This window comes from Mustela erminea, chromosome 4, assembly GCF_009829155.1.
Source record: "Mustela erminea isolate mMusErm1 chromosome 4, mMusErm1.Pri, whole genome shotgun sequence".
Classification (NCBI taxonomy): Eukaryota; Metazoa; Chordata; class Mammalia; order Carnivora; family Mustelidae; genus Mustela; species Mustela erminea.
The window spans coordinates 134,450,307-134,521,608 of NC_045617.1; the positions used below are offsets into that span (position 1 = coordinate 134,450,307).

Sequence of the window (71,302 nt, forward strand, 5' to 3'; positions counted from 1 at the left end):
TACTCCACCTCGGACTAATTGATCCCTGCCTTCAGAAACACAGTTGAGTAAATTCTGATCATTAATGGGATTTTCAGTTCTAACTCAGGGTTAATTTGGCAAATAACGTATCTACAGACAGGCATCTGAGAGGAACCCATAACAGGGTCAAACTTTTTCAGTTTCTCTCCCACAGAGTATTCACAAGGAGGACAGTATCCTTAAGAGTAGTAAGTAGTAACTGTTGGAAACTGAGATGGCTATCTGCGCAGCAATCAAGGTTAGTATAGAAAAGAATTGTTCATTGACATTCACAAGGAAAAATACCCCTGAGCATCCTAAGAGGTGATGCAGGGGTGTGAGAACTGCTGTTACCTGGTGTGTTGTGTGGTTTCATTCTTCTCGGATGGGTAGTTGGGTGAGGCGAACAGTTGACTTGGATTTGTCTGTGGTGCGGGGGGGTATTTTCTCTCCTTGCATTTTAGGTTTCTTTTTTACCATATGACACTAAGCGATGGGGAAACATAGATGTGTTTCTTCAAATGCCCAACTTGGATAATCAAGCACATTAAAGAACAAATTTCAGTCCTCTGGCCTCAGGACCGCTGACATCTCTGCACCTGTAACTCAGAGAATGAAAACGCTGGTTATTTATGTCGTACTTTCCGCCTCTTGGATCTCCAGCGAGTTGACCCGGTTTTTATGGCCCTTTTACCCAAGCAATGAGGATTCTTCCCCTCACTTCTCCTCCCTCCCACCCCCCCAACCCTATAACTGAGTGGCTTAGGAGATCTGTAACTGGGATGAAGCAGCTGTTGGCTTCATGCCGTCCTCTAACTTGATTATTCTTTGGACACGTTAGGCAAGCATTAGTGATTGATAATGACGCTAATTAACCCCTTTCCTTTCCAAACAGTAAACTGCTGCCAGCAGGATGCTACAAACAATAAATATAAAACACTGCATACATCAATATCTGTTTAAAGCACAACTTCATTTGGGCACATTTAACCACACTGCTTTCAGTTAACAATTTCGCTGTTTGTCCAACCACTTCTCCAAAAGCCGGAGGGAGGAGGCAGAGGAAGAGAGAGGGTTAAGAAAAGGAGCCTGCGGCTTTAAGACCACAAAATGCTGTCTTACCCGTCAGCTGCAACAAAGTTAAGCTCTAATGAAAACCATGCGTAATTTTTTTTTTTTAAATTTCAGGTCAATACTTTTTTAAAACTTAATTAATCCAGCTCTGTTCTTAACCTATTTAAACTTAACACAAGGTTGATGACCACATAGGACTTTTTTCTTCGTGGGGGAAAGTAGCTCTCCTGCCTGCCATTAAATTAGGATGAATTTACTTTTTGATTGAGAAAGAAATGGGGAGACCCTGTTTCAGAAAGACTGGTAGAATTCAGATTTTTAGCAGGATTTGGGGAAACCAGGGCAAATTTGATCTGATTGTGCAGCCTAATATAACCTGAGTTGTAAAGAAATGTACATTAAATTTGGAATTTTGATAAATGAATATTCCTAGCAAGTGAATAAAATGTATTCAATTAACTAAAACCCTGTGCACTTCTGAACTGAAGTGGAATCGACTGTAATTGATTTATTTGAAACCAGAGGTTAAGGACTGAATTAGCTAAGTACAACTGGGTATTTCAAGCCACTGACTTCTCAAATGTCAAATCCCTTCTATTTTAAATATTATTTCAGCTGCGGGGCATTGCAGTCCTGATGGTAGTTCCATCAAGAACTCAAATTATATTAATATTCGATTTTAGGGAGGAATGGATTGGATTGTGATTTTTCAAGGGTGTTGGAGAATAGAAGGGGTAATAAAGGAGCATTGTGTTTTTATAAAAATTGGGTGTGGTAATTAGCATAGCCTAGCAAGTATCCTTATAATTCAAGTATGTATCCTAATTTGAGTTAATCCAAAGAGAATCACTGTTGTTAGTATATAAACATGTGACCTGTCAAGAATCACCATGTGATTTAAAAAATACACATTGGTCACAACAGATAAAGTAAAAAATCTATATAGTCTTCAATTAGTCCCATAAAAATTTCTAATAATAACCCCTCTACTCCTCCCTACCCCTTAAAATATATAACTTCTTTTAAATTTTTGTTTAAAAAGAAAGAAAAAAAGTCACAGTATCCTACTTCTCAAAATGTCCAACTACAGAATAAAAATAACTAATTCTGTGCATTTGGAAACCATTGTTTATTATGACCTTGTAATGTTCTAACCCACTATTTCCTTTCTATCTTTCTCAGGATGCAAGGATTATATTGGGTTCAGGTTTTCCAACATAACAGGCATCTGTAAATCCAGATATGAATGAATGGTATTTAATAAGATTGTTTTCGTTTTAAAATGAGTATTTATGTGTCGTTGGAGAAAGAGCAGCAATGTATGGCTGTTTATGAATGCTATTGTGCCTGAGGTTAGGATCCCCCACACAATCTGAGATGCAGCCAAGAAAAACAGCCCTGATAGACAATGCTTCACTTCACCTGCTACGATGCTGTGTGCATTTCATTTCTGTCAAGAGTATGTACAGTTAGGGTTCATTCGCCTCATTATTTTGTTACATCTACGGTTCCAGTTAACCAGTCTCTCTAGGAAATAATAAATAACCGCTTTAAAAAACAGTTGCCGCGTGGCTTTCTAAGGATACACTTTCCATTTGGAAAAAAAAATTTTTTTTTTTTAAACCCACCATTGTTGTGAATTCTCTGGCTTTGGAAAATAGAATTTAGACTCCACCAACTCTCGTTCGTCTGTCGAGATTGATTTCACACAGCCTCCCATAAGGAGATTAGAAAGCAAAAGGCTGCAAAATGGACACTGTCTAATGCTTTGCTTCCTTAGTCCTTCGGAATGTCAAACTGGATGAACAAATGCTAAATTTCCTCCAGTGTGTATACCTAGACACTTTTTCTATGACCTTTCCTGTAAACCTTCCAGTTAACTACCCCCATTGTCTTCTTAAAAACCATTTAAAACCTCCCTCACTTCCAAAGCAAGGTCTTTCCAAATCAGACTTTATAAAAGCACTAAATTCGCCATTTTTACGTACAGGAAGTCCTTCCTGCTCTAAGAGCTGAGCACACAGCCCTGTTACTGTAGAAGACAGATAGGAAAGGTCTGGAGAGGCAGGACGCACAGTCCTCCCCCATGCTCTCCATCCCACCTCAGAGCACGGTGGGTTTGTATTTCTAAAAGGTCCTAGGAGGAGCCCCTTCGTGATAGAAAAGGGTGGGTCAACATTTAGGGAGGGCAGGCAGAAAAGATTCTGGGAATCCACATAATTCCCCACTCACCTCTGCTATCTCAGGAGATCCTAAGAAGAGCATAGTGGTGAACTCATCCCTGAAGAAAATACTAAAATAAATGGGAGACAAGATACCCTCTCTTTCTCTCTTCATGCATTTCTGCCACTATTCCTTTTCACTTTCCAGAATACCAGAGCTAGATTTTGCTCATTTACATGTCTTAGGCACAGAGAAGCCTGAGCTAACAAGTAAAGATTTAAGTGGGTATTTCCTTTGTGCTAATGAACTAACAATTCAAATTTCAGTTATCCTCTAAGACAGGTTCCAAAGTAGTTCTGGGGATGGGGGGGCAGGGGAGGGTCTTCTGTTCTTCATCTTCCTTGTCATCCTTAACGTTTGGTTCTGAAGGTTTTATATTGTGGTTTCCAGAACACAAATGAAAACCTAAAGGATCAACATAAATAAAATAAAAACTTTATTTTTAATAATAAAATTAATGTTTCTAGTAAGGAAAAGATAGTATGTCATTCCTTTAGCAGTACAAACAATATTTTATCCAAAAGAATACATTGGGTTTTATTGTGTCATTTGTCTGAATACAGACTCCGTGGAATATCGAAATGATACCCTGCTCTGAACTCCAAGTTGAAAGTAAGTTTTTATTATACTTGAGGGAAACAGTGGGTTCAGCTGCTTATTGCAAGGAGCAATTGTCAAGGGAGAGTTAAACTCAATTACTGTAACCATACTGAATAAAAAATACTGCCAAGAACAAAAATACGCCTGGGTAAAGACAGCCACTGAATAAAAAAAAATCGACATAAAGCGTATCAAATATTTATTTATCTGGGCAACAAAGGACTATGATACATTGACAGGCATGGAAACTACGCCAGCACAACTCAATACAATACAACTCGAACTGCTTCCAAAATGGCCAGTGAAAATACAGAATACCAGGTGGTCCCAAATGTTTGAAGTTCTTTGAACAAAAAGAGAGAGCGAGTAAGAGAGAGACAGAGTGTGGGGGTGGGGGGAATCCCTTACCCTTGGTTTAAAGACAATACTCATTTATTGCTCAAATGATGCTTTCAAGGGAGGATAGTGAAATAAAATAAACTTTTTTTTTTCTCCCCACAATACATAGAAGGGTTATCAAACCACTCAAGTTTAAAAAATCTTTCCAGGGTCTGATATCAACTTTTTTCTTTCAGTTCAATGAAATGCTAAATGTAATACTAATTATATATAAAATTTTATTTTACTTTTTAAAATTCTGTTCAGCTGTTTCATTGTCGTCTTTAACATGCTACAACAGGGCTAAATTCATGAATCCCAGAGGGGGGAAAAAAAATCCCCCAAACCTTGAATTTCTAAATAAGTACCATGAACCACATGAAGAACTAATAGGGAAGATTCAAAACCCACTAAACAAGAGGTAAACGAGATCACCAGATAAATTAAAAAAAAAAAAAAAAAGAGAGGCTTAAAACAGACTCACCATATTTACAATTCCCATTAAATTACACATAAATAAATATATACAGAGACGTGAACACGGATTCCCTTATATAACTGTGAATCGTGTTGCCAGAGAAAGTTCAAGTTGGTCGCTTTACCTTGGAGAGGAAAAAACTTCTACAACTGAAGACATGACATGGAACTTCGTGTATTTGTGTTCAAGTTTATTCACAATACTGATAAAAATGTCATTTTCCTTTACGCCTTTTTTTTTTTAAAGTATGGCTACAATCTGAAGTATGTAAGGGAAGGTGGTGATTCAGTCCCATGAAGCGCATATAGTATTTTTTTAAATTTTTATGTTATTATTATTATTATTTATTTTATTTTTTTTTTAGAAAAAAATGTTTTTAGCTTTTTTGTGGTGGTGGTTGTTGTTGAGTTGTTGGGTTTTTTGTTTTTTGTTTTTTAAAAAATCGTTCACAAACTTGGACAGAACTTTTCTTTGCTGGCTCCACGGCCTGTTCTGTTCTCTTAGGCTCCACAGGAGGGCAAAGGGGAGTTGGTGCCGACGAGGGACTTCGAGGCTGGGGGCCCAGTCAGCAGGTGCTGTCCCGCTGACGGCTGAGAGTCCCCCCAGCGTCTGGGGGACTGAAGGTGGTGGCGGCAGCATCAGCAATAGCAGCAGTGGGGAGGGGGGCAGGGGCGGGGCGGGGCGCTGGTCCCAGAGCTGTCACCTGCCCATGGCGGTAGGGGACTGGAGACGACTGGGTGGGTGGGCTCGCCGGACTGGTGAGGCGGGAGAGGCAGGGCAGGGAGGACAGCCTCACTTTCTGTGTTTCTCCTCTTTGTCACTGCTTTTGGCGCTGTTGTCCGTGTGGCTGTTGGGGTTGTTGCTGAGGTACATTTTGTCCATGGCCTTGAGGGCCTCGGTGAGATAGTTCTGCAGGGCTGTGACCGCGGCGCACACCGCTGGGCTGCCGAAGCCGTGGGAGATGAGGTTGAAGTGGGTCAAGCAGCTCTGGATGCCAGGCTCCAGAATGGGGTTCGGCCGCGAGTTCCCCAGGGGAGATCGGTCCTGAGCCAGCAGGTCAGTGAACTCTTTGCATATCTGTCTGCAGCACAAGTGAAGCAGAGAGAAAGGGGGGTTGGGGAGCAGGAAGAGAGAGAGTTGAGGCTCCCCTGTGGGCAACGTGAGCAGCAAAAAGAAAACCTTTCTCCCTGCAGAACCCTGACCTGACCCAACGCCCCAGAGACAGACTTGGGGGGGGGCACAAGACGGAAGACCCAGTCACCCCTCCATGTCCACTGAATGTGGCCCTTCCTACCTTCACAAATTCTCCCTCTCTCGCTCCCCAGCTACACCTAACAACTAGCCCCCTTCTTTCTCACTCACACCAAACACCCCTGACACAGAGAAACATTGCACATGTTTAGAAGAGAAACAAAGGAGGAGGAGAGGGATGAGGAGTCAGAAACAAAAGCATTTCCCAATAGCCAATAGCATGCAGCCATAAGTTGTCCTGTTCAAAATATCAGAGAGACCTGCTTCCCGCTCTGTTCTAGGGAGACCTCAGTTGGTTGGATGAAATCCTACAAATAAGGCTGGATGCAGACAGAAAGGCAAACTTTTCTTGGGATTGTTTTGCCTTTAAATAAATGCACAAAAAATCGGTTACTTGGGGACAATGCAGACTGATATTGACAGCCAGCTCAGAGAGACAGACAGACAGAGTGCTGGGGAGGAAGAGGGACAAAGGGAGCTCAAGCAGGCTCCAAGCCCCAGTCTGAGAGGCAGGGATAGATCTCAAGACCCTGAGATCGTAACCTGAGTTAAAATCCAAAGTGGGACGCTTACCCAACTGAGCCACCCAGGTGCCCCTCAGACTGATTTTTGAGAAGAAATAGATGCTTCAATTTCAATTTCCCCATTCCAAGGGAAAATTGTGAACACAGGGGTGCTTAGGAAGCTAAGGGAAGAGAAAAAGTTGAAATCTCAGAAAGGGTCTTGAGAAGTCGGAAATACGGACAGCGGAGGCCTGTACACCGGAAGCTGTGAATCTGGGAAGCAAGGCCTAGGTGGGGTCTTCCTGGGGCACCAGCAGTCTGGAGGGGATGGGGGTACTGGTATGAGGCAGGTGGGGAAGAGGGAGAATGGGGGAGCACTTGGCAGGCTGCCTTCTCCAAGGCCAGCTGATGTCCCCAGGCTAGACACTGCCCCAACGGAGGCCTCACAGCCTCTGCCCTCTGGTTCCAAGCCCTCCTGTGACATCAACTTTGATAATTAAGGGCTTCCAAACAAGCCTTTTAATTTCCAGAAAACATATCAAAACAGTCATTTTCTTTTCACATACCACCTGGAGAAGCCTATTCAGCCCAAGCACTGACGGGAATATAACTTGGGCCATTTTGAAACCTATTTGACATCTCACCTGTAGGCTAAAACTTGTGGGCTGTGTGTGTGTTTGTGTGCCTGTGAGAGAGACAGAGACAGAGAGAGAGAGGGACTTTCCAGGAGGAAGGCGAAAGAAAGGCAAGAAATGGGATAAGGGATTAAGGCTGAATCTAGGACAACTTCTGGCTTCCACATTTTGCAGGCCACTGCTTAATCCTTGCTCTCGGAGCACATATTGATAGGGGACAAAAACTGATACAAGCGAGCCTGTTTTACCCGTTTACAGACTCAATGCTGGTCTTTCTAAAACGACACAGTCACCAATCCACACTCAGCTTCCATCAAACCCCTACCATACTCCACCCCCATACACACTTTTTTTGTTTTAACTGAAAAGGGGGAGCAGAAGAGTGGATAAGATTAGGAGCACACCAAGAATCCCACTTACATTTCCCCTTTAAGGTTGAGTATGGATTCTAAGACTGTGTTGGTAACTTCAATTATTTATGACAACAAAACTGATTAACACCAAACGAAGAGAGGAGAAAAGTGTGACCAGAAACAATTCTGGTTGTTTCTCTTGACAGTAAGACACAGACCCCGGAGAGGTAAGGTAAATGCCTTACTTTGTAGCCAGAAGCATGTTTTTTCTTGTCACTTGCTCATTGGGATCGGAATGTTGTCGGTTGAGAAATTCAGCTACTGCTTTGGCAGGAAATTCAGTTTCACACACGTACCCGAAGTCCCGGGCTAGGTGGACTGCTTCTCCTGGCAGGAGGAGAGAGGGGAGGTGAGTGCAAGAGAATGAGAAGAGTTGAGGTCAGATTTTCCTTCCAACACTCTTATTTTCTTAACCCAGATGTTTAAGAAAACACAAACTACTTGTTTTCTCGTTTCAGGCATTTTATTTCCTTCTCTGTAGGATCTGGCAGATGATTTTATCAGGAAAAATGGCCACTTGTCCCAGTCAAGCCAAGAGGACTTGAAAATGCATATCCCATCCCCCACCCACCCTGATCCCTGATGACATTTCCCCAACTTCTCTTTTAAAATGTTCCTTGGATTCCAACCTCACACCTATCAACACATTCATAAATGATATTCATAATTACTCGCTGAGTTTTTCTGCAAGGGGAACAACTAAAGGTTTACATTTTAACTTGATCGCATATAATTATCTGTTCATCCAAACCGATTAACCAAGAGGATTTGAGGGTCACTCCACTGAGTCTGTCTGTGTTGTTGATTTTCGAATCTTTGGTTTTAATTTCCTGAACCAGTTGGTTTTTACTGCAGGGCTTCCTGCCATTAGCTCCAGCTCCGGAAGAACGCATGCGCCAATTAGAGCATCAAAGCCCTCTCTGCAGAGCTTGTTTCCATAAAATGGAGCGGATCACAAACAATAACAGTTCTCCAGAAACTGCCTCCCTGGAACAGGGCTCAACCCCCAAACTCATGCACACTCTCACAATACACCCAAAGCCACTTCGACCATTTCCTTTGCGCTTAATTCTTTTGGGGTATGCATAGTGGGTTCTGTATGTACTCATGGTATTTTTAATGCAAAGCTACTGTTGTTGAGCTTCTGGCCCCGAAGAACTGCTTATTGTTTAACAGTTATCATCTTTAACGCTGTTCACAGATTGCCTCCTGAGAGTCCTCCTCAAGTGCATGATTTTAAACTTTACTACAGTTCTTTATAAAGCTGGAACCCAAACTCCACTGTGATCTATCTCCTCAACTGTAAGGTGTAAAGAAGATAAAATGCCTTCTTTAAATATAAATGGTAGTTTTGATATCTACCTGATCATTTAAGTGTCTTTCTTTTTCCAATGGCAGGAGACATTTCCAACACAACACAAAGGAAAACGCAAGACAGCTTAGACATTCCTTCTAACACATCTAAACTTAAGCCAATTTACTATCAGAAGAACTTAAAAGGAATCCAGAGGAAGTAGGAATGTGAGTGGATTCTGATGACAGTGTATCTAGAGCACAGAGTGAGAACAGGGGTAGCTTTTGTTTTAAAGGGGTTGGAAGCTTTGTGTGTGTGTGTTAAGAACTGCCATGAGGAACTTTCAGCAAGGCTTGTTTTTCTTTTTTCTTTCCTAGCCCAACAATTCAAAATCTAAGATTGCTCACTTTTCTTCCCCTCCACTAGAGAAGCACCATTAAGTAAGAGATAAGGGAGCATATGTTTGGAAAACAAAAACCTAAAAGGGCATATAACCCTGAGCTTTCAGGACGGTCTTAAATCAGGATGCAGGTCAAAGATTCCCAAATTAATTCAGGAAGTAATGGTCACGCATTTCTCAAACGCAGATGTCAGAATAGCTTAAGTGATTTACTGCTGAGCTCTGTGGAGGAGACAGAACTTGGAGAGAATATGCAGTTCTTAAATTTTCACGTTGTTTAGGTCAGAATTGGGTTCAGGGAGGTGGAATTTTATGGCAAAGGGGAAGAAGAAAGGAGGACAGGAGTAAATGCAAATAGTTTTTTGACGTGCCAGGATTCTGTTCCCTTCCAGCTATATTCGCCAGGAAAAAAAAAAAAAAAATGAAACTGACCAACTGACACAAAATACAACCAAACATCTGGCCACAGAGTATTACCCATTTTCCCAGAAGACAGTTCCCTTCTTGTTAGCAAGTGGACTCGCTTACCCTCCACTAGTGACGTGAGCAGGGTGACATTGGCAGCTTTACGTCTCCCTGCTGGCAGATTTAATCCTATTTTGTCCAGTTTTTCTCTTAAAGATCTTCCTCCATTTTTAGACTTCGCCCTGTTTCACAAATACATTCAAGAAAGGGATTTAGAAAACACTGGGTGGCTCTGAGTCACATTATAGTCACTTTAACAACCTCCTAACATGTGCTTTTTAAAATTGAGAATCATAGCCCCGAGATACTTAAGGGAGGGAAACCTAGGAAGGAATGGTAGGGAAAGATCATGGGAGACAAAGGCTGAACTGTAAAACACCCCCTGTGTTCAGTTATTCCTGCAGCCCTGGTGGCAGGTTGGAAGGTTTTGATTCCGCAACTCTCTAAAGAAGAACCACAAACAAACAAACACGGTTCTCATCTCTGGGGTTTGAGGTATTTTTGAGTTCAACTGATTACTGTGTATTTTCCCTGTTGTTACAATCACACAAATCCCAATGGGGTCTTTAAATTGTCTTTGCAAGAATCACTGTTAGGCTGTTCAGAGTAACCAAAGTTATCATCACTCTCACGTTTCCTGTTCTGGCTTTAACCCCAATGGGAAATTCATTTTACCAACTGTTTACATGCCATGTCAGTAGCCTAACTGGAAATGTCAAAAGCCGGTATCGGCCTTTAAAAATTTCACTGATTTCAGAGACAATGGAGGTGGTTCTTATAAATAGATGTCTAAATAGACTCCCGTAATCAGAAAGTGGTTAAGATAAATTGTTTAAATAAAACAGCAAATTAATTAATTTCAGATTTTATTCCCTACTCAAGTGCTCTTTAATTGTGTGGATTAGATTATACTCCCCTAGGTAAACAGTCTCCAATACTGGGGGTGGGGGAAGGGGAGGAAAAAGCAGAGGTTTCAGATCTGTCAGAGAAAGATTACAAAAGGAAGCCAAAATGACTGTGAAGGAGGAAGAGGAAGAAAACACTGGAAAAGTGGATGTCTGAAACCTTCCAAAAGTGGTTTAATACGCTTTGTGTGGAACATGCCCACCAGAGCGGGACTATGGGTCCAATGATGAATAAATAAATAAACGGCAAACTCTTTTTAAGTTTTTGGTCTACTTTAAAAAAAAAAAAAAAAAGGAAAAGGAAAAAAAGATCACCTGGGAAAGTTCAGGCCAACACCCACCACTCACAAAGCTGGGTTGAACCCTAAGAAGGCGAAGCCCAAAGCAGGGAGAAACCTGCCCTGAGGGAAGGTGCTTCACCTCACAGACCCTTATCCAATCTTATCTAGGAAACGAACCATTGCGACCTCGCAGGGCTGAGACGTGTATCCCCAGCCACGTATGTAACACGCACTGGTGGGTAACAACTACACAGAATGCACGTACACGTGTCCTGCGTGCTGCCTGGAGCACGTCGCGGCAGCAGTACCTGGGAACCACTAACGTGAGCGCCTTAGGCACCGGGAGTCGCCGTCTGGCCAGAGGTGACGGTGACGCGGGGTGGGGGGGGTGGGGAGGGGGCTGGGCGGCGGACTCAAAAGAAAGCCAATGTCTTCTACTTAAAACCCTATTCGAGGGACGGTGGGTTACCTTCGGAGACCCTACACGGACGTAAGGCAAAGTAAGGCGCCTGAGAGGAAGTTTTCCAGGGCGTGCAAGGTATACGCGAGGAGGGAAAAGGCGGCTGCACGGCGCCCCGCCGCTGTAGCAGCCGGGACTGAACCCGCGGTGCAGTGAGCTGCGCGTGCGCGCGAGGAGTTGGGTTGGGGGCGGAGGGCCTGGGGAGCGCGCCGCGGCGACGAAACCGAGCGCGCGCCAGAAGCTCGAGGGCGCGAGAAGGCTGCGGAGAGCGCAGGCGCGCGCCGCCTCATCCCGCCCCTAGCTCCCACCCACCCCGTTTTACGCCCTTCTCCCCGCCCCTTTCTTTCCCGCGAAGGGAGGGCCACGGCGCGAGGCCCGTGTGCGTCGTCGCCCAAGCGCAGGCGCAGTGTTTCCCCGGGCCGCGGGGCGGGGCGGGCAGGGCGGTGCCGGGCCTCACCTCCGCAGCACTCCGCCCAGCAGCGAAGCGTTGAGACACTCCGGCGGTGAGAGGCGCCGCTGTACTTCCGCCACCGTGACCTTGTACTTCGAGGTGGAGCTGAGGAGCGAGAGACGACCCGGAACTGAACAGAAGACTTCGTTGGGGTTCACGACGCCGCCGAAGAGGTTGTCCTTGTTTATGGGGATGGCGGAGACGGCGTTGCTGTTGGACTTGGACAGGGACACGGGGCCTGCGGAGACAGACGGGGAAGCTGCGTGTGGGCGTCGGGGGTCCCTCCCAAGTCCTCCCCGACCCCGGCTCTCGCCCCGGCTTGCGCCGCAACCCCCACTTTCCTTCCAGCCCTGAAAAATCCAGTGGTTCCTTTCCCCCACCTTCTGCCTTATTCCCTGCTGTACTCCCGTTCTGGGGAGCAAGCCTCATCCCCTCGGCGCACCCCGCCCGGCGGCCGGGAGGCGCCCCCACCTCGCCCCACCAGCTTGGACTGTGCTTCTGCCCCGACCCTTTCCTGTTAGCCGTCAGGGTGCTGTCTAGAAATGGTAGTGAAACTGTGACCCTCAGGGCTCTCATCCGAGGAGAGGTGCTGCAGTACGGGTATAGGGTGCAGGGGAGGGGATTACGCTTGCACACCGAGAGCAAGCTCCGTGTACTTTGGAGGTTTTGTGGGGTGGGGAGTTCAGTGTTGGGGAGAAATTGTTACAAAGATCAGCAGAGAGTTGAGATGGCTGAAGTGGCCTGTATGTGAACATTGCAGCTAAGGCACCAAGCTGGGAGGTGGTGGATTCTCTGGTCACACACATGGCAAGTGCCCCATCCTTTTGATAAATAGGCCCTTTCCTATGTTTAGTTTTAAAAAGGACCGTTTAGAAATGCATTCCACAGTCCCATTTTGAACTGGGAGAGAAGAAAGATAAACAGGCCTACCATAGGCTCTATCAATGCCCTTCTGTTGAGCAAAGAGTTAATATCCTTGTCTGCTTGAGTGTCTTCATTGGCAAGTGGAGAGGATATATTCTTAATAGGCAAAATCATAAGCTCTTCCTTGTCGGCCCCACCATAGAAAAAAATTCAAGACCAGGAAAAAGTGTACTACCATGTTACATTTCTCCACACCAGTATAATTCAGATGCATTCACCACCATTTACGTCCTGTATGCGTTTGTATTTTAAAATTCCACAAGGAGACATATATAACAATATGCATACATTCTCCTCAGTACTCCTCCCTCCTTAATGGGGATATTCTAGATGTATGGGGAGGTGGGGGGCTCTAGGTTTTGGATAGATCACTTGTGACATTAATAGCTCTGGGGAGGCTAATAGAGACAATAGGAGTTAAACGAACTCTTGAGAGATTACTAATAAAAGAGCCAATTATCATGTCGACTTGGAAAGAGCATCTCTTAAGATTTATCCCTTGCACATCTAATTTGACGTGACAAAGACTTCACAGATGCAAAAATGAAACTTTAAACTAGCTAACAATATACTGATTGGGGTTAGAAATGAGAACAGTTTTATATAGCATCGTCCTCTGGTGGTGCCTAGAATTCTGCAATGTAACATTGCTACTATAACAACAACAAAAAAAAGCTGCTGTGAATAGCATTTAATCCAGTAAACTTTATTTCTACTCACTAAACACAATACAAATTACAAATCCATCCAAATCACTTGACACTTTTTAAAAACAATTTCTGCTCTGAACAATTATGCTAATAATCCTGACATCTTCAAGATGCTAATTTTAACCAAAAGCCAAATTTTTGTTAACCTAATTCACAAAGTTTAAAAACCCTTAAACAGCTAATGAGAAATTAAATTGAAGAACATGAAAGTTTTTTTTCTTCCTCTGCTAAGGAGTGGTACAAACGACACAACTCTCATAGTGATGTTGAATTATTTGCACTATTTTAGCATTATACACTTCTTAATACTCATGGCCACTTACACAATGGATTAACTAAACTGTTAAACCATTTCAAAATTGAAATGCCACTTCCAAATCAGTTCAACTATTACACATTTCATGTGTCTGTCTAGATATCATTAAACTAAATTAAATGGTCAAATCATGAACAAAGCTAGCCTGTTGCCATTACTAACATACTGAAAGCCGATCATTTAAAGCATGGCTGTTCTATGCCATCTATTTGCTAATTCTGAGCCTTTAGGAAATCCTATTTGAAAAAAATAAATACAGCTCTGAGAGTTCTTTTAAATAGCAGTATGCCTGTAAGGACATGCCTGGAATGTAGAAGGAAATGGCTTACCTTTCTTAATTACAGTTTGATCTGGGATGTTAATACCCGGGTCTTCTACATGCTGCAACAAAAGGATACACATGGATGTAAGTGTGTAATCAAAACAAAAGGAAATGAATATTCTGTGCAAGATGGGGGGAGGGGAAGGTGTAGAATCAAAATTTCCCCCTCCTGTATAGTGACATTTATATATAAACATCTCTTCTTGGCTTATTGGAATTTGAGGCTTTGGAACTCAAGAGGTTTCACTGCACACCCACAGCCAATTTCTCCTCCCCCAGCAAATAATCCATGTTTGAAGGAGATGGGGGTGGGGAATAAAACTTTCTTTGGAAATTAAACCAAGTTTTGGAGCACCTAATCTTTCTCACAAAGTCAGTTTAACCTTTAAAAATGCACCTAGCTTTAGTTTGGCGCCTCAGTGGCTTCGGACTTTAGCGGTTCCAGTGTTCAAGCAGCAAAAGCCAGGGAAACACAATAGAAATGACAGAGGCGGGAGTAACAGGGGAGTGTTGTAAGCATTTTAGGTAATGTGATAAAAAGCAAAGGTGTATACACACCTTCACTTATGGAAAATTAAAATTATTTTTAAAGACGATTATAGCCTAAACTAGGTATAAGAAACAAATATGAAAACGATTAAAACAAAAGCAAAAACCTCTGAGGGTATTTTTTCCCCCTGTTGTCCAGCAGCGGGTTTGTTGGTGTGGGGTTTTTTTTCTTCTCTCTCTCTCTCTCTCTCCCCCCCCCCCTTTTTTTCCTTTACAGATGGATGGGTATATGTGTGTGCTAGAGTCAAAACGTGATTAGAAAGTAAAATGAAATCATGTTTTCTAATGCAGAAACTGACAGGCAATATAATGTCTGGCTGTGTTTACAAATTAGCACCAGGGCTGCTGAGATAGAAGATTTCGCAATCGTTACCAAACACAGGCATTACCATTTAAAAAACTATTACTTCCTTCTCTAGTCTTTGTCCAACAATAATACTGATTCGAACATTTTCCATTCTGTCTTGGATTTATGCTCCTGTTAATTGTGCCTGATCGCAATGATTCCGGGTGGATGGTACTAAGTTGCTTTATTACAGGTTTTATTATACTCAATGCTCTCATTTGTAACTTGCCTAAAGTGCTTCTGGATTTAAGTATAATTAAATTGAGAAATGTTCAGAAATGACTACTGCTGCAGTTCTTGTGTTTTAACTATATGGGGAAATATGATCCCTTTATGCATGCACCCTAAACCCATAAAGTAAATGTAGTGTGGCATAATACTTTTATTTGTGTTATTTCTAGACCTTGTCCATACAGGGAAGACTGTTAAGTTTAAAACCCCACTGAGATATTAATGATTAAATAATTTTCACCATCAATTTGATTTTCTTAAATATTTAGCAGTCATTCTTATTAAAGGTTAACTGTTGCAGCAATGGGAAAATTGAAAACAACCCTTTTCCTGACCCAAATTCCTTTGAAAGAATTTTTTTCTTAATAGGTGGGGGAGGGTGGGGAAGAGCAACAACTGGGTTTCCTTGTTTTTATTTATCTTTTGGTTAATTTCTCCTACTGACTAATTTCACCACAAAAAGTGACTATACAGGTGTTAAGAATTCACACCAGCCACTTTGGAATTTTTGCAAAGTAGAGCAATTCTAATTCACAGTAATTCCAAAGGGCTGCAGTGCATTTTGCAATTCAAATATGTCCAAAGAGCGGGTTAGAAAAAGGATTCAGAGACTCTTTGGGAAGGGGAACTGAAATGATCACAACTTCCAGGTTTGTTTTTTAATTGCTTTTTCTCAACAACTGCTCCTCTTATTTTACTTCCCAAGAAATGCAGTTTAATGTCAGTTTCCAAAAACATTTATGAACACAGACATACACACAATGCTTTCTAAACCCCACAATGGATCAATTGCCTGCTTTCCTTCTTTCCATGCAAGGCTGCTGAATATAACCAACAAATTTCAGTGATTAACTGGGCCAAATGAGAGCTGTAATAAATTTTCTATTTTCCTATGTAACTTAAATAATGTTTTAAATTCACCAAGCAAGCAGGTAAGTTCATCTGACCATTTTCTTTGCAATCTAATGCAGTAATCATTAAACTGTCAACGGACATATTGCTGCAATATTTGATGCACTAATTTGAAATAGCATTTTAGTAAAAATCACATCCAGATACATTTCCTCTCCAAAGAAAAGCAGCATTAACAGAGCCTTTACAGCTTTAATAAAATTATTGGCTCATTCTAATTCCATTTCAGGAGTGTTGTGAGGAAACCATAAATACGTAGAACTGAAACAGAGATGCTGGTTTAAATTTAATTTCAGAAAGTATTTTCAAATTATCAATAGCCTGGTTTACACTGTAAACAGTAAATGTGCTAATACCATGCTTATTCAGAAATCGTTTTAAACTGCATTTATCGATAACTGGATTAGAACTCAAATAATGTATTGCCCAATAGTCTCAAAACATTTAATTTAATATAGGGTGTAGCAGGTTCTGATAGGAGTTGGGAACCCAGCTAATGATTTATGAGGTCAGCACTTAGCACCCCTAGGAGAAGAAGGAGGCTTCATTTTAATGTCCCTCTGCTCCGATTTGCTACTTAACTATTCTTTAATCAGGGTAAGCTACACACAGAACTTTTAGACATCACTAGTGCTTATGAAATCCGGTAGAAATAATTTTCTTAATATGTTGTTCACACTTTATTTTAAACTCCTAGGGTATTTAATGAGTTCTTTTGGTTGAATTGAACATCTTTTCCAGGACAGGGATAAATCCCGCACGCCAGACGCAGCGGTGGAATTAGATCCTCTCCCAATCGAAACAGTTTACTGTCCTGGAGAGGGGCAGATATTGTTAATGGTGACATTCATCTGATTTATTTCTGTGTCGGTGGAAATGGTAATGCAGGCATTGTTTGAAGGAGCTCCAGGAACCATTGTTCTAGGGCTATAACTCTCAACTACTTTTTAATTTTTTAATTCGGTCGTTTATGTGGGTTCTCCAAGTGTCCGCCCAAAAAATAAAACGGAATTTTGAAGAAGTAAATGCCACTGAGGGAAACCCCGGGCCACAGTCTGTATGTCCTGATTAATCTTCTCTGGGGGTGGGTGAGCAGGGGCTGCGTTCTCCCTCGCGCCGCCCGCGCGGCCTCTTACCGGGACGTCCTCGATGGCGTGAGGTAAGGAGTGGATCGGGAGGTCTCCGAGTCCTGAGCTAAGCCCGTGTGGGCCGTGCAGGAGGTCTTCGTGCCGCCGGTAGTCCCTGCGAGGATCCAGGCCCGAAAGCTGGTGGGGCAGCCCCCGGTGCGTGTGCAGGAGCCCAGACTCCTGGCTCTGCCTCTGGCCGGGCCAGCCCGGGTGCTGCGGCTGCGGCTGGGCGTGCAAGGGGTTCAGGCTGTAGGGGTCGTTGACGTGGGAGTAAGGATCTTGCGACTGGGGGTAGATAGGCTGGTAGGGCGGGGGGAAGTAGGGGGGCTGGAAGTCGGCATTGGGGGTGTGGGACAGCGGCGGGGCGCTCGTGTAGGGAGATTGACCTACAGTGCCCAGCTGGGGCAACCGCGCCGTCCCGTTGCTGGTGCCGTCGTGGCGGTCCTGAGAGAGAGAAGAAGAAGAAAGGGGGAAAGAACAAGAAATCAGGCGTCGAGTTACATCTGTCCACTCTAAATCCACTCCGCAAGACTGCGTGGGAAACCGTTCATTCCCGTCGGCAGGCCGCCGAAAGAAATGAGCTCTAAGTTGTTCATTTCGGTACCCCCGAAGTGAAATGGGCTTCTTCCAAAAACGCAGAGAATTAGATCGTGCAAATGTGGGGGCATAAGAGGCTCTGTTTAGGCGTTTGTTTCAAAGGGGGGGGGGGTGATAGAAAAAGGCCTTCCAGAATACAGCCCGTTAAGCTGCAGCATGAAACCTCCCTTAAGCAAAATTAAAATTCCTGCTAAATATTTAACAGTAGAAGCGGCCTTTTCTTTTTCCCCCGGATTTGAACCTGCCTGCCACTGCGTTATTGTTTACCCTGTTCCATTTATTTGGAGGAGGGAAAAATCATACACCTTCAAAGACTATTACCATTTTCATGACTATTTAAATAGAAACATTTCGTAGAGGGGCTGTAACGAAAGCACACCTTTAAATTACCAGCTTAAAGAAGGTTTTAACTGCAAGATGGGGTTCTGTCTTTTCCGCTTTCTCAGTTAGGAGCATTTTTCTCAATAGGGTCGATTTACAATATGGATGGGGAGAGGGGGGACGTCCAGTCAACGTTTAAAATAGAAAGATTCAGCCTTATTGGGTTTAAAAGAGAGAGGTGCAACCCGGCGCGGAGGCTCCCGCCCCTTGCACCCCAGCCCCATAGGGCAGAAGAAACGCCAGACTTTATGTTCCTCTATTGCAATTCGCTTGCCAAAAAAGCGAACAGAGTTGATTCCAGGGGGTGCGAGCCCAGGGAGGTTCAGCCCCGGCCCCGAGGGCAGGGGACACACCGGGCAGCGTTTTTCCTGCATATGGATTAAGCATCAAACGTTGAGAACACCTCGGAACAAGTGAAGACGCAAAGAAATAAGGATGAGCGTGGCTAGGAACACGCCTGGGGAAGTAGCGGCGAGGTAGGTCTGCGCGCCGGGAGAGGTCGAGCGGGGGCGGGGGGTAATGCATTCGATTAAAGAATGAAAAAAGCGAGAGAAAAGAGGGAAAGAGCGAAATGCAAATGGAAAAAGGGGTGCCCTGAAGGAAACCTGAGCGCGAAACCCGAGGTTGGGGCAGGTCCGCAGCACCAGGTTTCCAGAAGAGAATTCCTAAGGAAACAGGGATGGGGGTGGGGATGGGACTCACCATAGCTGAAAAACTGTGAACTAACATCTGCGAAGAGTCTGGGGTAACGAGTCAGGGTGGAAAAAAACAAGCAAGCCTGGAGAGCCCGGCTGCCCCGCCGCCCGAGCGCGCCCCACACAAAAGGCGCCGAGAGCCCCGCGCCACCCAGGACTCCAGTCACGGCGCAGACACTCCCCCGAGCGCTGGAGCCCCGCTCTGGTCCATCCGAACTTGAACCACCGATTCGAGCGGCGCCTTCAGCTGGTCGAACCCACGGTCTCTATCCTGCCGTGATCGGTTATGATTCAAAGTTCCTTAAAAAATGAAAAACCCCAAAAAAAGGAAAAAGAAAAAAGTGTGTGTGTGTCTGTGTGTATGTGCGTGTTCCTTAATCCGTGTCTCCCCTCTTTTCTTAGCGGCGGCTTCGCTTGAGCTTCTAATAACCGCGCTGGGCAGCGTTCCTGGAGCCTCCTAATAGCAGATATTCATGACTATTAATATTACACGAATACTTAATAAGGGAAGAATGCCTGGAAATCGAGCGTGAAGCGGAGAGGCAACTCGCGCCGGAGCCGGCTCTCAATGCAGTCCATTGACGGGAGCCTCAGTGTAGCAAATCGGAGGTGGGGAGAGGGAGCGCGAGAGACAAAAAGCGGGCGAGAGAGGGAGCGGGCGAGCGCGCGGGGGGCCGCGGCGCGGCGTCTGGCGAATCACAGGGAAGGGGCAACATTTTAAAAGGTTGCAGGGCATGCAAAAGTGAAAGAGAAAGAGGGAGCGAGGGAAACCGAGGGAGAGAGCGCAGAGAGGGAGAATGTGTCTGCGTGCGTGTGTGAGAAAGAAAGTGTGGGTGAGAGAGTGGAGCCCAGAGTGGGGAGCGGGGAGGGAGGGAAGGAGGGAGAGCCCGAGAGGAGGAAGGGAGGGAAAGAGGGAGGGAGGGAAGGAGGGGGAGGGGGCCGAGCCGGAGCGCACGGAGGGGGAGGCCGAGGGGGAGGGGGAGGGGGAGAGGAAGCGAGCGAGGACAATCAGACCTAAAAGGCTGGGGCAGACCTCGGGATACCGTGGGGGCCGCGCGTCGCGGGCAGGAGCTGCCGGGGACCGCATCCGAGCATTCATCGGGCTCTCGGCGCGGGAGGTGCTGCCCGGCCCTCTCCGGCCGCGGGCTCCTCCGCTCCGCAGCCGGGCCTGGGACTCGGGATTCGGCTGCCCGCCGCCGCGCCGCTCTTCCATGGCCCGGCGCCCCGCCCGGGACCGGCCAGCCCGCCCGCTCCACCGGCCCTCGCCTCGGCCGCCGCTCAAGCTTCCCTCGGACAGCCCGGGCCGTTCGCTCTGCGGCAGCTGCCGCCCGCCCTCAGCTCTCCCCGGCAGGAGCTCGGGGAGGGAGAGCCGGGACGCGGTCCGGGGCGCGCAGAGACGCTAAGCGGCCCAGCCCGGGCGCCGCTGGCACGGGCTCCCGGCTCCCGGCGCAAACCCGTCCGACTGGCTGGGCCACTCCCGCCCGACGCCCCCCCACCCCCATCCGCTGACATGGCTCGCTCTCTCCCAGCGCGGCAAGGCTGCCGCCGCTGCCAGTCCGCCCGCTGGTTTGTCAGAACAAGCGGCACCTCGCCTCCTGCGTGTCCCTGCAGAGCCCCGACATAATTAGACAGCCCTGAGCGGGCTCGGAAACCCGAAATCCCTGCTCCGGCGCTCGCCCACCGCAGTCAAAGTTGTTGAAACATCCCTCACTGTGTTCTCTCTCTCTCTCTCTCTCTCTCTCTCGTTGCCTCACTTACACACACATTCACACGCGCCCCCACAGGGTCCCTCCAGTTCTTTGCCTCCCACCTAGGTCTCAAAGGCGCCCAGCGCCGTGCAGAGCTTCGAACCCCGCACGCCGAGGGCTTGGCACCCAGAGCTGGGTTTCGGCCTCCGCGAAGGTGAAACGCTCGAGCCTCGGGCCAAAGCCCTGGCGGGGACAATTCACCTGCGGAGACTGGGGAGCAAACTCCTACCAGTTCGCAGAGCACACCCCCCCCCGCCTCGGGCCTGAAAACAAAGCGGCTAGTGTGCCCCGGGGTCTCTGCGCCCCGCACGGCGCACAGCAGGAGCCCCCAGAGATGAGCCCGTCCCCGCGGGATGTCACCCTGCGCCTCATGGGGTGAGGGGAAGGAGAAAAGGAAGAGCCCGGGAAAGGAGAAAGATTTTAAAATAGTCGACGGAGAGGAGAGGGGGAAGGGAACCAGTGACACACCGTTCACACAAACCCGGGTTCTGATTTCAAGTGAAGACGAGACCCACGCTGCTGCGCCCGCACAGACCTCTGCTCCAGACATTTCCAGCTCCAAATGCCAAAGAGAAAGAAAGGAACAGAGAAGAAAAAAATAGCGAAAGCTGGGACTATCACCTATTTAGGTAATCATCGGCCTCGGGCCCCCTCCCCCTCCTGTGACTCCTCCGCTTATTTCAGCGCGGGTTGTGAAGGAGTTCCGGGCCGCGGCAGCCAGGCCGGTTCCCAGCGCCTCCCGCGGGCGGGCCAGTGGTGTTGGGGCTTCCCCGGTTGCTCCAATAAGCCGAGCTCCGGAGACCCTGGGTTTTAAAATGGGCTCCAAAGAGGCGCGTTCCACCGGCGCCGCGGGCTCCGCACACCGGAGGTCGAGTGCAGCCGGATCAGGATTCCCACGGTCACTCAGCCGACTGCCCGGCAGCTTCAGGGCCCGCAGCTTGAGGACCCGGCAACTAGGTGGCTCCACGCGGTGCAGCCCTCCCACCTTCGCCCCAGGGATGCTCTCAAAGTATCCCTCAGAGGGAGAAGGTGCTTAGAACTTCTTCAGCAACACAGATACCCAGGGCGAGCCCCGTAGCAATTTGGGAGAGGGGCGCTTCCAGACTGAACCCGATAACTGGGAGGTGCAACACAGGTCAGAGCGAAGTGTGCGGGTGCCTTCTCCAAACAGAAAAGACCCTTCCTTTTTAGAAAGGGGGAGGGGAAGATAGGAAGGAAGGAGGGAAAAATGAATAAATAAAAGAAGGAATATGAAAGATCGGAGAGGACGTAAGGAGGGAAATGGGATTTTCTCTTTCCTTTCTCTTTCTGGTGACTCGGGCTCCCAGAATCTCGCTCAAGACACACGCAGGGTGCACAGACGCGTGCCCAATTGCCAGCAACTGCCTCAAAAACCCATGTTCCTCTTTCCACTCTTAAGCAGTCCCCAAACTGGCCGGAAAATAGAAGGGGGGAAAGTGGGACACGCGCTTCCAAGGAGGAAAAGGAAAGAAGACAGCATCCACATCCTTCCTCTCCAGCTTCTCCCTAGAGTTCTTCGGGCGAATTGGAGAGGCGGGCGCTGCGCTGGGGAAAGTTTGTCCCACCCGCATTTCGCAGCTGGCTGCGAGGAAACGAGGAGGAGCGGGAAGGTAGAGCTCGGAGCCTGCGGCCGCAAGGATAGCCAGCACCGCGCTTACCTCGCAGTCCTCGTACTTGATATTATCCGTCAGTTTCCAAAGCATTTTCATGGATCGGCGTGAACGGATTTGCCCCCTTCTCCGCCTCGTACCCAAGTGGAGCTACTCTCTGGGTAAGCGCAAAGTGTCGGCTGCCGGCGGTGAGCGCAGGAGGAGGAGGAGGAGGAGGTCGAGGAGGAGGAGGAGGAGGGCGAGGGCGAGGAGGAGGAGGAGGAGGGCAAAAAGGAGGAGGAGGAGGGCGAGGAGGAGGAGGGTGAGGAGGAGGGAGGAGGCGAGAAGGGAAAGAGCTCCCGTGTGCGCTCGGAGATCTCCCTCTAATGGTAGAAACTTTTCCCTTTTCCAGCTCTTTACCAACAGCCTAATCGCCTCATTAGCATATCAACAATAGTCCAATTGCTCGCCAGCACCGCAATCTGCGGCCGGCCGCTCCGACCCAGGTATAAAGGTCTCTCGGAGCGGCGAATTTGCTCCTAGAGCGCACGCCTGCCCGTGAGCCCAGGGAATCTCCCCTGAGACCAGCCGCGCGCCCCGGTCCCCGCCGCCGCGCCATTCTGCCCCTCTCCTCTTCCTCTCCGTCTCCTTCTCGAGGGAGATGCCCTCCGCAAAAACCCGGCACCGTGCAGGGTCCAAGAGGCTGCGCCTGGGGCTCGTCTTTCACCACCTCTCCCTCACCCCTGCCTGCGCTAACCGCGCTGTCCTTTCGGCCCCGTCCAATTTTATTAGAAATTATTATCCCTTTCGCAATTAAATATAATCATCAAACCAAGACCGGCAAAGTCACTCCAGGATTTCTGCCCAACAAGAGATCGCCTCCGCTCGCGGCAGCCACCATCTCGGGCCGCAGCGCCTTGGGAGTTTTATTGGCTTTGCGCTTACCCCCCCATCCCCCCCCACCCCACCCCCAGGTTGAGAATTTTGCCAAACAGCTCCAGTCGCTCGGCTGGGGTTTGCGATCCTTTAATTGCTGCGTGTAAAATAAAAATTGTACCCCGAAGAGGTTAGTTGACAGCTCCAGGGGTTAAGTGATTTTCCTCTCATTTGTATGAAGCTAGGGCTGACTGATAATTCAACGTGGTGTTGGGGCTAAGGGTTTCGTAGGTGCGATGTGGACAAAATACAGAACTCCTACGGAGACTCACAGTCGCTCCTGGAGTTGTACGGAAATACCGACATGTGTGCTTCGTGTCATGCATGCATCAAAATAAATCGCTAGGAACCAACTCTTCGCTGTGCTAATCTGCTCCAGTTTTCCCAAGATCCCCCTTTTTAATTAAAGCAGGGAGAGTTCCTTCATGATTTGGTGATGTTACTAAAGCGGGCGCGCTTGCGGCGCAGTGCCCGGCTGACGCGGAACCCGAGGCCCCGGGGCCACCCCCTGGTCCAGGTTGGCCAGTCCAGGCTTTCCCGGCTCCACACAGGGACTGGCTCGCCCCAGCGGGGCTTTATAGATGTTTTCCTTCTGTTTTGGCGAATTGTTTTAAAGAAGAAATTAAAAAGAAAGACGTGATGTAATCCTTTGAAATACGGAGTAATTAATTTTTCTGGTCAAACTTCTCATTTGCCCTCCATAAAAAAGTTTTTGTGTGTCTTTCTCTCTCTTGAATACTGCAAATTCATCAACAGTAGGTCTGCCTCAGAGTTGCTCTAGGAACGACTTCTGATTCCACCTAGGCCTGTCTTTTGCAAATCTCCAGGCCTCCCAAGGTCTCCAAAGCGTGTCCTTGCAGAGCGGGTAAAGGGTGTTGCAAATCCAAGATTTTCTTAACAGGTGGAAGGAAGGCCGGAGGAGGGCCGACCACCTCCCTACCCCACCCCCCCACCCATTTGCTGAGGGCAATTTCTCCTTCCGGATGGCTGCAGCAAATTCCCCAAGCCAGGCAGAGTAGGCCAGAGGCCCTCCCAAAAGTTAGAGAAATGGCTCGAGCTGGAAGGGGGATTTAGAGCATGAGGGACACCCTCCTCCGGCCCTGCCCTGCACTCCTTTTCCCCACCTGCACACTATCACAGTTCTCTGGCTGAACACAGCCCGAGGTTAAGCGCCACGCCACGCTCCACCCGGAAAACGGTCAACTTCCAGCACTCGCACCACTCACCCTGAGGGGCTGCCCCAGGGCCCGCCGCCCAACGCAGTGGATTGAAGTCGGGAGATGGGCCGCCGCGAGCATTTACACCTTCCCAGCAAGCGGCCACAGCCTCAGAGCATGAGCTGTAGGCCAAATCCTAAACCTGCGAGCGTGGGATTTTTACACCCTCGGACGTTGCCGCACAGTGCTTAAGGAAACTTCAAGTTTCGCTTTCTTTCAGATTGTGGGCTGGGGAAGGCATTCAAGGCCCTTTATCTTCTCCACCCATCCCCCCTTGCTGACCGGCGCCCTGCAGATTTCTGGCTCCGCACCCTCTAGGGCTTGCTAAACTGTTGTTGTATTCCCGCCGAGGGTGCCTTTGAGGTGCAGATAAGGGCCTGCGGGCTCTGCGCCACCGCTGGAGTTCTGGGCCTTCAAGAAAGGCCCAGGCGAGCGCCCCAGTAGATCATGGAGCCAGCGGAGCCGCATTTGTAGGAACGTCATTACCACGACAAGTCTCTTCATTGCATGTCAATGCTCTGTCCCCACCAGCACCCCAGGGCAATAGCGCCAGGCCTGGGGCTAGAGGTGGGGGGTCCAGGCCTGAAGTGGGGGCGTGAAGAGGCCGTTGGAGGGAAAAATGAGTATCAGTGTGAGACGGAGACACTGGCAGAAACAAAGAGACAGCAAGGGGTCTGAATGACTCTTCTCTGGTCCTCACCACTCAGTGGGACCCGAGGGCACAAAAGGCCAAGCCTGAAGGATCCAGCCCCTCCAGGCCCCAAATCCACGTGCCCCACCCGAGAGGCAGGCTTCCCACCACTTGCCAAACTGTGAGCCCGCAGGAGCCAGGCTCAGGGTTCACTCCTTTCCCCTTTGGGCCATATTCTCACTGCACCCGAATGGTAGGCCCTCTGGAGGCTCAGACCCAGGATGATCCTCCGCTACTGGTGCCTTCTCAGACCCGAGGAGTTCGGCTGGGAGGTCTACCGGTTTTGTGGAGAAAACTGCAAGGACCTCACCCCAAGACCTTCCCCAGTCTACACCCTCCAGAGAAAAGAAGGAAGAAGGGCCCTGAGGCCCACTGGAGCAAGGCAGGGAAAGGTGTGGATTCCCAACATTTGTGTTTGGTGTGGGTCTTGCATCCTTAAACCACAAAGTCAGTCTAATTTGGGGGATGAAATTGCATTTTCGTGAGATTTAATTGGGAGGAGAGGTATAAAAGAGCTCAGGGTTAATAAAAATAATAAATAGAAGGAGAGAAGTAAAAATCGCAAGACTATTTCCTTTCCCCAACTCCAAAGAATATAGAAAAGACAAGACTTCTGAACTTTATTTCTAATGGCATGAATCTGAAACAAGAAAAAGAAAAAGAACTCGCCCCTGAAAAGGGCAGAGCCTTGACTTCTCTCTGGGGAGTTCCCCACCTTCGGTTCAAATCACCCTGCAGCCTTTTCTGCGCACAGAATCTTGCCCTAACCAGGCCTCCTTGGCCAGGAGGTTCGGTGGGAGTGGGGGGAGGGAAATAGGGTCCCACGGTTCCCATGATGAAATCCGCCAAAGAGGAGAGTGTCTGCTACCGTCACCAGCCTGTGCAGAGCTGCCCTGGTTTCCACAGAGGAAATGTCTGGAAGTTAGGAGAGAGCCAGAAGAATGTTCCTGTGGCCCGGGTTGGGTCAGGACTCAAGGAGGGGAGGATCAAGGGCCCATTTGGCCTTGAGGTACCCGAGGCCTAGCCGGCCGAGTTTGGCAAACTTTGGTTTCTGCAAATTTTGGACCTCCCTTATCACCCATCATTCACCCCTTATCCAGTCACCCCAATCTGTAGCCCAAGAGGCGAAAACTGGCTTCACAACTCGGACCGAGAGAGAGGCTAAACTTTGTACAAACTCTTTTAAGTATTTCCCCAAAGAATATTCTCGCGGGCGCGCCCCGTCCATCCGGACCCCTTTCCATTCTCCACACCCACTAGGCCCCCCAAATTGGAGACAGAAAAAGAGACAGGTGCACCAGAACCCCACCTCATGCGTCGCCCTGGGGTCTAGGGCAAGAACGAAGGCGTACAGAGTAGTGAACCTTCCTTACCACGCACTGCAACCCCCGCCCCGCGCCCTTCCCCCTCCCGAATTAGTCACCCTCCCTTGTTTCCACTGGGTGGGGAGGGGGGGGCGTTAAAGGCCGCAGCGCAAACCACAAGTGACCCCCGGGGCCACCTGTGGAGCGTGTGCCGGACTTTGCTCCGCTCCGGGCCCGCCGGCAGCGCGTGTTTTTTCTGCCCTTTCTCTCCTGGGAACTCTCCTGGGCGCTGCCAGGCGTGCCTCGCTTACGACTCTCCTGCCCAGGGCCAAGGCTCTTCCTCTCCGCCTCCCCCCTCCCGGCACCCTCCCCTCCTCCACCCCCGCCCACTTCAGCCCCGCCAAGGCAAACCCCCGTACCTGCCAGTCCCCCATTTTGGCAAGTATGGACATCGCGGCTCGGCGCTCCAGGCGATGGATCCCCGCCGGGCATGGGCTGTAGGGCTCGGCCGGGCCCGCTCCCTGGAATCGCTTAGACAAATCCTCCTTTTTTACCTGCTCACCAACATCTCACCTGGTCATAAAGAGCTGGGTTGCTACCTGCCGACGCATGCGCGCTAGCCCAGGAATTCACTCCGCCAGCTCTCGTCCCAGCGCCTCGCAGAGCTGACCTGGGAAGTGATGGATTTATAGCCGCGGCAATCTCGCCATCAGCTCCAGCTTTTCCCAACAGCCCCAACCCGCTTTCCCGGTCAGTTTCTGACCGGGGAACAGAGGCAGACTGCTTGCTGGGGTGTGCAGGGCTCGATGCGAGTGTGAGTGGGTGTGTTTTCGCACTCAAGCAATGGGGGCATCTATGCGCTCTTCCCCAGACTCTCCTCTCCCCCCCCCTTGGAACTTTGGGGCTGGGAGTCTCCACCCCGAGGTGGGGAGAATTGGAGGTGGGGAGGGGAAAAGAGCAAGGCCCGGAGATTGGGCCCGATCCAATAGGTCCCGCACACCTGTACGCTTGCGGTTCGGCCAGACCCTAGGCCGGGCCTCCCCACTAGCTCGGGAGATTGAGGACAGTCCAGGCCCTCGCGGATCGGAGTCCGCAACCCCCAGGGGGTTCAGCGTCCAATCTCAGATCAAAATGTTTCCCAGTAGGTGGAAACGTTCGCGATTCTGTTTCACTTCTGGCTTCTAGTTCAGTCTCCTCCCACCGCAGACACACAAACACACACTCTTGCACACTCATACACTTACACTTCTATTTAAGGTGGTCCCCTCCCCCACTCCTCGTTCCCTGCTCTTTATCTTTTCCAATAATAAGTCTTTAAAGTAGAATGGGGGCGTTGGTGGTTCTGGGATGGGCAACTGAGGTTTGGGCTGGGGTTTGCTTTCCCATGACAGATAAAATCACTCAAGTGATTTCACCGCTGCTTCTAATTAGAAGGGAGATTTAAAGGAAGCCACAGGATTTGGGGCTCCCGAGGAGCTCACCTCCGCATCAGGAACCACACCTGGTTGGGAGGGAGGCCCGGGTGAGGAGCTTAGCCTCGGGCCGCGCTCCTCCGAGACCCTGCCCGCCCCATCCCGGCAGCGACGAGATGGGAGAATCCGGGGCTTGGGCCTGTAACCTCCGGGACAGGCTCTGAGGCAGGGCCGTTTACCCTCCCCGGCTGGCTGCCGTCGCGGGGACTAAGAGGAACAAAGAACCAGCTTCAAATCGACCACGACACGTCAGGCAAAATGTGTAAGAGGTCAGCTCAGAAGCTGAGGAGTGAAGACTTGTCCCCATACTCAAACTGCCCCTTTCTAGCTCTGAGCTCGAGCCTCCATACCTGCCCCACTGGCCTTGTACCCTCCTGGCATGCACAGAGATGGTGTGGTTGGTGACTCTCAAGGAGTCTCCGTGTCGCCTAGGCATTTGAGTTGTCCTTGGGCTGAGGGACTCTCATCCCTGTGCCTATTCTCTTCTGGATTTGAAACTTTCTTGGACCTGCCTTAGAACCTTGCTCAACAAGTTTGGTGTGTTTGTGGGTGCTTCCCCCCCCCCTTGCGAGAACTTTAAATAATTAAAATTACGGTCTTTTTAACCCGTAGTATCTTCACTTCACTTTCCCGGCTTTCTCCATACTGTCAGAGCAGGTCGGTGAATGTCGAATTCTTTAAAGTCCCCAGACAGACGCGGGAGGCGCGTCCCGGAGATTCCGGCGGGGGGCGCTGTGCTCTTTTACAAAATGAACACCGTTCCCGGCCCCGGCGGCCGCACTGCTCGCGCGCACCGGTGGCGCAAGAGCTGGAGGGACCTGAGACCCGCTGGCGGGGCCCGGCCGAGCTCGGGAAGGACCGGCGAGCGTGGGCTGGGGCTGGGGTGGGACGCAAAGAGGACCGTCTCCGACTCTGGTACCTTTTAGGGGCAGGGGGGTGGCAGGGCGTGTGCGGGAAAGAGAAGGCAACGCTACCAGCGCGGTTAAGCGCGAAGCCACGCAGCTCCGCTGGGCTGGATGGATGGACGAGATTTGGAATCGATGTAGCCTAGGCCTTGCATGAGGGTTTCTGTTCGGAGACTGGGGCTGGGGTCCGGGTGGGGAGGGGACTGAGAAGGAAGACTCCGGAAGCAGCCGGGAGCAAGCATTTCGCTTTGGAGAACGATCACTCGGGGTCCAGACTCCGCGCAGCCATTTACATTTACAGGCTGAGCGAAGTTACTGAGCTCGTTTGAACCTCAGTTTTACTCATTTGTAGAATGGGTAATTTGTTGTGAGAATTCACTAGAGGAAAGCGCTTAGCACAGCACTAGCCCACGTTGCGCTCTCAAGGAAAGCCGCGAAGCCTGGTCAAGGACCGTCTACTCCGCCCATCCCCCACCCTCAGAGTACCTGAGACTGGTTCAGTTCAAGATGCTGTCAACTCCCATTGGCCCTCCATTGGCACACTGCATTCAGACACTGTGGTCAACGGCGCCTCCAGCGACTCCTTCCATAAAACCCTCTTCTTCATGTGTGGGCCTTCCCCCTTGTTCCCCAGATACCCATTCCCGACTCCAAGCCTTTCCCCACTCGACCTCCTCCCGAGGCCAGCACCAGCCTGACTCTGCCTCCAGATGGGAGCCTTGGGGGGCAGGCGGGGTGGCACCTCCCAACTTCACCCAGCACCCAGACTCGGGTCAGATGCACCCAGTACCAGGGCAGTCCCAAGATCACGGGCTGCACTTGGTGACCCACGTCAGCACCTAGCAGTCTCCAGAACTGTGGCCTCAGGCCTCCTGCGAATCAGAGAAAAGTGAGACTTTTTTTTTTTTTCTTGTTTCTTTTTTTCTTGCTGGGTCAAGGGAAAGGACATCAGCAGTCCTCCTCCTCCCCTCTCCCAACCCTGCCTCCGAAAAGCAGGTTCCGCAGCTAACAGGTCCTGGGACTTCTCGACCCAACCACAAACTTTTCTGTGCGCTGCTCAGTGCAGGTGGCCAAAGCTGCGGGGAGAGGCTGGAAAACTTGGTTTCAGCTGGCACCAATCTCCCAGCTTCATCTCTTCTCAGGCTCTCTGCGGACCCCGGTGCCCAGAGGTATCCGGGTGGAATTTTTCATATCCTGTAACCCGCCTCCCAGCTCCAGGAGCCCCAAAGTTACAGCGGGAGCAATCACTCCCTTAGGGTAGAGCTGTGCTCCAACCGCATTCCTCCCCACCCCAGAACTTTCTGGACTTACCTCACCTTTTCCTTTTTTCACTCCGCAACAAGTGCCCCTCCCCAGTGTCCCCCACCCCGCCCACTGGAGGCTCCTTAAGGCACTTGGAAATTTAAACTTAAGTCTGAGCAATGGGTTAACTCAGAATTTCACACCTGTGGTGGCCTCAGCTTGCTTTTCCCTTAGAGGAGTCTGGAATTATTGCGACAGATTGGATGACGGCTCACTGCACCTGGAGCTTCTTCCCCTGTAGAAGTTCATCTTTCTGGCCCTTGGACCTGAAAGAACCTTCAACTTTGGTCATTCTTGGGCCCCTCTCAGTGGTAAAGTGGACCCTAGGATCAGAGCAGGGAAGGGAAAAGGTTTGACTCTTCTGGGGGAAAAGTGAGGGGAGCTATGGGGTGACTTGCCACGCCAGGACCCTCCAGCGATTCCTTCAGCACACAAAAGCCCTCTCAACTCTCCAACTGGATTAGAGCAAAGGATTAGGGTTACCAGTAACCGCAGAGGAAGCCAGACCTCTAACCGAAGTTGCCCAGGGAGAGTGCAGAAGGGACACACCGCTTCCCGGAGCTGCGCTCACATAGGTACCTCCCAGGCAGGCACACTGAACTGGGAGTTCTTGGAGCACTGGGTACAGAAGGCCCGAGGGGAGCAAAGGCAGGAGGCCCAGAGGCCAAAAACTTAAAGGTGCCCTAGAGGTCAGAGGACCGTGACCCCCTCCACGCGTGGCCCATGTTCCACCAGGCCCCAGGCGACAGGTGCAGCCGCAGCCTCCGCCGCCCGCTGTGCCAGGGCTGCCGCCGCTCGCTGGTGCGGAACCACTATCGGAACGAGTTTGCGCTTCTGTTTACAAAGCAATCCTGCCATCAAAAGAGGAACAAAATCACCACTTATCACACCCTGTCATAAAGTAATCTGCCCCAGAGGGAAACCTTGGCGAAGAACCGCGAGGAGTGTGTGTGTGCGTGCATGCGCGCGTGGGGCGGAGGATGAGGGGACAGCAAAGGAAAGGGGAATTCGCCCAACTCTTCCAGAGTAAATCTCTTGGACAGGCAGCGTCCCTCCAGGCGAGGAAAGACTGAGGGCAGCCCCAGCTCTGGCTCCGGGGTGTGATGGGGAGCCCGGTGCAGGACTGGTAGGGCAGAGTGCCCGATCACTCTCTCCGACTTTGGAATCCACTCATTTGCAGCTCTCCCACGGGATGCCTACTTTTCTAGGGTCTTCAAAGATCCTCGACCCCCACCCCACCCCCCACAGATGAGCAGAGAGGAGAGAAAAGTGAGTTCTTGGAAACTGCGAGGTCCCTCTTGATCTCCTTCCCTGTGGGGGCACTGCAGGGTTCACTAGCAGTCTTCAGTAATTCCTAACCAGTGGCGGAGGGTCTTGTTCCCTTTAACTCCCATGGTGCCCCCCACCCACCCACACTTGTTGCTGAGGAGGATATGGTTAAGGCCGCTCTGGCAATACATACCAAATGGTCTGAAAATTGGGGGATGGGTGCAAAATTATTGGGAAGTTATAAGCAATCCCCGTGAGTGTCCAGTCTCTTTGGGTTATCTTCATCCCTTGGCTTGTCTAGAGTGAAATGAGAAATCCTTCCGTCGATCAAACCTACGCCCAGCAGAGTACCTCTGGGGGTTTCCTTTGGGGCACAGGTGTCTCTGCCCCTTGTGTCACCCTTGGAAGGGCACAGAGAGCTGGCTTTTCCACCCTCCCCATTTCCTTTCCATTGTGAAGACTTTTCTAGTCTAGCTGTCAGTAATTCAAGACTTCATAACACAACCAGAGTTTAGGCGTGGCATAGGTGATCCTCAAATCCAGTACCGCTCCCTACCCCCACTCTCCTAGTCAAGGGTGCAATTTCCCCTGCAATCACATTAATGTACCAGAACAGCATCTGGTGAATTTGTATCCAAGTGCCTGTGATCTAGCCTAGATTTGAGATTCTTGGGCTCCAGGACGCTTGCAATCACTAACCCAGAGAGATCACTCTGGCTCCTAATGGGATATTCTGAGCTGGGGCATGCAGAATTATCAATGAGAAATTATCATTTGTATTTTTAAAACCTCAGGGGAGTTGTTTCGTCCTCTGTAATTCCTATATAGTTGAAAACAGAGAGTCCACGTCATGCTTGCAGCACTGCAAAACATCTGTAAGGCGGGGGACTTGTCTTTCCCAAGACTGGGGCGCTAGATCTAATGCTGGCAGAATCGCCAAGAACAGGATGGGGGAAGGTCCTTGTCCCCTCTCCCCGCCCACAAGTTATTGTGTCATCTTGGGACAATAAGTGACTTAGGGCAGTTGTGTCCAACCTTTGCTCGATAGTAGAATCACCTAAAGAATGTGAAGATCCTGATACCTGAGTGGCACCCAAATCAAAGGAATGAGAATTTTGGAGATTAGGACCCAAGTATAAATATTTTTTAAAGTATCCCAGCTGACTGCACTGTGCAGCCAAATTTGAGAACTAATGGCTTAGGGCAGTGGTTCTCAAAGGGTGGTCTAGAGGACAGCCAGGCGAGCATCATATGGAAACTTAACAGAAATGCAAATTCTTAGGCACCACTTTAGCTCTGCTGAAAACTCTGAAGGTGAGGCCCAGCAATCAGTATTGGAAACAGCCCTCCCAGCCATGCTGGTGCGCGCTCAAATTTGCGAACCACTCCCCTGGGGAACTGTATGCCTCTAACCGAGGCGGCGTTTGCAAGCCGCCGCTATTCGTCTTTGTCTTAGCGAAAAACTGCGACCCCCGGGTTTTACCTGTCCATCCTTTGGCAACACAGGGCTTGTCTCGGCTGTAGGTGCGGAGACGTGTCAGTCTTCCAGCAACTTCCCACCATTAGAATAAACCAACTTAGGAACAAGTGCGACATCACTGCTAAACAACCCCCTATAAACTCAGCGTTTCCCCGCCTCTCCAGGTGGCGTCGGCCGCTTTCGCGGGTTACACTTTAGAACGACACCTGGGTTTGACTTGGGGTCAGATGGAACTTTTTACTCAACCTCTGAGCTCTGGGCTTCTTTCTCTTTCTGAGTCTTTCTTTCTCTACTCTTTCTCTCCCCGTCGCCCCTCCCCCACCCGCAACTCCTGGAACCCTGCTAGGCACCTCTGTCTCACTCGCCCAGGCCACGTGTCTGGGACCTGTCCCGGGAATCTGAAGTCCGTTCACAACTCTCCCCCATTCTCCTACTTCTTCCGGCACTGCGGGCGTGCAGTCTCCCTCCTCTCCAACTTGCCCCCAAATCGGTCGGGTTAAGTTTGCTGATCGGTTGCGCACCCAGTCGCCTCTCCCCCTCTCCTGGAGCCCAAGAATCTCAAATCTAGGCTTTCAAATCATGCCCGGTTCCTAGGGCAAGCTTGCCGGATCTGTACCTAAAGGGCGCTAGGTTGGCTGGGCGGAGCGGCTCGGCGCCTTTCCCTGAGGCGGGCGGCCGGCGCGGCTGGGTCCCGGTGGCGGCTGGCACTGCGGGGAGCGCGCCCTGCCCTCGGGGCTTCCCACGCAGCTGCCCCTCGGGCCACGCAATCTAGAAAAAGGTGCGCTCCCGGGCGCCCTGCCGTGCCCCGGTTGGGGCCTGGTCACCATCCCGGCTCCCAGTGTCTATCCTTAGGGCGGCATCTGGGCAAACAGGTGGGAGTGCTCCCAGGCGGCGCGGAGGCTGGCGCGGAGGCTTGCGCGGGGGCCGGGGCGAGCCGCGCTCCCGGCACCCCCCTGCCAACTTTCGGCTGCCGAACGGGTCTTCTCCGGGGTGCGGGGGCCGGGGGCGGAGGGAGTGTGTGGCGAAGGCGGCGGCGGCGGCGGGAGGAGGGGGCGCCGCGCCGGGAGTTGGGCGCCCCCACCGGGCGGACGGTCCCCGCTGCGCACCGGCTACGGTCCGGAGGGCGTTCTGGCGCCAAACCCGGGCGGGCCGCGGCGGGGGGCGTGGGGGTGGGGGGAGCCGATCGGGCTCCCTCCCTTTCGGAATTGAAAGTCTGGTGGAGACAGAGAGTCTCCTAAATTGAGGCACGTCTCCTGAAAGTCTGGGAAGGAAGCCTCAAAACTTTTCGCTTGCAAAGCCGGGGCTGTCCGAGCGCTCGGTCCCGGTTCCCTTTGTGCGGGCGCTTAAACGCTCGCCCATTTCCCGCTGCCCGGAGGGGTCGGCCGTAGTGGCTGGACTCCGGCGAGGCTCCGGTTACTTTCAGTTTGTCGTAGCTGCCTAGTGGCAGAACCGGCTGCGCTGCGCGCTCTGAGCTTTTCTCAAGGATTTGCCCCTTTAATTTAGAAACACGAGGTAAGGCCTTATTTTCCAAAAAGTGTAGATCGGGGCTTGGCCTTTCTGCCTTCCTCAAGGAAGCTCCTGATGGTGGGTCAATCTGGCACACGCCAGATTCCACTGCTTTTTTTCACGCGACCACAGAATTTAAAAGAGCAAACTTCGGTTGCCATGAAAACCTGTCCGACTTCCATGTTGGGATCTCATGCAATTTCCTAATAATGGAGCCTTGCTGCTTTTCACGCGCTGCGGGAAGACTTGCCCTCAGTGGGGGTGCTCTGCCGTGCGTTTTGAGGCCGTGCAAGACTATCAGGGATCTCCTAGGAACAGGCCAGCCATGTCTGGATTTCCAATTACATGTTCCAAAATCAAAGATGTGTGTGTCTTGCTTCTTGAGTCTAAAGAAAAAATATATTTTTGGAAGGTTTGTTTTTTTTTTTCTCCCCCCAAATAAAAGGATGCTTAAAACGGCTCTGGAAACTTGGAGGGAGGCATTGTTCAAATGGTATTGTGTTCTACTGTATTTATTTCTACATGGCAAGTTGCATTGGAAATTTAAGTTGATAATTGAACAAGGCCAGATCAAGCATGTGAGGTTTTTAGAAAATCGACACGGCACACATCTCTTCATCTGTTTCCAAACTCAACGTGTATTTTTTCTAAATCTTACAATGTAAATGGTACAACCTTCCTAATTGGATAATTTCAGCCCTTATGTTGTGGATATAAGAATTATACAATTGTCCTTTGAAGTGCAGTGCTGAGGAAAATGGAAAGGAAGTTTTTTCTTGGGAAGCGATTGCAAACAAACACCAGAACCTGACAATTTATACACACAGTTCCCTTTCTGACTTGACCTCCCCTCTCTGAGAATTACTATTTAAAACACCAAAGTTATGGGATACTAAGTTAACTGTGGTCTTCAGTTTAAATATTTGATTTCTCATTTTGAAAAACTCATTTTCATTTGCTTCAGAAACTTCTGAAGGAAAAATCGTCTGAGACACTTTTTTGAACAGACAATAGCAGTTGACTGATTTTAATTTCCAGTTACCTTAAATTTTTTTAAATTTTCTTTTTTAAAAAGATATTTATTTATTTGTAGGAGAGAGAAAGAGAGAACACAAGCAGGGGTAGTGGGAGAGGGAGAAGCAGTCCCCCCACCTGCCCCCAGCAGGGAGGAAGATCCAGGGCTGGAACCCAGGACAGGGGATCAGCACCTGAGCTGAAGGCAGACACTTAACTGACTGAGCCACCAAGGGACCCCAATTTTTTTTTTCTAATTTTAAAACTACACCTAGAGGAAACTCTCAAGTGTATGAATAAAGGATAAAACTTTAAAACTGTTTAAATACATATTCTCTCCTTTCATTGTTCTAGCGCACAAACACCTTTATATAAAATTCAGACTAAGTAGAACATAAAAAAATACATATCCAGTTTACATATTCTTATTGTGTTCAAATATTTACACACAACTCCACCTCCCAGGATATTGACAAGATTTTTAGCATTTTTTTAAATTTTTCATGTCCTGCTAGAAAGAGAAACTAACAAAGCAAAAATTCTTTAAACAGTAGGATTTCCTTGGCCCTAGTGTATCTCAATGCCAACACTAGCTAGGAACAATCTGATGTGATTTTCAACAGCAGCCTGGCTCAAACCTCCCAAAGAGTGGGAATTCAAGATGCTTTCCCTAGTTTTATTTCAAGGGAGAAAGAATCATTATAATGCCCTTCACCACAAAGTGTGTTCTGAGCTTAGTACTGGTTACAGGTTCTGAGCCCAACACCATTCAGCTTGTTGGTAGCCCAGGGAGTCAGGACTAGGTGTCCAGACTGGTGGCCTTTCCCTTGCCACACCTGTTCCCCCATTGAGTTAGTCCATGAACTGTGTCCTAGACTGTGCTCGGGATTAAAGGCCTGATTCCAATACCCTTTTAACTAAATGTTTGTAAACCTAAGTATCGAACCTTCTTTAAAGGAGTTGAGATTAAATATGACCTATGTACCCATTGTTAATTGCAGATGGAGAATGTTCAGTGTTGATAGAAATGACCAAGGCCTTGATTCTGGTGGTGCTAGAGAGACGGCTCTTGGATTTAATGTTGATGTTGCACTGGTGACTGTTTCCCACCAAACAGTCAACCTCTACTGAAAGCTACAAGAAAACCAGAAAATGTAAAACACTTCTAGTCCAACTATGCCTGCAGTTCCCTGTCTCATCAATGTCTCATCATTGTCTAGACACTTGCTTGATATTTTAGAATACACAATTCTAGTATTAGCAGCCCACTTCTAGTAATAAGGGATGACAGGAAAGCAGGACTAATCCTTCTAGATTATTATAATCCTTCTAGACTATTTGGGAAGAATTATTAGAGAGCGACAAGAAACAAGCAAAAATAAGAAGAAAACATTAAATGAGTAGGAAAGTAAAAAATTGAAGTATCTACCAAAAGAGAATGTTGATTCATCAGTAATCATAACAATGAAAATGGGTTATAATAACAGCTGAAGGAAATCTTCACCAGCAAGTTCAACTAATAAGTTCATGTGGCATAAAATCTTGTTAACTTCTTTAATAAATTCTTTAATATTAACAAACATTCTGAAGAAGGCATTCCATTTATAAAAAGAGTGCTTTTGATCGTCTCTTAGCGGTGGCACATTTGGAAGCAAAATTGAATCACCGTGACTACCACTGTCTCTGAAAATCTCTTTTCCAAACATTTTCCAAATACACACACACACACACACACACACACACACACACACACACACACACCATCTCCTACATGTTAGATCTGGACGTTTTTCCTAAACATTTGCTGCCCCCATGTGTTCCTTTAGAAAACTGAGTGTTAAGGCTAAATAACACTAAGGGTTATTTAGCATCTCCTAGACAGCATTCAATTTTGATATACAGAACTCCCATCAGAGAAACGCTGAAATCATTGTAGGAAGAAGCACCAAAGACAGGGCTGGAGAAAGGTGGAGGAAAGATCTCACTTTTGCAGCAGACTTCTGATGTAATCTCTAGGAATTGCATAACTTCTTTATGCCTTTGCTTTTTAAAAAATTCACATGGGTGGCTGGTTGGCAGGACGGGGCGCGATGGGAGCCAGATTTTCTTTAAGGTCCCGTCTAGCCTCATGTTTGGTCATTCTTATTGAGGATAATAAAACAGAAGTAGGAAAACCTAGTGATTCCATTTCTGGCTAGGTAGTTAACTTGGAGATGTGCCCAAAACTCATGAATGAATTTCCTGTTTCATCACTGGAATCCATTACCTTGGCCCTCTGTCATCTTGACAAACCTGCTTCTCAATGTCTGAGTAGCTCCAAGCCTAAGGAGACAAGAAAGAATTCATTTTCTTTAATGACCAACAATTATGAAGCCGACTGCTTGTGATTTGAAAACTGAAAATCATCTTCACAGTTTATAGTACGTATTAGGAACAGGTGCTTCTACAGCTTTAGCTGTTCATAAATCTTCTATGCAAACCCATGGTAGACTTCACAAAACTATCCCTCCCCATTTCCTTGATAACAGAACCCTGATTTTACTTAGTTATCAGGCCACCACGTGTTTCAAGAAGGGCTGGGTCCCTCCCTTACCCAAGGGGATGAATCTTGGTTCATCTAAGAATTAGGCTACTCACTTTCACTGCCTTTTTTTTTTATTCAGAAGTTTTTGTTTTATTATTATTGTTATGGAGGTGCAAATGACATAGATTAGTTTCAGCTGTACATTATAATGGTTTGATATTTGTATGTATTGTGAAGTGATGACCACAATGAGCCTAGCTAATGGTCACCACCATGCATAATTACAATTTTTTTTCTTGCAATGACAACTTTTAAGTTCTACTCTGTTAGCAATTTTCAAGGAAGCAATACAGTATTAACTAACCCCAGTTGCCATGCTGTACATTATATCACCATGACTTATTGCTTTTATAAGTGGAATTTTGTAACTTTTGACCCCTTCACCCATTTTCCCAACCCTCAGCTTCACTCTGACAACCAACAATCTGTTCTCTGTATCTAGGAACCCAGTTTATTTATTTATTTTTTTCAGATTCCACATGTAAGTGGGATTCTATGGTATTTGTCTTTCCTTGATTTATTTCACTTAGCGCCTGTTCTTAAGGTCCATCCATGTTGTCACAAATGGCAAGATTTCCTCCTCTTTGCAGCCGAATAATATTCCTGTGTGTGGGTGTATACATATACACGTACCACAGTTTTTAAAAAATCCATTCATCAACTGATGAACACGAGGCTGTTTCCATATCTTCGCTATTGTAGAAAATGCTGTAGGGGCACCTGGGTGGCTCAGTGGGATAAGCCTCTGCCTTCGGCGGCTCAGGTCATGATCTCGGGGTCCTGGGATCGAGTCCCGCATCAGGCTCTCTGCTCAGCAGGGAGCCTGCGTCCCCCTCTCCCTCTGCCTACCTCTCTGCCTACTTGTGGTCTCTGTCTGTCAAATAAATAAATAAAATCTTTTTTTTTAAAATGCTGTAATGAACATAGGGGTTCATATATCTTTTTGAGCTAGGGTAATTTTTCTTTGGCTAAATACTCAGAAGTATTGCTGGATCCTATGGTAGTTCTATTTTTAATTTTTTGAGGCACCACTATACTGTTTTCCATGATGGTTCTGCCAAGTTACATTCCCATCAATAGTGCACGAAGATTCCCTTTTCTTCACATCCTTGTCAACACTTGTTATTTCCTGTCTTTTTGATATTAACCGTTCTAACAGATGTAATCACTGCTCACTGTTTAATCAGAATTTTCTGAGAAGCGCTATAAAAATACTGACTCTCAGTCTCCCCCCAGAGATTCTGGTTACTTGGTCTAGAGCTTTACTGTTTTTGAAAACTCTCCAAGTGATGCTAGTGTGCAACCTGGATTGAGAATCACCTGTCTAACACAGTGATGATCATTTCGTTCACTTCTCTGGCAGTTAGTTTAGGAATGAACACATGATGCAATTTTCAGCCTTTTAAGAGGAAATCTGATTGCAGTGGGACATCTGGGATAGTTTTCCCCAATCTTAGAAAGAAACAAAAGATGAGGTTATGTCTTTATTTTTCCTTCTAGGTTTTGGTTATTACCATCTGGGGGTAGAAGGAATGTGATGTCTGGAGCTGCTGCAGCCACTTTGTGACCATGAAGGAAGCTCCCACCTGCAAGGAGCAGCTGAGTGGAAAGACTGAAATAATTCCAGTCTTTGATGATCTTGTTAAACTGCTAAATTAACTAACCCCATAGCTGTCCTACCTCAGGACTTAATATGTATGTGAGTAGAAGACATTTAATTTAGAGTAGAAGACATTTGATTTAGTCATCATCCTGATACCCTGATTTTTTTTTTTAGAAAGCAGGCACACTTATTTTAAATGAGATTCCTTAAACAATGCACATGGAAATCCTGGGAGTTCATGGAATTCTGCTAATATTGTATAGGGATGTTTTCTAAGTAGGATTCTCTAATGGGTATGTATATCTTAACATAGTAAAATGTGTGATGATATAATTTCAGAATGTTATTCCTTTCACTTCTGTCTTCAAACTAAAGCAGTCTATTCATTTGCAAATACAAAACCAAGACTGGGCAGAGAACCTACAAGTAGAAACTTTCTTATTTACCTGGATAAGATTAAGCCTAAAGATAAAGAAATTTTTCTTACAATTCAGACAAAATCCCTAAACTATCATAATGTATACAATTGCCATTTAAACTACTATTCTCTTCCAAGTAATTATTAGTGGTATAAACTTCATTACCACTTACCTTGAATATGTAAATCATTAAAATGATACCAGGATATCAAGGTTTCCCAATTGTTTCCTTTCTTTTTTTTTTTTTTAAGATTTATTTATTTATTTTTGAGAAAGAGAGAAAGCAACCATGAGAAAGCAGGCCAGAGAAAGAGGGAGAGAGAGAATCTCAAGCACACTCGCCACTGAGCCCCGACCAGGGCCCAGTCTCAGGACCCCAAGATCATGACATAAACTGAAATCAAGAGTCAGATGCTCAACTGACTGAGCCACCCAGGTGCCCCAAGATTTGCTGATTGTTTCTTACCAATTGCTTAGCTTTAATGACCAAAGTGTTTGAAAACTCCTGTACTCAAATCTGTTTTTCTTTTAAAGAATCTGGCCTTCTTTTTTTTTTTTTTACTTTCGGCTTTGGTTTTCATGTTCACCATTAATGTACACATCACCATGTGATGTACTGTGAAGCCTTTGACTTTTTTTGTGTCTTCTTCTTTGCACACATGAAACATTAATGCAGTCGCTATATCCCTAGGGCACAGGGTTCTAAGTCATACTCAGATTTATGAGCCCTCCTTTGAATATCATATATTAGCGCTAGAATATTCATGTGCTAGCATACTATGCCTCACAAAACAATGCGGTAAATGATTCTACCCTCGGTTGCTTGGAGGAGCTTGATTCTGGTCTTCCATTCTTGTGTTTCCTAAGCATTACCGGCATATTAGTAAAGCACATGTCTTGCTATGTGAATTATATGCACGTGTACCCTCACTTCAACAAGTGCATATATATTAGGGAGGTATTACTTTTAGCCAGATTACCATCTATTACAATGTAAAATTTAAAAAATCCAAAGCCCCAAAGGCATTAAATGTAACATTTCAGGTTAAACGTAGGCAGATTTTCAAACATTCTCTCCATTACCAGGTGGCTTAATATATAACTGAATAGAAAACAGACTTAGGGTGTAGGAAATATTCATTTTTAAAAAAGATTTAATTTATTTAGTTGTCAGACAGAGAGCACAAACGGGGAGGGCAGCAGGCAGAGGGAGAAGCAGGCTCCCCGCTGAGCAGGGAACTGAATGTGGGGCTCGAGCCCAGGACCCTGGGATCATGACCCGAGCCGAAGACAGATGCTTAACTGACTGAGCAACCCAGGCGTCCCAATATTCAGTTGTTCTTATCTAAATAGTGTTATTCCACTTCTCCCTCTGTACCAAGAAACCAATGATATTTATAGACATTATTAGCAATTTTAACCAGAAGAATCTTCTGAGAGCCACCGGTGTACTATGTGTCCTTGGAGCAAAGGGCAGAGGGACAGGTGTGAGGTAATGACCTTCAGAGCCCAAGTTCAGTTTGGTGGAGGAGCCAAGTACTGGGTCTGATTGCAGTCCACTCATTATTGCAAGGGCTTTGTCATTTTGTAATGCTTCTCAAACGCCAGCCCCATTCCTGTGCTATGCCCATTGTTTCCCAAAGCCGTAGGACCTGTTTAAAAATAGAGTACCTAGCCTTCTAAAAAGGGCTGCTGTCACAGGTGGGGCCACGCTCAGTTTGCAGTGGGTAGGAATGTGGGGGTTTTCTGAGCAGCATGGAATGAGGGAAAGGGACTCAGAATGGCAATGAAAGAATGGGACTCTAATGTCACCCTTGTCACAAGCTACCTCTATGTCATTGGGCAAGTGGCTCCATGTCTTGAGGTCACATCTCCTGACTTGGAAAGCAAGATGATCTCTGAGGCTCCTTCCAGATCTAAAAGCCCCTTGAGTCAGATTCACGTGTCTGTCAGCTGAGTTCCCAAACAGCAGCCTAGAGATCTCTTTTCTGGAAGGGAAACGTACAACTGAGAAACATCGTCTCACGCATTCAGTTCCCTTCAGAGGAAAGTGAGGTTAAGCAGTTCAGAACACATGAAAGTCGGTCCTGTTTCATTTTATTTATTCGTTTGTTTTTTTGTTTTTAAAGATTTTATTTATTTATTTGACAGACAGAGATAGCAAGTAGGCAGAGATGCAGGCAGAGAGAGAGGGGGAAGCAGGCTCCCTGCTGAGCAGAGAGCCCGATGCGGGGCTCGATCCCAGGACCCTGAGATCATGACCGGAGCTGAAGGCAGAGACTTTAACCCACTGAGCCACCCAGGCACCCCTCGTTTGTTTGTTTTTTAAGGAGGCTCTGTGCCCAGCGTGGAGCCCAATGCAGGGCTCAATCCCAGGACCTGGAGATCAAGAACAGAGCTGAGGAGTACCTGGGTGACTCAGCTGGTTAAGCGTAGCGTCTGCCTTAGGCTCAGGTCCTGGGATCCAGTCCTGCCTCCGGCTCCCTGCTCAGCAGGCAACCTGCTTCTCTCTGTCCCTCTGCCGCTCCCCCTGCTTGTGCTCTCTCTGTCCAATAAGTAAAATTTTTCTAAAAAAAAAAAAAAAAGAACTGAACTGAGATCAAGAGTCAGATCCTTAACTTACTGAGTCACCCAGGTGCTCCGTGAGGTGGTCCTGTATTTTTTTTCAAGATTTTATTTATTTATTTGACAGACAGAGATCACAAGTAGTCAGAGAGGCAGCAGAGGAGTGAGGGGAGCCGGCTTCCTGCTGAGCAGAGAACCTGATGTGGGACTTGATCCCAGGATCCCGAGATCATGACCTGAGCTTGAAGGCAGAGGCTTTAACCCACTGTCACCCAGGCGCCCCTCAGTCCCATTTTAGATTATCTGTTACTAGGCAAAACAGTTTTTTTAAGATTTTATTTACTTATTTGACAGAGAGAGATCACAAGTAGGCAGAGAGGAAGGCAGAGAGAGAGGAAAGGAAGCAGGTCCCCTGCTGAGCAGAGAGCCTGACGTGGGACTCGATCCCAGGACCCCGAGATCATGACCTGAGCCAAAGGCAGTGGCTTAACCCACTGAGCCACCCAGGCGCCCTAGGCAAAACATTTTTGCCTGTGATATCTCTCTCTGTATCCTAACTTAGAAAATCCAGGTAAGTTTTGCTACTTCATCCCACTATTATTAGCTCCACTGAAGAGAGCTGTATAAACACATGCCAATAATACTCAGGGACACAATAAAAATTATGGCATTTCCTCAAGGGAACTGATTCATGAAAGCCTATGAATGTATGATGTATAATAATCTTTATAGGCAATTCTGCTGTTGCGTTTTTTTATAAAAACAGAAATAGTCAGGGCACCTGGCTGGCTCAGTTGGTAGAGCATGTGGCTCTCGATCTCAGGGTCGTGAGTTCAAGCCCCATGCTGGGTGTGAAGATTGTTTAAATAAACTTAAAAAATAATCGTGAATAAAAAAATAAAATCAGATTTAGCTTACGAAGCTATTTGTTGTCTGTCAAATCCTCTATGCGTGCAAGAATGCTACATTTGAATGTTTAAATGCACAAAGATCAGATAAAGAATACATTTATCTCATGGAAGCCTGGGCAGCTCACTTGGTTAGGTGTTTGGCTTTGGCTCAGGTCGTGATCCTGGGGTCCTGCAATCGAGTCCTGCATCAGGCTCCCTGCTCTGCGGAGAGCCTGCTTCTCCCCCTGCCTACTCCTCTCTCTCTCTCATGAATAATAAATAAAATCTTAAAAAAAAAAAAAGACTACATTTATCCCTATCCACACAGTTCTGGGTGCGCGGGCCTGGAAGAGAAGCTAGTCAATTCTTCCTCTTGCCTTTACACAGAGCAAAGGGAAATATCAGTAAATTTGGAAACTATTCTATTTTCCAATGTCTTCAGATACTTGGTTGTTTTTCTTTAGAGCTTATTGCAATATTAAGGATTTTCAATATCTGGTAGTTGGTTGTTTTTTTTTTTTTAACTTCTGTATAATCCTTCATGTTAGTGGCTCACATCAAATTTTTTCTTGTTGTCTCTGTGTGAGATGTAGACAGCTGTTGGGATTCTTCATACTATGACCTTTCTTGTTCTTAGCAATTACCTCTGGGTGGGGCAACATGGTCTGGTCCTTTCAATTATTCAGCATATACTCATTGAGTATCTTCGTGTACCATGCCCTATTATAGATTGTGGGGGTAGGACAGTGAAAATAAAGGACGGAAATCTTTGCCTTTGTGGAATTTATTTCTAAAGAGAGAAACCGGGCAATAAACCAGATAAATAACTAAAATATATAGTATGCTAGGCAACGGTATGGGCTAAAGGAAATCTAAATGAAGAAAGGGAGCTAGGAAGTACTGGGAGAGTGCATGATATGCATTTTAGATAGGGATGCCCCCAAGGATAAGGTTACATCTGCATCACCAGGGAAATCAGCAAGTGCAAAGGCCCTGAGGCAGAAACGTGACTGCCTTATGTGGTTGGAGAGGCTGGACAAAGGAAAGAGTAGTACCTGATCAGACCAGAGAGAAATTGCGAAATGTTGGAGGCCTAGGAGCTGGAGGTGCTCCTGGCAAAGGGCCTTCTGAGACACTCTAATGACCTTAGCTTTTCCTTTTGAGGTAGAGAAGAGTCTTTGAAGGGGTTTGTGCCAAAGAACAACACCATCTGACTCATGTTTTAACGGGGATGCCTTGACTGCTGTGTCACCATAGGGAGACAAGTGTGGAAGCAGGAAAACCAGTTCGGAGGCTGGAGCAATTACCAGGAGCCCGCTTGAGATCACCTGGGCAGTGCTTTCAGATAAACAGGAAGAGGCCCGAGACCGAGCTCTGGGGTTCTCCAACGTGTAGTGTCAAGGCGGTGCGAGGCACAGTAAAGCACACCTGAGAAGGAACCACCAAAGAAGGAAGAGGAACGCCATCGCGCGTGCACTCTGGAAACCACATTTTCTGAAGAGGGAGTGAACTGCTCTGTCAGATGCTGCTGACAGTTTGAGCCGAAGGTAGACCCCTGGCCGTAGTCCCAGAGAAGTCACTGCCTGCGGTAGAAAGCGCAGAGACATTCCGATCAGAAAGGCCTCTGGTTTTAGCCAGATTCACTACATAATGCGCGGCTACTGCTAAGCTATTTACTCATCCCTCAGTGTTCTTACTGGTAAAGAGATAGAATAATTCCTACCTCAAAGTGGTAAGAACCTGAAAGAGATAATCACTGGGTGTTATATGCAGTTAATGAGTCATTGAACACTACACCAAAAACCAATGTTGTACTGGGACACCTGGGTGGCTCATTCAGTTAAGCAACTGCCTTTGGCTCGGGTCCTTTCCCCTGGGTCATGGGATGAGTCCCGAGTCCTGTGTCCAGCTCCTTGCTCAGCAGGGTGCCTGCATTTTCCTCTACCTGCCACTCCTACTCTCCTTGCTTGCTTGCTTGGACAAATATAGAAATAAACCTTAAAAAAAAAAACAACACTAATGATGTATTGTATGTTGACTAACTGGATTTAAATGAATAAAAAATAAAAATAAATAAAATGCATACAACTAATAAAAACCAAAAATAAAAAGGTGATGCTGAGTAAGGGTGTATTGGTATGCTCTTGCTGCCATAAAAAATTCTAGAGACTAGGGGGTAGGACACAGTCTGTAGAAAAAACAAAAACAAAAACAAAAAACAAACCAGTACAGTCTGTGTGGCTTAAAGAACAAAAATTTATTTTCTCATAATTCTGGAGGATGAAAGTCTAAGATCAAGGTGTTTCAAAGTTGATTTCTCTTTCTTTCTTTCTTTCTTTCTTTCTTTCTTTCTTTCTTTCTTCCTTCCTTCCTTCCTTCCTTCCTTCCTTCCTTCCTTCCTTTTTTAAGAGAGAGAGAGAGAGCGGGAGAGGGAGGAGGGTCAGAGAAAGAATCAGACTCCCCACTGAGCAGGGACTCCTGATGTGGGACGTAATCCTGGGACCCCAGGAACATGATCTGAGCTGAAAACAGACACTTAACCAACTGAGCCACCCAGGCACCTAAGCCACGGTTGATTTCTGATGAGAGCTCTGACCTGGCCTTTATACTGATACCTTCTTGATACATCCTCCAGTGGCCTTTCCTCTGTGCTCCTACAGAGAGAGACCTCTGGTGTCTCTTCCCCTTCTTCTAGGGACACAAGTCCTAGTGGATTAGGTCCCATCTTTATGGCCTCACTTAGTCTTAATTATCTGCCTACAGGCCCTATCTCCAAATGCAGTCACATTGGGGTAAGAACTTCAACACATGGATTAGGGGATGGGCAAGTATATTTTGGTCCATTACAAAGCCCTTAACACTTCTTAGTACTCAAAAATATTACTTCCCGGGGCCTCTGGCTGGCTCAGTCAAAAGGGAACGCAACTCTTGATCATAGGGTCATGAGTTTAAGACCCACGTTGAGTGTAAAGAATACCTAAAAATAAATAAACTTAAAAAAAGTTATTTCCTATCTCACTTACTCTAGTATTTTTGTTTATGTCATTAACACTTAAAGGTTTTTCTTATTTTTAACTATTTTCTTATTTAATTCAATTCAAATCTTATTTTATGTTATGTTAGTCACCATATAGTTAACTCAATTCTTATTTATAAATTTAAGAAATAATCTAACTTGAGCGTCTGGGTGGCGCAGTGGGTTGAAGCTTCTGCCTTAGGCTCAGGTCTTGATCCCAGGGAGCCTGCTTCCTCCTCTCTCTGCCTGCCTCTCTGCTTACTTGTGATCTCTGTCAAATAAATAAATAAAATATTTTAAAAAGAAAGAAGGAAAGAAAGAAAGAAAGAAAGAAAGAAAGAAAGAAAGAAAGAAAGAAAGAAAGAATCTAACTTGCCTAAACAAAGTTTCATTAGCATCTTGAAAACGAACGTTAAGAAAAAAAGTTGGCCAATACTGCCATCTACTGGAATTTTCTCAAAGCTCATTTGTTGGATTTAATTTATTCATACCTTATATGGTGTGTCTTGCTCGTTTTTCTCTTTCTAATGAGTGTAAAATTGGATGATTTTGTTCTCAGTTTAATCCCACTAAAAGAAATACATAAGTATTCTAACATGACAGATTTGGTCTTTTCCTACTTTCAGGATCCACTCTGAACATGACAAAAGTAAGCTCTGATCAGGAAGGCCTAGATAGAAAGTCTTAGCTTTTGGAGTATGTGCCATGATGGGTAGATAATGGTGTATCATTTTTTCCTATAGCAAATATTGGAAACAATATAAATTGTAAGTAAGATGCTTTAAGTAACTTATAGTATAGTTACATAAAGGAATACTGTTATGTTACCAGGCAGAGGCACTTCTCTGCGCTGAAATGGATGAATCTCCAAGATCACAGTGTTAAAAGAAAAAGTCAAGTACACATCTGTCAGGAATTGTATTTTGGGGCGCCTGGGTGGTTCAGTCAGTTGAGCATCTGCCTTTGGTTCAGGTCCCCATCTTGGGTCGCACGGTCCTGTGATCGAGTCCTGCATTGGGTTCCCTGCTTAGAGGGGAGCCTGCTTCTTCCTCTCCTGCTCCCTTTGTGCTCTCTCTCTCTCTCTATCTCTCAAATAAATAAATAAAATCTTTAGAAAAAACAGAATTGTATTTTGCTTCAAATAATAACCTCATAATAAAGGTTTAAGTGACTTCTCTTGCCAATAGGAGGAAATCCAGATGTAGGCAGGTCATAGCTTACAGGATTTGATGAACGTCAGGATGAGCTTTTTTTTTTTTTTTTTTAAGACTTCATTTATTCACTTAGAGAGAGAGAGAGAGAGAGAGAGAGAGAGAGCGCACAAGCAGGGGGAGAACAGAAGGAGAGGGAGAAGGAGATTCCCCCAGTGAGCTGGGAGCCAGATGCAGGGCTCAATCCCAGGACCTGGAAATCATGGACTGAGCCAAAGGTGGTCTCTTAACCACCTGAGCCACTCAGCTTTCTCTAATTGCATTGATCTGCCATTCTGAGTGGGCTGCTTCAAGATCTAGTCATCAAGGACACCATCCAGCCCGCAGAAAGAAATCTTGTAAGAAGTCTGACATACACCTGGGCTTCCATTCCAGTATCTAGAACTGAGTTACATGGTCAACATTACTGGCTAAAAGAAAGGCTGTTAAATGCAGTTTTTCAGCTGGATAGCAATGAGCTGCCCCAACTAAACTTGGGGTACTGTTGTAAGAAGAAGGGGCATAAATAACGTGTATATGTATTTGCTTGGAAACAGTTAGACTATCTAGAAATACAAAAGTACCTAGCAACAATGTTGTCTTTGCAAAGACCTGAACTGACTGAAAGAAAATCCAAGAATGGAGATCATTTTTGCACCTAACCATTTTGTACCTTTTGAATTTTCTAGGATGTTCATTTCTTTTATAAGGAAAATTTGAATGCAAAAAGGTGTCCATCAAAGCTATATAGGATTGATATTGCAATAGACAAATGTCTCAAACCAATGCATTGCACTCCTCAAACTTACACAACGTTATATGTCAATTATAGCTCAGTAAAAAAAAAAAAAAAAGAAACATTTGACTTTGAGATTTTTACATGGAACCTACTTTGTTAGCTAGAGTATTCCCAGAAGGAATAAAGTGGAGAGGAGAGATGAAATCCCTTTAATGGAAGAAAAGACTGGGAGAAATATGACTGTGTTTTCATTATGCCCACTGGGAAGAAAAGAGCTGGAGTCTGGTCTCAGTTGACTCCCCCCACCCCCCCATATGACTATCTGGCTAGCACACGCGTATCTCAGCCGAGATGAGGTTTGATAAGAGTTTGCAAGAACAGAGAGAAATACCAACTCAGTGGGGGGAAATAAAATCATTGTTCTTTAGCACTTTCATCTTTTCCTTTATGATATACCTGTGCTCTGACACCTACGCCATCACATTTACAAATGAAAAATACACGTTCGAATTTTGGAATCAGGTAACCTGCATGGAATGCCCAGATCAGTTGAACGCATTAGAATGTTGACATTTTCCTTGCTCTAAGAAGATTTCAGGACCTTGAGGGGTTTGCCCAAAGCATCAGCTCATTGCCCGGACTGGCCCTTTACCCCCTTTGCTTGCCAATGCTTGAAATTCTTTTAACACAAGATAAACCCTCTCATTCCGCAATTTGGAGATAAATCTTAAGATCTGATTGAAGGTAGGGCACATGAAAACGAAGCTGAAATGACAAGGCATCGAATCCCAGAGAAGCTGACAAGGGACAGTTAGCATGCTGCCGTCCCCACTAAAAGAGAGAGGGAGCATGGCTTATGGTTGGAGCCAGCAACACAGCATGGTGTCACAGAGCAAGGTTATCTCTGGGTTCATGGGGAAGACCATCAGCCTAAGGCCCTGAGATAGAAAGAAAGACATTCCCTTGGGGCACCTGGGTGGCTCAGTGGGTTAAGTGTCCCTCTTGTGATTTCGGCTCAGGTCATGATTTCACTAGTAGTGAGATGGAGCCCCAGTCTAGCTCTGCATGTGTGGGGAGTCTGCTGGGATCCTCTCGCTCTGCCCTCCCCATACTCGTGCTTGCTCTCTCTCTCATAAATAAATAAATCTTTAGAAAAGAAGAAAGAAAGAAAGAAAGAAAAAGAAGAAAGAGAGAGAAAGAAAGACATTCCTTTAAGAGAAACCTCTCTGACTGAGCCAAGAAGCTTAGAGGAAGAAAGCTAGCAGTGCTAAAAAAATAAAATAAAATAAAGAACTGTATTCCATTCCTAGAGGAATATCCATTATCACTGGGGAACAGGTTTAACAATCTATATAGTTAGGGCACCTGGGTGGCTCAGTCAGTTAAGTGCCTGCCTTCGGCTCAGGTCACGATCTCAGGGTCCTGGGATCGAGTCCTGCATTGGGCTCCCTGCTCAGTGGGGAGTCTGCTTCCCTGTCCCTCTGCCCCTATTCTCTCTCTTTCTCTCTCTCATAAATAAATAAAATCTTAAAAAAAAATCTATGTAGTCAAAACTTACAGACTCCTAGTTATAAAACAAATAAGTTCTGGGAATATAATGTACAGCCTGGTGACTATAGTTAATATCACTGTATTGTGTATTTGAAAGTTGCTAAGAGACTAGATCTTAAAAGTTCTCATCCCAGTGAGAAAACATTTGTAACTACATATGGTGATAGACATTAACCAGATTTATTGTGGTGATCATTTTATAATACATACAAATACTGCTGTATTATATTGTACAGTTTAGCCTAATATTATATCAATTATTTGTCCAAAAAAAAATGTAGAATTAGTAATGAAGGTGTCCTCTAGCAGTGGGCAGTGGCTTAGAGCTTCCATTAGTCAATGGAACTCTTTTCTATACACTACAAAGTGCACAGAAATATTCACCCAAAGAGTAGAGGGTGTTGAGATACTTAGTATTTCTTTTTTTTAAGATTCTATTTATTTATTTGACAGAGGAGACACAGCGAGAGGGGGAGCAGAAGCAGGGCGAGTGGGAGAAGGAGAAGCTGGCCTTCTGCTGAGGAGGGAGGATCGATCCCAGGATCCTGGGATCATGACATGAGCTGAAAGCAGAGGTTTAATGACTGAGCCACAAGCGCCCCTAAAAAGTCTTTTTATTATTATTATTAAAGATTTTATTTATTTATTTGACAAACAGAGATCACAAGTAGGCAGAGAGGGAGGCAGAGGGAGAGCCCGATGAGCGGAGAGCCCGATGCGGGGCTCAATCCCAGAATCCCGGGATCATGACCTGAGCTGAAGGCAGAGGCTTTAACCCACTGAGCCACCCAGGCGCCCCTAAAAAGTCTTTTTGAATGAACAAAATGAATGAATGAATGAATGAATGAATGAATGAATGAAGGAGACATTCCTAAACCAGTGACTGTGTAAACTATAAAGGAAGAATGATCCTAACATGAATTTTACAGAAAACACCATGAGGGAAAACACACATAAACCAAAGAATAAGTAAATGTCTGAAATTGTTAGGTCTCAACACTCACTCTATCAAAGGTCTTGAAGGAGGAAGGGGGACCAAAAGGGGAATTTGAAGTGATATCTAAGATTATTGCTTTTTTCCTTAATTTAGATCTTTCTTCAATCGTGAAGCACACACTAAAAAATCTTGAGAAAACATACGTTACTTCTTTTGGGAAAGCACATTATATCAGAGGTTTGGGGACATGGTTATAATCCGTTCTGCTAAAAACTGGTATATTCTGCTTCATGGGCCCCTCAACACCCAGAGAGTTTGGGAGAGAGGAGTGATCCATTCATAGACTCTCCCAAGAGAACTGACATTCTAGAATTCTCTTTAGGCTTCGGTGGTCTTGTGATTTGAAAATCCCAGAGAGGGAATGGCTGTGTTCCCTCAAAGTTCGTACTTCTTTCCATGAGGTCAGGGCACAGGAAAAGTGCCTCATCCAGGGATTCTAGACCCGGGGTGCACATGGGAATCTTTAGGAGATTTTTATGTAGTATTGATGAAACAAAAAAGAGAATTAAAGGTGAAGTCCCCCACTGGACCAACGCAGTCGGAATCTGTGGGATTGGGACTGTGGTGAAGCCTGATTGTGCAGGCAGGATTGAGAGCCAACAGGACAAGACACTCAAGACATATGGAAAGATGGCACTGCTGGAGTCCTTGAAGCATGTTCTGGCCTGAACTGGAGCTCATCATCATCAAAGTTAAGGGGGGAGGGGCTCATTCTAAAATAGGGAAGTTGGGGTGTTTGGCTGGCTTGCTCAGGCTGTTGAACTTGGAGCTGTGAGTGTAAGCCTCATGTTGGGTGTAGAGATTACTTCAACTAAAAAAAGGAATAAAGTAGGGGCATCTGGAAGGCACAGTTGGTTAAGCATCTGACTTTTGCTTTCAGCTCAGGTCATGATCTCGAGGACCTGGAATCGAATCCTGCGTTGGGCTCCCCGCCCAGCACGGAGTCCGCTTGGGATTCTCTCCTTCTGCTCCTCCCCACACACATTCTCTCTCTCTCAAATGAATAAGTAAAATCTTTTAAAAAATTTAATACTTAAAATAATAGTCATAATATAAAATAAAATAAAAAATCCTGGCAACAAATGGATCAAATAGTGGGGCTGACATCTTGGGAAATAGAAAATAAGAATAACAATGCTTCATCTATCTTTTTTTTTTTTTTTAATTCTGTATTTTCCTCTCAACTCACCTAGGTCTTCTTATGTCAGTCCTCCAAATAAACTACTTCCCTGGGGTTAGGATGACCCCTGATTTTGGACTTTACTTATAGGCCTTTGAGTTAAAATTATTCAACTTCTTGGGCCTTTAATCCTTAGAAGTCTGTCTTTACGTCTACACCATGTTTGTATCACCCCCAAAGTCTCTGAAATTAGCCTTGGGAATGTATCTGAGAAAGAAAAACTCTGTTTATCCCCAGAGGATGAAGTAAACACCCAATTATTCTTTCCCCAAATGCATTACTTCTTAAAAACTTGAAGGTACATTATCTTTTATAGGTTCCTATATAAACAGCATGAAGACCGCCAAGCACTTAAAGCTCTTCTATTGTTCAATGTCTGGGGCGATTAAGGTTGTGTTCTTTCTTGGTTTTGAATAGTTTCAGATTGCTTCTTTAATACCAGAGTGGAATTCTACTGTCCAAGAGAGCTTGGGGGACAAGGAGGATGCCTTTTAATAGGGTGAAATGTATGCCCATGGACGACAGATGGGGTGAATCAAAATCAAGGCAAGATTTTTTCCTCCCAGGAGTCTCAAACTTTTCTTTTTTTTCTTTTAAAGATTTTATTTATTTATTTGACACGCAGATCACAAGTAGGCAGAGAGGCAGGCAGAGATTGGGGGGGTAGGTTCCCTGCTGAGCAGAAAGCCCGATGTGGGGCTCGATCCTGGGACCCTGGGATCATGGCCTGAGCCAAAGGCAGAAGCTTCAACCCACTGAGCCACCCAGGCACCCCTCAAACTTTTCTTTCTTTCTTTTTTTAAGATTTTATTTATTTATTTGACAGACAGAGATCACAAGTAGGCAGAGAGGCAGGCAGAGAGAGAGAGGAGGAAGCAGGCTCCTTGCTGAGGAGAGAGCCCGACGTGGGGCTCGACCCCAGGACCCTGAGATCATGACCTGAGCCGAAGGCAGAGGCTTTAACCCACTGAGCCACCCAGGCATCCCTCAAACTTTTCTCAGACTCTAGATTTAGCAATTTTTTTTGTCCTCATATCCAAACAAGGCAATTTCCCCCCAACTTTTTAAAAAAATAAACTGAAATCATCAGAAAAGCTGGAAAATGGTGTACAAGCACACAAATATCCCTCATTTAGATTTAACAGTTTTTATTACCTTACCATTTTTGCTTTTTTCTCAGACAGATAGATAGACAGATGATGTGAGATAGATACACAGATAATAGATGATATGTGTATGTGTTTATGCATATGCATGTGTGAGAGAGATTTATAATTTTTCTAGGTCATTTGAAGGTCCGTTGTAGAAACCATGATACATTACCCTGATATACTTCAGAATGTGTCCCCTCGAAATAATCCATCAAGGCTAGGGTTTTTTTTTTTTAATATTTTATTTATTTGAGAAAAAGAGAAAGCATGAGCAGGGGGTGGGGCAGAGGGAGAGGGAGAAGCACAGACACCCTGCTGAACAGGGAGCCCAATTTGGGGTTCTATTCAAGGAGACCGTGAGCTGAGCTAAAGGCTCACGCTTAACCAGTCTGAGCCAAGTGCAGACCTTGAGAAGAGGAAATACAATGCCTTTTTTAGATAGACTGCATCATCGAAGGAGACTGTGTTCTGAATGCCAAATTGCAAGAAGTTAGGCTGGAGTTCACACAGCCACGGAGCCTGCAAATTAGACCTGGATTGGATTTTGTAAGTGACCCAACAAAATGGCTCCCCTGTTTCCTAAAGCACTAATGCTCTCCCTTCTGGGTGAAGCCTGTTGAGTCTTAAGAGTTCCTTGTCAAGCTAGACTTGGTGAATAAAATAAGTGCATCTTAACTAGCTGCATCCATGTAACTTTTACCCCAACCGCCCCCCTCTTAATTCTCACATCGAATTAAGAATAATTTTGCACACCAGACAACCGGTTGACCATGTGCTATAGTTTGATCCACTTGAGGGTCTAAAATACTGTATCAGAACATGGTCACAATATAAATAAAACTTCCTGGCTCCCTCCCCCTCTCCAGCAGTCCATCTTTAGGTAGCAGCAGGAATTAGCAACACGTTTATGAGTCCTCCCTTTGATGTAGGTTCATTCATTTCAAGGCATTCATTTGATACAAATTATAATTCTGTCCTCAGTTCAGGACATTGGTCTCCAGAGCAGTTTTATTTTACTTATATGTTGATCAAATACTGCTAATGTTGTGTTTCTTCTCTTTTTTAAGATTTTATTTTATTTATTTGACAGAGAGAGACACAGCGAGCGAGGGAACACAAGCAGGGGGAGTGGGAGAGGGAGAGGCAGGCTTCCCACCGAGCAGGGAGCCCAATGGGGGGCTCCATCCCAGCACCCTGGGCGCAAGGCAGACGCTTAACGACTGAGCCACCCAGGCGCCCCCCCAAACACTGCCAATATTTCCCCTTAAAGTACAGTATTATGATGTCAAAATTGGTTCTAGGTTTAGTCCAACATGTCAAAATGTATTTTTCTGTAGAAAATTTCAGAAAAAAAATAGTGGCTTGAGATTAAAAAAAAAAAAAAATCTTTTAGTTACCCTGACGTAGATTTTAGTCACATTTATATTCCTTAATGTTCTATTTTTATATCCACTCCATTAGAAACTCGGGGAACAGATACAGTTGTTCTATTTACTGCCACAATAAGCAACATGGAACATCAAAAATAATATGTATTCATAAACAAGAGCAAAGATGGTATGGCACTATAAAATTAAGAAGGACATTACAACTGGACTCTGGGAAGAGCCTGACTGATTTCTTCCAAGCAACGCATTTTCATCCAAACTCATACATATTCAGTGAAGCAAATAGCGGGCTATGAATTCAATGAGCTGTCAACTAAAACTAAAACATCCATTTCCCAGCATCTGTTTGTGGGGATTATGTAAAATACTTAATGCAATGTGTTTTCACTGCAATCCTATTTTTTTTTTTTTTTTTGTTTCCCAACCCGTGAATGTTCATTTAAATCAATATGTTTACCTGAGACCCGCGTGCACGCGTTTATTGGCACCGAAATGCACTGACAGATACAGGCAACATGTCCGCGGACAAACCAATGCATTTTGGTGCAACTCAGCCAATTTTCCACGACATGCACCCTGTGTCTCTAGGGAGAGAGAGCCCCCTGTATGGGTGAATGCTTCTGATTCTGAGGGAGGGCCAGAGAAACTGATGTCCTGGACTCGAGGGACATCCCACAAGAGCAACGGCCCTCTTAAAATCTTGTTACCCCAAGAGTGTCCCGCAGAGCAGCAGCACTGGCTCCCCGGGAGCTCCAGCCGGTCCCTCCCCAGACCTATTGATTTGGAATCTGCATCCTAACCAGCTCTCCAGGGAACTTGTTTGAAGGGTAAAATTGGAAAGGCTCTATTTTAAAATAAACTTTTGGGACACAGGGAGTGGGGGTGGGGGGGTTGCCATCAGTTAAGCATCAGACTGTTGGATTCGGCTCAGGTTGTATTCTCAGGGTCCTGACACTGAACCCCGAAATCAGGTTCCCCACTCAGCGGGAGTCTGCTTGAGATTCTCCCTCCTTCTGCCCCTCCCGCTCATGCTCTCTCTCAAAAAATAAAAAAAACTCTATGGGGCACCTGGGTGGCTCAGTGGGTTAAGGCGCTGCCTTCGGCTCAGGTCCTGGGATCGAGCCCCGCATCAGGCTCTCTGCTCAGCGGGGAGCCTGCTTCCTCCTCTCTCTCTGCCTGCTGCTCTGCCTACTTGTGATCTCTGCCTGTCAAATAAATAAATAAAATCTTTAAAAAAAAAACTCTAAATAAATAAATAAAATAAACGAAATGAAATAAATAAAATAAAATAAAAACTGTTAAATGCACACTGTTATTTTTAGAGTAATACTCAAGGTTCTAAGGCAAGTACTTTTTCTAGTGGAAAGACAGCTTGGCGAAACCAACTTGCTTTACAGGAAAAGACAACCCCCACCTCTTTTGTCTTTTTATTGCACACTCCATTCATGACTGCCTTTCTTTGTCAAGAATCAAACTATTTATTTATTTTTTTAAGATTTCATTTATTTATTTGACACAGAGAGAGAGAGAGCACAGCAGGCAGAGGGAGAGAGAGGCTCCTTACTGAGCAGAGAGCTCAATGTGGTACTCCATCCCAGGACTCTGGGATCATGACCTGAGCCAAAGGCAGACGCTTAACCCACTGAACCCCTCAGGTACCCCAAGACTCAAATAGTTCAGAAATCTGCAGGGTAGTTCCTTAATATTATTTTTTAAAATTTTTTAAACTTTATTTTATTTTTTCAGTGTTCCAAGATTTACTGTTTATGCACCACACCCAGTGCTCCATGCAATACGTGTCCCCACACTTTAAAACCATAAACGAGATATGTATTTGTTATACATTATGCACACATTTTCACATATCTGTTTTGAATATCTTTTTACTCGCCCGTGTATGTTGGATGAACCCAATCTTTCAAATGACTTCAAGCTCTCCTGAGTACAGATACCCCATAATCTGTACAGCTCATTCCCTATTTATGGACATTTGAATTGTTTTGGCTTTTGTTTCTATAGCAAACAATGCCCCCAGAACACTCTTGAACATCTGTTTTTGTGGCCACGTGTTGAGAATTTTAAATTAGACTCCTAGAAATCTCTAGGGTCAAGAAAAAGACATAGAAAACCTTAAAAGCACAGGGCACTATGTTGGTTCCTAGTAGTAATCAAATGAATGCAAACTGAACCAAGAGTAGAGACCTTCCCCTTTCCAGGTCAGCAAAAATTTTTAAGACCAGTGCATTTTTGGGAGCAGTACCAATTGGCGAAGTCTTTGAGAAAAATCGTTTAGCAACATCCAATCGAAGGTTTCAATGTCAATGAAGGTCATGCTCAGGCTGTGTCAGGGCTGGGGGGCTGACCCTCAAAAGCCTGAGGGGCCCACGTCCCATGCCTTTAAACAGCACTTCAACCCTTTCCATTCCCTACATGGCTCAACTTCTCTTCTTGCTGCCAAATCCCAGGAGTGATCTGAAAAATTTGCTTTGGTGTCCGCAGCCCCATGGACCCCCACTTCTGCTCCGTCTTCCATCAGTCTCCCCATGCGAGGGCTAGCCTAGGATCCCCCTTATCTTACCCATCAGGATAACTATTTTGGTCCTCCTGTAGACCTTCCCAAACCCTGGGTCTTCCTCAGAGCTGCTCCAGGAGCTCTTGCTAAAGATCCCACAGCTGATTCTCAGGGAGCAGGGGTTGAGCAGGGGTTGAGTGACTGGGCTTTATTGTCTCAAAAGGCCCTGATCTACTGTGCACGGCTTGCCTCCCCTCCAGAATCAGGCCATTTTCCATTTGCATAAATAGAGGAGATGTTCACTCAACCTCTCGTTGGGCAAAACTGTTCAGCCTTAAGAAAATCTTATGCCTCCTCATGCTGACATTCACGGGGAAGGCCAGGAGGAGCCATATCTGGTCTCCCACAGGGGTCCCCCAGCAGCACCAGGGGCACATCAAAGCATGGATGCCTTGATGGCAAGAACTGCCGCATTCCAGGGAACATTTCCCCCGCAGGGCTGGATTAAGTGCCCCCCGTCCAACATGAGTCCGGTGAGCGATGTCTCTCACGTCTGCCTCCCATCTCTGGGAGTGTCCACACTTGACTGTCCCTCCTTCCCTTCCTGCCTCGGGCATTTGCTCTAGGTGGCAGAAGTGGGCATGGGAAGCACAGTCCTGAATCGGGACAACCGCCGTGGGTCAAGGTTTCAGCCACGCCATGGCACTTGTGACAAGAAGAGGGTTCCTTTTGGGTTCTCATTTCTGGGACACTCAGAAGCAGCTGTGACAGTGACCTTGGCTGGGTCGCTGGGGAGAACAGACAGACAAGAGCTGACACAATCCCTTTCTGGGGAGGTGACCGCATGACACCAGACAGGAGAACAGCTAGACAAAGTTGTTTTCCTTTTCTCTTCTTCCTTTTTTAAGATTTTATTTATTTATTTGACAAAGAGAGATCACAAGTAGGCAGAGAGGCAGGCAGAGAAAGGAGGAAGCAGGCTTCCCACTGAGCAGAGAGCCTGATGTGGGGCTCGATCCCAGGACCCTGAGATCATGACCTGAGCTGAAGGCAGAGGCTTAACCCCCTGAGCCACCCAGGCGCCCCGACAAAGTTGTTTTTCCGATAAAATGTTTGGTGAGTCTTGTCCATGCATTAATGGCATGTTTTGGTGAAACAGCCCTGCAGAAATGCCCATGTGCCCTGCAAAGTGTCGGTGATCTCCTGGCAGAGTCCAAAATTCTAAGCCAAGGCAAGGACGTGGAGGAACAAGAGGCTCACCCAAGAGGGAGGGTAACGTGTCTCTGCTGTCAGTACTGAAGGGAGACAGAGAACAGGGCACAGGCAGGGGGGTAGCGTGGCGAGCGGAGCTCAAGACCGGCTCACTCAGCTGCTTTCCTCCAGGATCTTGGTCCAGGTGACATCGGATGAAAATGAACCCTATGAGCCATCCTCAAAGCCAAAAGAACCCTCCAACACACACAGGTATAAACGTGGGTGTGTGTGCGGAGGGTGGGGCGGGTCAGGTTCAACCATTTGCTTTCATATTAATGGCAGAGGAGCAAGCGTGTATGTGTGTGTGTGTCTCTGTGTGTCTCTGTGTGTCTGCGTGTTGCTGATACTCAACGCAGGTCTTCTTTGTTCCTACTCAACCCAGTTGCGGCTCTCAGGTTGTCATCAATGTTCACAAACCTTCATTTGCATGCCTGGCGTAGACCTGCTTAATGGTAACCAGGACCATGCGTGATTAAATGTTATTAACCTCGGTATCAATACGTTAAAGTTAACTTCCTGAGGATTCTGAAGCAACAGTCCAGCAAGAAGTCCTAATTGCAGCTTTGCAATTCTGCTGGGCACATTTCCACGTAGACAGTTTGAATTCTAGCAGTGGAAAAGGGTACGTTTTCACTGGGGACCTGCCCGAGTTACCGTGAGTGCTTGTGGTTCTCAGGGAGTGCTACTTTTATTGTTGTTTTGGGGCAAATTTTGGTCAAAATTGCTTATTAAGGGAACACAGTTTTGTGTCTATTGGCTTATTCCAGTTAAACGTAATATGATACATGCAAGCCTGTAATTTTTTTTTTTCACTAGGTATGGTAAAACCCCTAGCATTGACACTTTATTTCAGTTTATGAATTTAGTTTATTCCTGAAATTATTGTCTCTTCAAATGGAAGGGCTTTTTTTTTTCCTTTATGAGAATTTTAAGTAATATTTTAGTGCCTGAGAATGTTCTCTGTAAAACACACAACAGAATGCATAGCAGTAATGACTCAAAGGAAAATAGTTATCTTAAGATAAAATTTGATTTGCAACTCTAAATGAGGGTCTCAAAACTTCCCAAACGATTTGGTCAAATAGAATTTTTCAGGTGGCTTGAATCTAGAACCCATTAAAAAGTTAGAAAGTGTTTATATTCACTGTGTATTTTATTAATTATATCTACTCATATTCATATTATTTAAATGGGTACATTGAGTTCTATTAAAAGGTAACAGTTCTGGGAAACAAATGGGAATTATTTTGTAGGAACCGGAAGCAGTAGGACAGTGTTATGGGAGTAACGGAGGCCACCATGGAGTGGTTTCTACATTTTCCGAGCTGATGATTCGTGTCCTGTCCTTTGCTTCTTGCCGCCTTTTCTCCAACCTTCGCAGGATCAAGAATGGAACATCAAAAATGTCTGTTTATCGTAGTTTACAAAAATGTCTTTCATATACAACTGCACTTGTTTTAAAAAAAATTGATTTTCCCACTGCTGAATCTTAGTTGCCGTGCGTCTGAATGTGTCTAAAAAGTTCTTCTGGCCCTTTTCCGTAAGCTGTAGGCAGCCCCTAGGCACGCTCAAGATGATTGACAGCTCTTAACTCTGGTTTGGTATGACCTAACCTGAGAACCGTGGCTGGATCTTGGGTACCACGTGGGGGTGTGATCCCTGAGAGAGGCCTATGATTCTCTACTCCCTTGAAGAGAATGTTGAAGCCTTGGGCGATGGTTCCTCTTGGTAAATGACCAGATGTCAGAGCAGGAGTAAGACCCACAAACCCGATCTCACCTCCTTCCCCCTCCTTTCTGTTTGCCTTCACAGGAGAGATAATCCAGAAACTGAACTGGCTTGCCTAAAATAGGACATTTGGTCACCTGTGTGCATGACCTCCTTGGATATATTTGTGTCCACAGCTATTGTTGAAGTTAAAGTGGGTCAAAGTTGGTACTGGTTTTTTTTTCTTTGGTAGAAAAAGGTGGTTTTATTAAAGCATGGGGATGGGACCCATGGGCAGAAAGTGCTGCACGAGGGTCATGAGAAGTGGCCCATTATATACTTTCAAATTGGGAGGTGGTTAGGGATAGCTTAAGTCTCTAAGGAATTTTGGAAGCAAGGTTTCCAGGACCTTGAGCGGGCCAGCTATTGTTGGGAAAGATCATTTATTTTGGTACTGATTTTTAATGATGCTATATTGTTGGTTTTGTTTTGTTTTGTTTTGTTTTAGATTTTATTTATTTATTTGACAGAGAGAAATCACAAGTAGATGGAGAGGCAGGCAGAGAGAGAAAGAGAGGGAAGCAGGCTCCCTGCTGAGCAGAGAGCCCGATGCGGGCCTCGATCCCAGGACCCTGAGATCATGACCTGAGCCGAAGGCAGCGGCTTAACCCACTGAGCCACCCAGGAGCCCCTATATTGTTGGTTTTTAAAAAAATCTTTATCAGTTGAGTTTATAGTGTGCTTTTTGGTTTACCCTACAACGTGTGGCAGAACATCTTTCTGTATTTCTGATTTATACTTCCTAATGGCTAGACTAGAAGTTGTACCCATGACTGCTTACGTAAAAACAACCCATGCCTCAATTGCTAAAACAGGCATATATCAATTTTTTCAAATTGCTGTAAGACAAACACACGTCATGGCTGATAGTTTACCTCACATGCGTGTTCATAATTTTCAACATGCTCTTGGAGTAGAATAAAGTTATTTTTTTAAAGTTTATTGTGCATTGTTTTAGGTTATAGTACAAACACTATTTTATAAGTTCCTAGTGATCTGCTAGAAATATTTGTCATTACAGAGTATTTCCCATCCAAAAGTGGGGTGGTTTGGTTGAATGCACTGGGGAGTATTTTGCTGGTTAACGACTGACTTGTTGGCGAGCCACTCATTATGGAACACCCTTACTGGGTAAGCTTTCAGGCCAGGTGGCCTCACAGGCAACTGAGGAGTAGATTGGTGGCTTTTGCACAAGTGCAGGAGAGGGGGCCATGAGGAGTAGTCCCCTGACTGAGAACATTCTATATGCCTGAAGCTGTGAGTAGAGCAGACACCCGCAGCGTCCCCTAAGATGCGTCTTCAGGACAATAACGCTACTTGTCCAACTAACAGGCATTTCTCGAGCATTCCTGGGTGCTGTTTCATAATACTTATCCATTTGTTCATAAACAATATATTTGAGGAAAGTGTCTCCTGTTCTAAGGTAATTGATAAGCAGTTCACGAAGGTGCAAGGGATTCAGGCAGACTCGTCACGATGAGCCCTGGGTGATGTGAGGAAGGGTCGAATCGCAATGCTGTCCACCAGAAACGGATACCACACTGTGTGTTAACTTTACTGGGGCTCAAGTTTTAAAAAAATAATCAGTTCACTATATTCCGCTCCAAATCTTTGTTATTATAGATAGAGGTGCTCCTTACCACCAAGAAGCTCATTATCTGCTGGGGTAGTAGTCTTAGAAGCATCCCACTCTAATAAAGCTGTATTAGCAAAAGCAATCGCAAAGATGAAATCGAGGGGCAGGTTAAAAGCAGGGACCCTGGAGCCAAATAAAAAAATTTTTAAGAAAGCCTGTTGGGACAAAGATTAGCAAATGGTTGAGATTCTCGTATGTAGGTATGGGGAACGCATCCCTCCCTTTCCCAGTCTTGGAATCTGGGTAGGATTGACCCCTACCTGTAGTTCCAGGGATGGATTCCAATTGGGGGAGGGGTGTCACAGCAAATCTCATTCCTCTTATCACAGTATTTGGTATAGGAATCGGCAAGTGATCCAAGTTGGACCCATAAGAAAGACAGGCTCCCGGAAATAACATACCAGGGTAGAATCTTTTTTCTTCTTGGGATATTGTAGAGTGAAAATGAGAAGTTTGGAACTACAGCACCCATTTTGCTACCAAGAAGGGAAAGCCTGGAGCGCATGGGTTGGGGCGCACCCCTGCTCCTGAGTGTAGCCTGATAATGAAGCTGACACCATGAGAGGCAGAATGAGGAACATGGAGAAGTTGTGTCTTTGATTATATTGCTTGATCAAACTGCTGGATCAAACCTTCCTTGAAGGTAGCCCTATCTGTAGATCTCTGAATTTCAGGGATCAGTAAAGTCCCCTGCTGTTTAAGCAAGTTGAGTTAAAGTTCCATCCCCTAAAATGGAAAGCATCCTCACTGATTAAATATATTGACTTTGTGGAGTAAAGAAGAGTCATGATTAAACTATGTTCCAGGGGCACCTGGGTGGCTAAGTCGGTTAAGCATCTGCCTTCAGCTCAGGTCATGATCCCAGGAATTGAGCCCGGCATTGGGCTCCCTGCTCAACAGGGAGCTTCCTTCTCCCTCTCCCTCTGCCTGCTCTTTCTGATAATAAATAAAGAAATAAAATCTTAAAAAATATATATAAGCTAAGTTCAAAAAATGTATCTACATCTGCAGGTATGGAATTTCCTGACAGCCGTGTTTCTCAAAGTGTGATCTTCGGATCACTAGCTCTGACAGATGGGCCCTGAAAAAGCTCTCTTGTGTCGATTTTGGAAATGCTGCCCATTGTAACCCCCTTTTGTAAATTAATGGTGATATCATCGTATTAAAGGGGAGGTCCCCAGTCAAAAAACAATAACTAAACTGTTTCGTGTTGTTATCCTAGTATTTCCAGAATTTACTTGATCATGGAACTCTTACTGATAAAATTTTCATTAATGTTTTAAGAAAGGTTGACTCGAAGAATATACTGCCTTAGAGAGAAAGACAGCCTCATGACTAAAATGGCCCCATTGTTAGAGGTTTGATATGAGCCTGAGGCACATGCTGTTCCTGTGTTTTAGCACAGCATGCAAAAACCACACGGGATATCACAGACACCCTGTGTTCTGTGTAAGAACCAACAAGTCAATGATTGGGGGAGGGGAGGATTGCCATCTTAGCAGCAGCACATGGAGATGCTAAAGGAGCCTGGATCTTGGAGTCTGATTCCTGGTCCTGGCAGTTGTTTGAGACAAAATTAATTAAACTTTCTGAGCCTGGTTCCTCATCATAATGGGGATAATTTTACCCTTACTTTAAGCATCGTGGTGAGAACACAACAAAATAAATAGATGACAGCTGTTATTAATATCATAATAATGTTTTACCACAAGTAGGCTGTGGGGTCTTTTGCAAATGTGTCCCAAGCCTTAATTAGATCCAGTTAATTCTCTTTGCCTTGTTTTTGTTCTCTATAGCATTTACTACTCTCTAGCGTGCTATATATTTATTGTTTATGAGTTCATTGTCTTTCTTCCCGTTAGAATGTAAGCTCCTTGAAGATAGCCATATTGCACGTAGTAGGCACTTAATACATACCTGTTGAATTAAATAATGAGTACTAAAAGCTATCCTGTATTAAGTGACTACTGTGTGCCAAGCCTTTGACTAAGTGTTTTTAAAAATATGTCTTTGTGGACATTCTTTCCTGCTTTGTCGAAGATTAGTTGACCATAGTGTTGAGGGTCTATTTCTGGGCTCTCTATTCTGTTCCATTGATCTATGTGTCTGTTTTTGTGCCAGTACCATGCTGTCTTGATGACGACAGCTTTGTAATAGAGCTTGAAGTCCGGAATTGTGATGCCACCAACGTTGGCTTTCTTTTTCAATATCCCTTTGGCTATTCGAGGTCTTTTCTGGTTCCATATAAATTTTAGCATTATTTGTTCCATTTCTTTGAAAAAGATGGATGGTACTTTGATAGGAATTGCATTAAATGTGTAGATTGCTTTAGGTAGCATAGACATTTTCACAATATTTATTCTTCCAATCCAGGGTACCAGGTGGTGGGTATTATAGAGGGCACGGATTGCATGGAGCACGGGGTGTGGTGCAAAAATAATGAATACTGTTATGCTGGAAATAAAAAAAAAAAAAAAGAAATAAAAAAAAATATGTCTTTGTGGTGTCATTTAATATTTATATTAACCCTAAGAGATGGCTACTATTATCCCTATTTTGCAAAAGCAAGAGCTGAGAGTGAAGTGGAGTAACTTGCCCCAGATTACATTGCTATCCAAGAGACAGAGTCCAAGTTCAACCCTGAGAACCCTCTGGCACTGCTGGTGGAAATGCAGGCTGGTGCAGCCACTCTGGGAAACAGTATGGTGGTTCCTCAAAAAGCTACAGATAGAACTACCGTGTGACCCAGCAACTGGACTACTAGGTATTTAGTACAAAGAATACAAAAATGCTGATTCAAGGAATACATGCACCATAGTGTTTACAGCAGCATTATCTACAATAGCCAAGATATGGGAATAGCCCAAGTGTCCATCGATAAATGAACAGATAGAGAAGAACTGTATCTATATACAATGGAATATTACTCAGCCATAAAAAAGAATGGGCTATTTCCGTTTGCAATGACATGGATGGAGCCAGAGAGAATAATGCTAAGGGAAATCAGTCAGTCGGAGAAAGACAAATACCATGTGATTTCATTCATATGAAGAATTTAAGAAACAAAACACATGAGCAAAGGGAAAAAAGAGAGAGGGGGCAAATCAAGAAACAGACTCTTAACTCTAGAGACCAATCTGATGGTGACTAGAGGGGAGGGGGCTGGGGAGCTAGGAGAAGAAGGGGACGGGAATTAAGGAGGGCACTTGCGGTGATGAGTTTCCTGTGGCTGCCGTAACAAATGACCACAGACTTGGTGGCTTAAAACCACAACCTATTCTCTCACATCTTGGAGACCAGAAGTCTGAAATCAGCAACAAAAGGCCTAAATCAAAGTGTTGGCAGGACCACACTCCTTTCCAGAAGCTCTCGGGGAGAATCTGTTCCTTATCTCTTTGAGCTCCTGGTCACTGCCTGCATTTCTGGGCATCTGTTCAGTCTGTTCTTCTGTGGTCACTTTATCTCTTCCTCCTCTGTATAAAATCTCCCTCTTTTATTTTTTATTGTATTTAAAATCAATTCATTAACATTCAGTGTGTTACTAGTTTCAGAGGTAGAGGTCAGTGGTTCATCAGTTGCATATAACACTCAGCGCTCATCACATCACGTGACCTCTTTCATGCCCGTCACCCAGCTACCCCATCCCCCCACCCTCCTTCTCTCTCTTTGTTTCCCGTAGTTAAGAGTCTCTTAGGTTTGTCCCCGTCTCTGATTTCATCTTATTTTGTAAAATCTCCCTTTTACGAAGACATTGTGATTCCGTTTTAAGGTCCATCAAATAGTCCAGGATAGTCTCTCTCTATTTCAAACTCCTTCATCACATCTGCAAAGTTCCATTTTGCTATATAAGACCACAGTTTCCAGCAATTAGGATGTGGATATCTTTTGTAAAAAGAGATTTATTTGCTTATTTGAGAGAGAGAGTGAACATGGGGGAGAAAGTTGGGGGAGAAGAGAGAGAGAAGCAGATCCCTGCTGAGGGTGGCGCCCAATGCAGGGCTCGATCTCATGACCTTGAGATCACAACCTGAGCCAAAATCAAAATCAAGGGTTGGACACTTAACTGACTGAGCCACCCAGGTGCTCCAGGATGTGGGCTTCTTTGGGGGCCATAATTCAGTCTACTATTCTGACCTCTTAAGAAAAAAATTTTGACTAAAGTCCCCAGGTCCAAAGACAGCTCCCCAGGACAGTAAAGCCATTTACAGCAGTCAAGCAACATCTGGATGTTGGGGTAACACCTGCAGCCAAGAACCCAAGGAGTGAGGTGAACCTTTATTAGATGCAATTATTTTTTCCCCCTGGGTTTGGGGGATACAGGCTGGGCTCAGTCCAGGAAAAACTGGAAGGGTCAGATGCCAGGAAGGTAAAAAGATAAATGCTCATTTATCCGATAGGCAGTGATTTGTGTCTGTGGCTTCTCTGAAAATAGAAGAAAGAGAGGAAAATGAAATAGATATTTCATTAATATGAAAACAACCTGGGTATTCACTTTAACCAAGTGATCAAGCTTAGAACCACCAATAGTAGGAAAACCTGGTTTATGAACTTTCCCATACGATGTGGATCAGAATATTTGATATGAGATACTTGACATTATTATACAGCCTTCTCAACAAAGAAACAAGCAGTTAAACATATAGAAACCATCAGACAAGTACAGAATGTGAGACATTTTTATAAAAGAAAAAAAGGGGGGGGCGCCTGGGTGGCTCAGTGGGTTAAAGCCTCTGCCTTCGCTCAGGTCTTGATCTCAGGGTCCTGGGATTGAGCCCCGCATCGGGCTCTCTGCTCAGCGGGGAGCTTGCTTCCTCCTCCCTCTCTTTCTGCCTCTCTGCCTACTTGTGATCTCTGTCAAATAAATAAACAAACAAACAAATAAATAAATAGAAAAAAGAAAAAAAAAACTGTCCTGGACTCTTCAAAATGTTTCCATGTATGAAAAAAGAAAATCTAAGGAGACTGTTGAAGATGACAAGACACTACAGAGGCATAATAGACAAATATAACATTTGATCCTTATTTTAAACAAATTTCTTTTCAGTGTCCCAGAATTCATTGTTTATGCACCACACCCAGTGCTTCATACAATATGTGCCCTCCATAATACCCACCACCAGGTCACCCAACCTCCCACTCCCCGCCCCTCTAAAACCCTCAGTTTGTTTCTCAGAGTCCACCATCTCTCATGGTTCGTCTCCCCCTCCAATTTCCCCCAACTCACTTCTCTCCATCTCCCCATGTCCTCCGTGTTGTTCCTTATGCTCCATGAGTAAGTGAAACCATATGATAACTGACTGTCTCTGCTTGACTTATTTCACTCAGCACAATCTCCTCCAGTCCCATCCATGTTGATACAAAGGTTGGGTATTCGTCCTTTCTGATGGAGGCTCCATTGTATATATGGAGCATATCTTCTTTATCCATTCATCCATCGAAGGGCATCTTGGTTCTTTGCACAGTTTGGCATCCGTGGTCATTGCTGCTATGAACATTGGGGTACAGATGGCCCTTCTTTTCACTACATCTGTATCTTTGGGGTAAATACCCAGGAGTGCAATTGCAGGGTCATAAGGAATCTCCACACTGTTTTCCAAAGTAGTTGCACCAACTTGCATTCCCACCAACAGTGTAAGAGGGTTCCCCTTTCTCCGCATCCTCTCCAACACATGTTGTTTACTGTCTTGTTAATTTTGGCCATTCTAACTGATGTAAGGTGGTATCTCAGTGTAGTTTTGATTTGAATCTCCCTGATGGCTAGTGATGATGAACATTTTTTCATGTGTCTTATAGCCATTTGTATGGAGAAGTGTCTGTTCATGTATTCTGCCCTAACATTTGATCCTTAATTGGATCCTGGATTGGTTAAAAAAACAAAGAGCTATTGGAACACCTGGGTGGCTGAGTGGGTTAAGCATCTGACTCTAGATTTCAGCTTGGTCTTGAGCCCAGGATCATGAGTTCAAGCCCCGCATTGGGCTCCATGCTCAGCATGGAGCTTACTTAAAAAGAGAAAGAAATAGGTATTAAACTGATTTGGGGAACTATTAGGAAAATACGGTTATGGGCCAGCTTACCATATGATACTGAATTAGCATTAACTCTAGATGTGATGATGCTCTTTTATATTGTTGGAAATTTTTTTTTTGGAAAATATTTTTAATCTTAGAAGACACATACTGGAGTATTTAGAAACGAAGTATCCTGGTGTTTGATAAATTCAAGCAAAGGGTATGTGGATGTTTATTGTACTATATCGCCAACTTTTCTCTATGTTTTGAATTTTCTTTTCTAAATTCAAAGGAAAAAAATTATTAAAAAAATAATTTTATTGGTGAATCGGTGGTGCTCATTGCCAACAGTCACAGAAGGTCAAATAAACTTGTAATTGGTGAAATTCTGATCTTGGATGCCCTCTTTACAGTAATAATTAGCAAATCAAAATCATGAAGGAGAGTCACTAGGGGCTCATACACTCTGCCACTGTTATTATTCCATTCTCAAAATTGTACTTGTAATGTTGACTAATATAAATGGATTATTTGTGGTTTTTTTAAGACTTTATTTTTTAAGTAATCTCTACACCCAACATGGGGCTCAAACTTGCAATCCCAAGGTCTAGAGTTGCCTGGTCCTCTAACTGAGCCAGCCAGCCTCCCTTATTTGTGGTTTTTCTATGATCTGTAATTCTCTTTTCTATTGGAATGGATAATTAAGCACTAATTATTGACTTAATGCGTCTTTGAGCATTTGATTTTTGAGAATTTACTCATTCAATAAATCTGCATTGAGCACCTACAAATGGCCCCATAAGGGATCCAACAGACACAAGATACAGTGCCTGCCATCATGGAGATAATATTCTAAACAGAAATACTAGAAATACTTTAAAAATTGAGAAAGAGTTATTTTGCTTACTCACTGCTGTTCTGTTTTCTCTCATGTCTACCAGGGCACAAGCTGAACATGATCGTAGCACCAGAAGGCACTGAGATCAAGATGGTCCTGCGGTTCCCCATTGTTCCTTGTTTCTTGGAATTCTTTCTTTCTTTCTTTCTTTTTTAAGATTTATTTATTTGAGAGAGAGCAGAGAGGGAGAGGGAGAAGCAGACTCCATGCTCAGCAGGAATCCCAACTCAGGTCTCAATCCTAGGACTCTGGGATCATGACCTGAACAGAAGGCAGATGCTTAACCGATTGAGCCACCCAGGCACCCCACTTTCCAGAATCCTTACCTGTATGTAGTCCTCCCCACTAAGAGTGTGTTCCATAAATGTCATGGAACAGAGACATGAAGGTGTTGGGAGCGTCATCACAATGGACATTGAGATCACCCAGAATCGGGATGGGAGTGGTGTTGGATAGAGTGGCAGTCTGCTCCTGCAAGGAAGGAGGGTGTGACTCCAGGGTCAGCAGGTGGGGAATCATGAGTGGAATAGTCTGATAAAGGCATGAGATTTCTAGTTGGATGTATCCATGAGAACAAAGGGAACACAGCTTGAAAGGAAACAGTAATGAAGAGCCAGGAGGAGATTTACTCCTCCCCTAGGCTCAGTGGCACGAAGGTTACAGAAGAGAAAGCAGATATTGGAGAAACTCAGGGAATGTGGGGTTTCTGCGGGGAGCCAGGTCACAGTTTGAGAAGGAAGTGATTCCCAGATGAGTTGGAGTGAGTGCCTTCTCTCAGCATCCTAGCCAACATTATCAGGGATTGAGCAAACACAATCATTTCACCAACAGTGAGGATGATTTTTTTTTTTTTGCAAGCTTCTTTCTGTGTTGCTAACAAATACAGGGAATGCAAATTGCTGTTATTGGAGAATTAACAAGCGAGCAAGTGGTAACTGGAAAGTGTGATATGTGAGGGTTTATTATTGTTGGAGAAAGGCCCAGCCCTCTACACCTGAGCAAAACTGCCTCACTCGCTGGCTTTTAATTCTGATTCTAGAATTTGTTATTCCTGCACAAGATCTCCCCTATCCTCCAGTCTTTCTCTGACCCCCAATTTACAACACTTCCCTCCACTCTTCTCATAGCCTTCTCTGACTACTAGTTTTTACACAATAATACTTATCACTACCCAACACATATGTTCCTTGTTTATTACCTTTTTATTTCCCATTGAGAGCAGCAACATTTTTGTTCACTGCTTTATCTAGGTAGAGCCTAGATGACCATAAACTTCTATTGCTTACTGGATGAATGAATACATTAATGCAATGCCTCCATTCAACAACAGGTCAACAGATGTAGTTCAGAATTGGATAAAGAACATTGGTTTGGGGGCAAAAATTCTTAAGCATAAAACCTAGTTCCATGGTCTCTGAGCCAGTTTTCTCATTTCCAAAATAGAGATGATAATAAAATCTCTCACGGAGCAGCTGGGTGGCTCAGTCTGTTTGGCCACTGACTCTTGATTTTGGCTCAGGTTGTGATATCAGGGTCTTGGGATTAAGCTGTACATTGGGCCTCTTGCTCAGCCAGGAGTCTACTTGGAAATCTCTCTGTGTCTCCCTCTGCCCTTTCCTACCCCACACTCTCTCTCTCTCTAAAATGGATAAAATGGATAATGGATAAAATGGATAAATAAATCTTAAAAAATAAATAAATAAATAGGATGACTCAGTCAGTTAAGCATCAGCCTTCGTGTCAGGTCATGCTCTCAGGGTCCTGGGATCTAGTCCCACATCAGGCTCCCTGCTCAGCAAAGTCTACTTCTTCCTCTCCCTCTGCCTCTGCTCCCCTGACTTGTGCTTGCTTGTACGCACTGTCTCTCAAATAAATAAAATCTTTAAAAAAACAACAACTAATAAAATTTCTCACAAGTATCTTGATGACTAACACATATAAACAATAAATACATTATGGGCTGTCATCCCACCTCATAATGGCCTTATACTTGGATTCAGTTGTTTGGACCAAGAGTGGATACTTGATCCAAATGAGGCCAATCAGGAACTCTCTCCTGGAAACTAAGTATGGGAGGTCATGAGATTCTAGTTCCATTTGGAGCACTTTCTTGAACAGAGGGCGTATAAACTGAAGAGCTCCAGAGCCCCTGACTACTTTCCAGTCCCTTTTTTCCAAGGCTGATTTTTAGCTCTGAGCTTCCATAAGATCTATGTGTAGACTTGTTGTAAAACTCCTTTGTTGCTCAAGCTGGTTCAGAAGGGGTTATTACTTGCAAACAGAGTTGTGACCATCGAATGTAGTCATTCTGGCACATAGGGAAGTAAGAGTAGCTGTTAGAAAGGAGAAAAGGAAGAGAGAGGAAGAGAGGAAGGGCAGGCAGGAGGGAAGGAAGGAAAGAAAGAAGGAAAGAAAGAGGAGCACCTGGTTGGCTCAGTCAGTGGAGTATGTAACCCTTGACCTTGGAGTTGTGAGTTCAAGTCCCATATGGGGTGTAGAGATTACCTAAAAATGAAATCTTAAAAAAAAAAAAAAGGAGGAAGGAAAGGAAAAGAAAAAAAGAAAGAAAGAGAGAG

The 71,302-nt window shown here is 45.7% G+C and overlaps 1 protein-coding gene and 1 long non-coding RNA gene across 9 annotated transcripts; one reads left to right on the plus strand and one right to left on the minus strand.

Annotated features, from left to right (window-relative positions):
• Positions 1 to 4,079: 4,079 nt before the first annotated feature.
• TFAP2A (transcription factor AP-2 alpha) lies at positions 4,080 to 27,047 on the minus strand. 8 transcript variants are annotated; one of them, XM_032341076.1, is made up of 8 exons: positions 26,847 to 27,047; positions 17,635 to 17,692; positions 17,258 to 17,495; positions 14,091 to 14,142; positions 11,818 to 12,049; positions 9,778 to 9,896; positions 7,741 to 7,882; positions 4,080 to 5,834 (listed from the first exon to the last, which is right to left on the minus strand). In XM_032341076.1, the coding sequence occupies exons 1-8, from the start codon at positions 26,917 to 26,919 to the stop codon at positions 5,546 to 5,548; spliced, it is 1,203 nt and encodes a 400-aa protein (XP_032196967.1). In that variant the 5' UTR covers positions 26,920 to 27,047; the 3' UTR covers positions 4,080 to 5,545. The 8 variants fall into 8 exon arrangements, with proteins under 8 accessions (XP_032196967.1, XP_032196966.1, XP_032196962.1 ...); XM_032341075.1 differs by lacking the exon at positions 26,847 to 27,047 and adding an exon at positions 21,138 to 21,257; XM_032341071.1 differs by lacking the exon at positions 26,847 to 27,047 and adding an exon at positions 19,936 to 20,146.
• LOC116589128 lies at positions 21,217 to 23,852 on the plus strand. Its single transcript, XR_004285209.1, has 3 exons — positions 21,217 to 21,298; positions 22,090 to 22,461; positions 22,692 to 23,852. It is a non-coding gene; the product is annotated as an uncharacterized LOC116589128 (long non-coding RNA).
• Positions 27,048 to 71,302: the final 44,255 nt, after the last annotated feature.

Excerpts from the sequence above, each read along its gene's own strand:
- TFAP2A (XM_032341070.1), bottom strand. The coding sequence starts at position 20,134 with ATGGAAGAGCGGCGCGGCGGCGGGCAGCCGAATCCCGAGTCCCAGGCC. Across the intron at positions 17,693-19,954 it reads GGCCCCCACGGTATCCCGAG|GACCGCCACGACGGCACCAG; the intron begins GTCTGCCCCAGC and ends TCTCTCTCTCAG. Across the intron at positions 7,883-9,777 it reads GCTCACGTCACTAGTGGAGG|GAGAAGCAGTCCACCTAGCC; the intron begins GTAAGCGAGTCC and ends TCCTCCTGCCAG.